The sequence below is a fragment of the Anomaloglossus baeobatrachus genome, chromosome 1, assembly GCF_048569485.1.
Source record: "Anomaloglossus baeobatrachus isolate aAnoBae1 chromosome 1, aAnoBae1.hap1, whole genome shotgun sequence".
Classification (NCBI taxonomy): domain Eukaryota; kingdom Metazoa; phylum Chordata; class Amphibia; order Anura; family Aromobatidae; genus Anomaloglossus; species Anomaloglossus baeobatrachus.
This window is the reverse complement of record NC_134353.1, coordinates 882,332,963-882,405,051: the sequence shown is the minus strand read 5'-3', so window position 1 is coordinate 882,405,051 and position 72,089 is coordinate 882,332,963. Positions and strand designations below refer to the sequence as shown.

General features: G+C 48.7%; 1 protein-coding gene across 1 annotated transcript; it reads right to left on the bottom strand.

The window, feature by feature from the left end:
* Positions 1-17,891: 17,891 nt before the first annotated feature.
* LOC142301779 (granzyme A-like) lies at positions 17,892-48,591 on the bottom strand. The gene is made up of 5 exons (XM_075342801.1): positions 48,535-48,591; positions 44,248-44,386; positions 36,969-37,107; positions 31,616-31,891; positions 17,892-19,825 (listed from the first exon to the last, which is right to left on the bottom strand). The coding sequence occupies exons 1-5, from the start codon at positions 48,584-48,586 to the stop codon at positions 19,655-19,657; spliced, it is 777 nt and encodes a 258-aa protein (XP_075198916.1). The 5' UTR covers positions 48,587-48,591; the 3' UTR covers positions 17,892-19,654.
* Positions 48,592-72,089: the final 23,498 nt, after the last annotated feature.

Sequence of the window (72,089 nt, the reverse complement as noted above, 5' to 3'; positions counted from 1 at the left end):
ACGTACCCAGTCGTGCCCTGGCCCCTGCCCGGTGATGGCACAAGGCAGCCGGCTGTCCTCCTCGACAGTCTGTGCCCCTTGTAACGATCCCCTGTGCCCGGGGTCCAGCTCCTACCAGGCCCAGACCAACGTCTGCCACCTAGTGGTCTCAAGGAGCCCAGCTCCTGACCTCTCCTCTCGAGAGTCACTTCTCCACTAACTGTCTCCTAACACTCCTGACATCCCCTTAACCAAAGCCCCAAGTGGGCGACCCTATTCCACTCAGGTCGGCCACTGGTGTGTCTGGTGGCTGTGGTGCAGAGTGTAGGATTTTGATTAGCCTGTTTTTGGCAACACCAAAGGTCAGGGACCCGTAACCAAGGAGGAGTTGGATACTGTACAAAAGGGCAGATTGCACAATACCCTGTGATGACCTGATAGGCCAGGGCGTCACACAACCTTAAGGGCCGGGGATATCCTTCTCCTGCCTGCCGGTCCTGGCAAGGGGGGACTTTAACAGAGCCCTTCCCGGGCAGCAAACAGAGTGGCGGCTGGCAACCGAATACACAGTGGCAGATGAGACAATCACACCAAGAAAATAACTAAACGGAAAAAAGGGAACAAACCATAGACTGATACTACAGCAAAACCAAAAACAAAGCTGAACCCAGCTGTAAACCAAGGAAAGCTGAACCCTACAGCGGGAGATGTGTGGCGCCCCTGAGGTGTCAGGTGCCACAGGGTATTGCATCCAGTAACAGGTACAGTGCTAACCTTGGGTTCCTGGAAGACCAATGCCGGTAAACACCAAAAAAACACACACAATTCAACCCTTTTTCCCAGACTGGGTAACAGGCTAGAACCTGATGGATAGCCACGTATAGTTGGGGCTCATCCAACCGGCTAGTCAAAAACCCAGGAGGAGGAGGGGCTAGAGAGTGCAGTAGGCAGTTGACAGAAGACAGACATCTTGGGAAGAGGTTTGAAGTTGACGTGCAGACAGACAGCAAGTGTGAAGTGGCTTGTTGGGCAAAAATGAGTACAGTCGCCGGGAGAGTACAGTGTGAGTACTCACGGGACTTAGCACCTGAGGGGTGCAGAGCCCTAGTTCAGAAAGCCGCTTCAAGCTCATTTGATGAATCTGCCCGGTGAGAGAATCATCAGGGTTCCTCACCAACGTTAGTGTCAAGAGTACAGCAGCAAAGGGGGAACCCAGGGAGCTGAGACAGAGGTCCAACCCAAGAGAGGTTTCAGCTGCCTGCTATATGAGCCAAGACTGAAACAACAGGAGGGAACCCCAAAACGCTTCAGGCTACAGGGAACCATCAATTACAGATGGGTGCATGGAAGTAAAGCTCACCAAGTCACAGAACCGGCACTGGGATAAAAGGAACACCGAGGCCCAGTTTGGTAGAAACTAGCACCAGCCGGGTTGCAGTGCAGAACCCCTGAGTAAAAAGAACAACTTAAACCCCAGCTCTTGTGTGTTCTGAATTCTTACTGTACCTGTTTCACCAGTTGTCCCCATACTACAACCACCATCATTGTCCCTTGGGTCTCAGCCCTATTTGCGGAGGGCCATAACATAACATAACACTGCTCCATACAACCAGCCCCAGCAGTGAGTGATTTTGCAGCGGACGCTTTCCACACCTAGCCGCATACGGCAAGTGACGTCACGAAAAACATTCATTTATTTTTATTTTTCCTTTAAAAGGAATTATAAGCGACCCGGAAACGGAATCGGGCATTGGCCAGACCCGTGAAATGTCCCTGTGATACTTGGCCCGGGACTGAGTACCCCATAGCCCTGGGGTGTGTCAAATGCACGAGCAAAACCTCAGAGAACCAGCACAAGCAAACCAACCGAACCACCCATACAACTTATGAGTAAGGACCATGTTCTAGGGTCCGAAACATGTCAGGTTTTGGTCAGGTTTTTAATTTTGTATGTATTTTTAACATTATGATCTAAATAAAACAGAAGAAATTTTTTATTCATCTTCCTGGCTGGATTCCTGTTATGGTGCTGGATGTTTTTCTACATACTTTGAATTAATCAGCATCTAAGGGGTACTTTGCATGCTGTGACATCGCTAGCCGATGATAGCGATGCCGAGCACGATAGCACCCACCCCCGTCGCACATGCGATAACTTGTGATAGCTGTCGTAGTGAACATTATCGCTACGGCAGCTTCACACACACACACACCTGCCCTGCGACGTCGCTCTGGCCGGCGACCCGCCTCCTAAGGGGGCGGGTCATGCGGCATCACAGCGACGTTAACATCCCGCCCACCTCCTTCCTTCCGCATAGCTGCTGGACACAGGTAAGGAGATGTTCCCCGCTCCTACGGCTTCACGCACAGCGATGTGTGCTGCCGCAGGAACGACGAACAACATCGTACCTGTCGCTGCAGCGAAATTATGGAAATGACCGACACTACACAGATCACCGATTTTCGATGCTTTTGCGATCGTTTATCGGTGTATCTAGGCTTTACACATTGCGACGTCGTTACTGGCGCCGGATGTGCGTCACTTTCGATTTGACCCCGTCCCCGATCATATCGCAGTAGCGATGTCGCAACGTGCAAAGTACCCCTAAGGAAGGCAGATTGCAGGTTTAAATCTTCCTCCTAGAACTTATGTGACTCTCTGAGGCAACGCCCATTACCCACCCTCTGACCAAAGAACATCAGAAGGAGAGGAGAGTGGACTGAAGGGAACCTCCCACTATCTGACTGTGTTAGGCTGCTTTCACACATCCGGTTTTTGCAGTGCGGCTCAATCCGGCGCTTTGCAGAAAAAATGAAACCGTTTTTTTTTGCCGCCGGTTGCGTTTTTTCCGCATAGACTTGCATTAGCGCCATATTGTGCCGCATGGCCTTGCGTTGCGTCCGTTTTTTGCCGGATGTGGCATATTTAGCCCATGCGACGGCAGGATGGAACGTTGCCTGGCACGTTTTTTTGTGGGTAAAAAAAAAACGCATCGCGCCGGATTCAGCGCGATGCGGCGCAATTTCCAATGCAAGCCTATAGACGCCTAATGCGGCGTCCTGCGGCAAAAAGCCGCATCCGGCGGCCGGATGCGTTTTTTTGCACTGCGCATGCTCACTATCAAGCCGCATCCGTCAAAAAATGGACGGGCCGCATCGAAAAACTTATGCAACGGATTAGTTTTTTTCGCCGCATCCGTTGCATTGGTTTTTGAGCCGGATTGAGCCGCACTGCAAAAACCGGATGTGTGAAAGCAGCCTTAGAGGATACAGTGTCCCATATCCGCTTGCAACAGCTCACATCAGGTGACACCAACACTGGAAGCAGTGGCATCCCGCCTCCCAGCAACCCCTAGAGTACGACGTTCTTGGTCAGTGTGGCCACTTGTACAAGCTCCGCCCCCATAGAATGACTACAGACTTTTATCAGAAAACCAGACAACCCTCTAGATGTGGTTTCTAAGCTAATTTGCAAAAAAGTTGAAGAATACAGTAAAGGAAGTGAGCAGACAACAGTGGTCTGTAGATCAGACTTACAAAGTTTACTTGTTAATATCACACTCACAAATATTTCACAGTTTTTGTTCTGTGGTTTTGATAGAAATACATGTAGCTACTAACATAGAATACATATACTGCGGGGGAAAAAAATATAACTAAATATATTTCTGAACATGAATTTCTCACCAGATGTCGGTAACAATCCATCCGATCCACACTGGCAAAAAAAAAATCATACCATAAATGTCCATAACTTATGTTTAATAATGAGAAATGACAAAGGAAAAAAGTATTGAACACATGAAGAAACGGGGGTGCAAAAAGCAAGAATAGTCATGACACCAGGTGAAATCTATTATACCACTTAGTGAAAAATAATATCAACTGGTTCAACTGATGGCCTACAAAAAGGTGTCCCATTACCAAGGTGCCTCACAAAAAAACATCACTTGATGGGTAAAACCAATGAGCTGTCTCAAGAACTTTGCAACCTTATTATTGTAAAATATACTAATGGCATTGGTTAGAATTTCTAAACTACTGAATATTCCAGTGAATAGTGTTGGGTTCATAATCCTGAAATTCAATGACCATAATTTTTACCATTATACAGCCACAACTAGGTGCTATCCACAAGGTTTCAGACAGAGGAGTGAAAAGAATTAGCAGAGTTGGCCAAGAGCCAAAGACCACCTGTGGAGAGCTATAGAAATACTTGGAATTAGCAGGTACTAACAAAGCAGCAAAAACCAAATAGAAATAACTTGAAAGGGAGTGTATACACTGTGTTCCAAATTATTATGCAAAAAGAGTTTAGGAGTGATAAGGTTAGAAATTTTTTGTTTGTCATTTAAACTCAGTGATGGTGATGTGTGTCAGGGCTCTTTATATCACTGAAAGCAATTGCAGATACCTGTGCAAATTAGTTTGGAAGGTGTGTCTACATATAGGCAAGACTACTTAACCCCTTCAGCCCCCGGGCACTTTCCGTTTTTGCGTTTTTGTTTTTGCTCCCCTTCTTCCGAGAGGCGTAACTTTTTTATTTTTCCATCAATCTTGCCATATGAGGGCTTGTTTTTTGCGGTACGAGTTGTACTTTTAAATGAAACCATAAGTTTTACCATATAGTGTACTGGAAAACGGCAAAAAAATTCCAAGTGCGGAAAAATTGCAAAAACAGTGTGATCGTACAATAGTTTTTGGGATATTTTATTCACTGTGTTCACTATATGGTAAAACTGAGGTATCTATGTGATGCTTCAGGTCAGTGCGAGTTTGTAGACACCAAACAAGTATAGGTTTACTTGTATCTAAGGGGTTAAAAAAAAATTCACAAGCTTGTCCAAAAAAAGTGGCGCACGTTTTGCGCCATTTTCAAAAACCCGTAGCGTTCTCATTTTTCGGGATCTGAGGCTCAGTGATAGCTTATGTTTTGCGTCTCGACCTGACGTTTTTAACGGTACCATTTTTGCACAGATGCTACATTTTGATCGCGTGTTATTGCATTTTGCGCAAAATTTGCGGCGACCAAAAAACGTAATTTTGGTGTTTGGAATTTTTTTGCCGCTATGCTGTTTACTGATCAGATTTATTGATTTTATATTTTGATAGATCGGGCATTTCTGAACGCGGCGATACCAAATATGTGTGTATTTTTTATTTTTTTAATCCTTTAAATTTCAATGGGGTGAAAGGGGGGTGATTTGAACTTTTAGGTTTTTTTAATTTTTTTTAATTTTTTAAAACTTTTTTTTTTACTTTTTTTTTTTATTTTACTAGTCCCCCTAGGGGGCTATAGCGATCAGCAATCCGATCGCTCTGCACTATCTGCAGATCTCAGCTACAGAGCTGAGAACTGCAGATTTGCTGCTTTACTTTCAATGCCGGCTGTATTCCGGCATTGAGAGGAAGTGAGTCATGTTAGCTACAGGCGTCATCACATGACCCTGTGCTACCATGGCAACCACCGAAAGTCACATGATCATGTCACGTGACTTCCGGTGGGGGCGGGGTAAGTGACTGTCATGGCGGCGCCCATATACATATCGCTGCCAGATTTTGGCAGCGAAATGTAAGGGGTTAATGGCCGCGGGTGGAAGCGATTCCACCCGCGGCTAGCAGGCACACATGTCAGCTGTTGATAACACCTGATATGTGCGCGGATCGCCGCCGCCTGCCGGCGGCAGGGAGTGGGGCTTACCGGCACACGATCCATGATGTACCCAGTACGTCATGGGTCGTTAAGGGGTTAAGAAGGATGTTCCACATTATTAAGCAGCCTACATTTTTTGCCAAAATGGGAAAGAAAAAGGATGTGTCGGCTGCTGAGAAGCAACACATTGTGGAGTATTTAGGTCAAGGCATGACTACAATCAACATTGCCAAGACACTTCATCATAATCATTGCACAATCAGGAAGTATGTAGCTGATTCGCAGCACCCGCGTGTGCGTGCTGATAAGAAGAAATTGAGGACTCTTTCCAACAGGCAATTGCGTCAGGTTAAAAGAGCAGCTGCTAAAATGCCTTGTCATAGCAGCAGACAAGTTTTTGAAGCTTCTGGTGCCTCCAACATCCCCCGAACAACAAGATGCAGGGTCCTTCAGAGGTTTGCAGCTGTGTGCAAGTCATCTTGTCGACCACCTCTATCCACTGCACACAAGCAGAAACGGCTCCAGTGGGCCAAACGATACATGAAGACTGACTTCCAAACTGTTTTGTTCACTGATGAGTGCCGTGCAATGCTCGATGGTCCAGATGGATGGAGTGGAGGATGGCTGGTGGATGGACACCCCATGAAAACACCGCTAAGGCGCCAAGGAGGAGGTGGAGTAATGTTTTGGGCTGGAATCATGGGGAGAGAGATTGTCGGCACCTTTAGGATCCCTGAAGGGGTAAAGATGAACTCCATAATCTATATGGAGTTTCTAAAACAGCACTTCCTGCCATGGTTCAGGAGGAAGAACCGTGCATTCCGCAGCAAGATCATTTTCATGCATGATAATGCACCGTCTCATGCTGCAAATAACACATCTGTATTTCTGGATGCTATGGGCATAAAAGAGGACAAACTTATGGTGTGGCCACCATCTTCCCCTGACCTCTACCCCATTGAGAACCTCTAGAGCATCATCAAAAGGAGTGTCTACGATGGCGGGAGGCAGTTCACATCTAAGCAACAGCTCTGGGAGGGTATTCTGTCCACATGCAAAACAATTGAAGCACAAACCATCCAAAAACTGACAAATTCCATGGACGAGAGAGTTCAGAAGCTTCTTTCAAACAAGGGGTCCAATATGCAAATGTAATATCACCTAGAATTAAGTTTTGACTTGAAAACTGTTTCATTTCATTTTGTAATAAGCTGATAATGCTTATAATGTCACAATTGACCATTTTGGTTTTCAAAATAAAAATAAAAAGGTTGAAAACTCTGCTGTGCATAATAATTTGGAACATGAATGTTGAGTGCATTTTGAGTGTTTGTTATTTTTAAAAATATACTGTTTTCATAGGCAGTTTGATCAAAAACATTTCAATTATACTCGATTAGTAGATGACTGGAAAATAACAATGACTGCAATTCATAAAGTTAATTTAGGAAAATATGAAAAAAAAATTTGCATAATAATTTGGAACACAGTGTATTGCACAAACCATAAAAAAAACCCTAAAAACAATTTTTATTAGATTAATTTAAAATCTGGTATCCAAAAAACAACAAACAACAATAAATATTTTTGGGTAAAGTGCTCAAATGTTGTTTGGTAGGGATTGGGCCAGTAGCCCTCTTTCTTCCCCTACCTAACCGCGGAGGTTGGCACCCTAAGGTCACGAAATGGCACCCCCACTCAACGACGGCTTACCCTTCTTCCCCTGCACTGGTCTAAATGTGCAGCTGATCTGGGAATTACGGGAGTGCTGGGATTACCTCTATATAAATACCGACCTCAAATCTATTAAATTTTCAAAAAGTGAGTCAAACACCAAACCCAAAGGGTCAGTGAAAAATCAACAAACCCCTATCGGTCTATTGGAGAAAACTATTTTTCTTATATATTCTCCAAAATCAGACACACAAAAAGTCCCTTAAAACACTGATAATCAGGGAACAAAAATACTCAGTGATAAACTGTCATATATGGCTTCTATGCTTTTTACTAATACATATGACAAATGTCAATATATTATCCTTTTTATCAAACACTTAGGTTACTATGTAAACACTAGAAGGTGGCCCGATTCTAACGCATCGGGTATTCTAGCATTTATTGTGTAGTTAATGTATGATTTTTATTATATATATAGATGTTGTTGTGTAGTTGCCAAGTGTTTGTGTAGGGCGCTGTAAATGTTCTGGGTGTTGTCTGGGTGTGGGGGTGTGAGAGCGGTGATGTTTGTGTGTTGCGTTGTGTGTGTTGTGTTGTTTGTGGAGCGCTGTGTGTCTGCAGTGTTGTGTGTGTGTGGTGCTGTGTGTGTTGCGCGGTTTGTGTGGGTGTGTGTATGTGTGTGGGGTGCGTGTGTGTGTTTTGGGAGGTATGTTTTGTGCAGTGTGTGTGTGTTGCGCGGTGTGCGCGTATATTTGTGTGTGCCGCGGTGTTTGTGTGTTGGGTGTTGTGTGTGCGGCGTTGTCTGTGTGTGTGGGTGTCTGTAGGGCGGTGTTTGTGGTTCCCAGTGTGTGTGGTGTGTTGTGCGGTGCGTGAGTGGCGGTGTGTGTGTGTGTTTTGGGGGGAGGTGTGCACCCCCATCGTGCTCCATCCCCCATGCTGCGCACCCCCCATCGTGCTTCATCCCCCATGCTGCGCACCCCCCATCGTGCTCCATCCCCCATGCTGCGCACCCCCATCGTGCTCCATCCCCCATGCTACGCACCCCCATCGCGCTCCATCCTCCATGCTGCGCACCCCCACCGTGCTTCATCTCCCATGCTGCGCACCCCCCATAGTACTCCATCCCCCATGCTGCGCACCCCCCATCGTGCTCCATCCCCCATGCTGCGCACCCCCATCGTGCTTCATCCCTCATGCTGCGCACCCCCAATCGTGCACATCCCCCATGCTGCGCACCCCCCATCGTGCTCCATCCCCCATGCTGCACACCCCCATCGTGCTCCATCCCCCATGCTGCGCACCCCCATCGTGCTCCATCCTCCATGCTGCGCACCCCATTCATGCTCCATCCCCCATGCTGCACCCCCCATCATGCTTCATCCCCCCATGCTGCGCACCCCCCATCGTGCTTCATCCCCCCATGCTGTGCACCCCCCATCGTGCTTCATCCCCCCATTCTGCGCACCCCCCATCTTGCTCCATCCCCCATGCTGCGCACCCCTCAGAGAGGAGTATAATAGGAGGGTTATAATAGGAGTATAATAGGAGGATTAGTCCTGGGGAAAGAGGAGTATAATAGGAGGAGTAGTCCTGGGGGGAGAGGAGTCTAATAGGAGGAGTAGTCCTGGGGTAGAAAGTATAATAGGAGGAGTAGTCCTGGGGGGAGAGGAGTATAAAAGGGGGAGGAGTAGTCCTGGGGGGAGATGAGTATAATAGGAGGAGTAGTCCTGGGGGGAGAGGAGGACAATAAGAGGAATAGTCCTGGGGGGAGGGGAGTATAATAGGAGGAGTAGTCCTGGGGAGAGAGGAGTCTAATAGGAGGAGTAGTACTGGAGGGAGAGGAGTATAATAGGAGGAGTAATCCTGGGGGGAGAGGAGTATAATAGGAGGAGTAGCCCTGGGGGGAGAGCAGTCTAATAGGAGGAGTAGTCCTGGGGGGAGAGGAGTCTAATAGGAGGAGTAGTCCTGGGGGGAGAGGAGTCTAATAGGAGGAGTATTCCTAGGGGGAGAGGAGTCTAATAGGAGGAGTATTCCTGGGGGGAGAGGAGTATAATAGGAGGAGTAGTCCTGGGGGGAGAGGAGTCTAATAGGAGAAGTAGTCCTGGGGGGAGGTGTCTAATAGGTGGAGTAGTCATGAGGGGAGGTGTCTGATAGGTGGAGTAGTCCTGGGGGGAGGTGTCCAATAGGAAGAGTAGTCCTGGGGGGAGGTGTCTAATAGGTGTAGTAGTCCTGGGGGGAGGTGTATAGGTGCCTAATGTGTGCGGGGGGTGGGGCCGAGCGGGCAACGTGTGCCGGGGCGGGGCCAAGCGGGCAACGTGTGCCGGGGACAGGGCTGAGCGGGCAACGTGTGCCGGGGGCGGGGCCGAGCAGGCAACGTGATCCAGGGGCGAGGCCGAGCGGGAAACGTGTGCCGGGGGCGGGGCCGAGCGGCCAACGTGTGCCAGGGCCGGGGCCAAGCGACCAACGTGTACCTGGGGCGGGGCTGAGCGGCCAACGTGTGCTGGGGGCGGGGCCGAGTGGCCAACGTGTGCCGGGGGGCGGAGCGGGCAGAGCCGAGCGGCCAATGCGTGCGGGGGGCGGGGCCGTGCCGAGCCAAGCGGCCAATGGTTGTCACTGTAATGACGTCATTTTGGAGCAAGACAGACAGACAGAATAAGGCAATTATATATATAGATAAACTCTCATAGCAGCAACTTAGATAGCAGTTAACATCATCAGGTTTTTTGGTAAACAAGTACTCTCTTAGCAGCAAATAAGCCTCTAGGGTTCTAAAACAAACAGATTTTCCTAATAGCAGCAATTTATAGCATGCAGATCTGTCATCAGTTTTAACAGATATATAATGCACATGAGAGTCTAACCTGTATTATATAGAAAACAATGTAACAAAAAGGACAAAAAAGCAGAGATGGATTTCTAAGCCTACTAGTAAGCCTGAAGGGTGCTTTACACGCTGCAACATCGCTAGCGATTGCTAGAGATGACGCGAGCGATAGCGTGTCGTCCACCTGCAGCGGTCTCCTCAGGGACTTCACTCCACCTTCGGGGATGCCACAGGGTCTCCACTTGATTATTTCTGGCAACAGGTATGGTGGATTTATATATAAATGGGAGTCGTGACGCCACTCACGGTTTGCGGTCAGAGCATGGGTGATCGCCACTGCAGGTTTAACGAGCGTCTGGGGCTGATGGAGTATGCAGTCGGGTGGTGTGGCATCCCGTGAGTGAGGCTGGCTCCAGGGGCTCGGGTGTGTAGAACAACAGGTCCCAGAATAACTCAGTCTCATGCCTGCTTTACACGCTTCAATAAATCTTTCAATCCGTCGTCGGGGTCAAGTTGTAAGTGACGCACATCCTGCATCGTTCGTGACGTATTTGCGTGTGACACCTACGTGCAATCAAGATTGAACTAAAATACGGTGATCGCATACACGTCGTTTATTCCTCATACATTGGACGTTTTGTTGTACGAACCTAGTCAATTGTAACGTGTGACATCCCTCATACGATTTTGGTGTCTGATGCTATGTGCGCAGGTGTGCGCTCTGCACCGCAGCTTAAAAAAGGTCCGCTGCAGAGCGCAGCTGAAAAGCTGCGTTCTGAAGCGCCTCACAATGTCTGTCATGCACTAATCTCTGTCAGTCGGTCACTATCTCTGTCCCTCACTCTCTGTCCATGTCAGTCTATCCCCCTCTCTCATATACTCACCGATCCCCGATCCCCGGCCCGGCTCTGCACGGCATTCACACTGCTCCGGCGGCTTTTACTGTTTTGAAAAAGCCGGCCGCCCTTTAAACAATCTCGTATTCCCTGCTTTCCCCGCCCACCGGCGCCTATGATTGGTTACAGTGAGACACGCCCCCACTCTGAGTGACAGGTGTCACACTGCACCCAATCACAGCAGCCGGTGGGCGTGTCTATTCTGTGCAGTGAAATAAATAATTAAATAATTAAAAAAAACGGTGTGCGGTCCCCCCCAATTTTAAAACCAGCCAGATAAAGCCATACGGCTGAAGGCTGGTATTCTCAGGATGAGGAGCTCCACGTTATGGGGAGCCCCCCAGCCTAACAATATCAGCCAACAGCCGCCCAGAATTGCCGCATACATTATATGCGGCAGTTCTGGGACTGTACCCGGCTCTTCCCGATTTGCCCTGGTGCGTTGGCAAATCGGGGTAATAAGGAGTTATTGGCAGCCCATAGCTGCCAATAAGTCCTAGATTAATCATGTCAGGCGTCTCCCCGAGATGCCTTCCATGATTAATCTGTAAGTGGCAGTAAATAAACACACACACCCGAAAAATCCTTTATTAGATTAAAAAAACACAAACATATACCCTCGTTCACCACTTTAATCAGCCCCAAAAAGCCCTCCTTGTCCGGCGTAATCCAGGATGGTCCAGCGTCACATCCAGCGCTGCTGCATGGAGGTGACCGGAGCTGCAGCAGACACAGCCGCTCCGGTCACCTCCACACAGCAAATGAAGACAGCCGGCGATCAGCTGAGCTGTCATTGAGGTTACCCGCTGTCACTGGATCCAGCGGTGGATGCAGCGGTGGCCGCGGGTAACCTCAGTGACAGCTCAGCTGATCGCGCTACTCACCTCAGTTGCTGCGTGGAGTTGAGAGGAGCAGCGGTGAGTAGCGCGATCAGCTGAGCGGTCACTGAGCTTACCCGCGGCCACCGCTGCATCCACCTCTGGATCCAGTGACAGCGGGTAACCTCAGTGACAGCTCAGCTGATCGCGCGGCTGTCTTCATTTGCTGTGTGGAGCTGATAGGAGCGGCGGTGTATTCTGCAGCTCCTGTCACCTTCATGCAGCACAGCTGGACGCGACGCTGGAGCATCCTGGATTACGCCGGACATGGAGGGCTTTTTGGGGCTGATTAAAGTGGTGAACCAGGGTATATGTTTGTGTTTTTTATTTCTAATAAAGGATTTTTCGGGTGTGTGTGTCTATTTACTGTAATTTACAGATTAATCATGGAGGGTGTCTCATAGACGCCTGACATGATTAATCTAGGACTTATTGGCAGCTATGGGCTGCCAATAACTCCTTATTACCCCGATTTGCCAACGCACCAGGGCAAATTGGGAAGAGCCGGGTACAGTCCCAGAACTGCCGCATATAATGTATGCGGCAATTCTGGGCGGCTGTTGGCTGATATTGTTAGGCTGGGGGGCTCCTCATAACGTGGAGCTCCCCATCCTGAGAATACCAGCCTTCAGCCGTATGGCTTTATCTGGCTGGTTTTAAAATTGGGGGGGACCGCACGCCATTTTTTTTAATTATTTAATTATTTATTTCACTACACAGTATAGACACGCCCACCGGCTGCTGTGATTGGGTGCAGTGTGACACCTGTCACTCAGCGTGGGGGCGTGTCTCACTGTAACCAATCATAGGCGCCGGTGGGCGGGTAAAGCAGGGAATACGAGATTGTTTAATGGGCGGCTGGCTTTTTCAAAACAGTAAAAGCCGCCGGAGCAGTGTGAATGCCGTGCAGAGCCGGGCCGGGGATCGGAGATCGGTGAGTATGAGAGAGGGCTGCTCAATTCACTTACTCAGGAGTTTAGCGGTCACCGGTGAGCCCTTCACAGGTGACCGCTAATCAGGACGCGACACAGACAGAGCCGCAGCATGACCGTGAAGTCGGGTGAGGTTCACCCGAGTTCATTCTGACAGTGCGGCTCTGTCTGTGTCTGCTGTCATCTGCCATTCAGCTCTGCTACATGGCTGTCTGTGTCTGCTGTCAGCGGCCATGTAGCAGAGCTGAATGGCAGATGACATAGTAAAAACGCATCCCTACACATTACACACGCTTGGCAAGTCAATAAATAAAAAAAAAAAGGGTGTCCAATGCATACGTCACAGAACACATGATCTAAAGGATCGCACACAAAATTGATCAATTTAACATAGACTACTAACGCACGTGTGACAGCAAATGAACGACCTATGTGCAATCTCATTCAAGCGCATATGCGACCTGGGCGTGTCACATCGCATACGAGATCGCATACCTAATTGTAAGGTGTAAAGCTGGCTTCAGTCATGAAAATCTTTCAACTTGTTTACTCACTTTTGGATGTTTTGTTGTGAGAAACCCGGGCGATGCTGAGATTCAACCAAGTGGAACCAGGTATCCTTTAGGCTGGTATAAGGGTAACCGTTAACTCGCCTTCCTAGCACTTCTTGTTTCGGACAACCCCTGACTTAAAGTACCGTGGGATTCATCCAGGGAAGTCGCTACTGCCTTTTCTCCCCTTTCTGGCCTGTTTGCCAGCAGCGTGGACCAAGTGAGATGACTCCAGGCTCGATCCCTCTTACGGGCCCCCTCGTTGGTGCTGAGGCTTGGACTCTGTATGGTTGGTTAGGAACCTCTAGTCCCAGTTTAACAGACCACTAAATGGATGTCCGCTCTAGGGACCTGTTCCCCATGCATGCCTAGTCACCAGGAGACTCCTTCAGCATCTTCTGACTGACTTGCTGGCAAACAAACTCCCCCGCCAACGGCTACTTCACGTGCAGGGTCTGACTCCTCTGTGCGCGCAACTGCATCTCCTAGCAACCACGCTCACTAACAGACAGGCCCACCTCCTCTCCTGACAGCCACTGCAACCTTAGTTTCCAGGCCCTCCCCTGCACCCCTTGCTGAGATGTGGAGGCAAGCCCCCTCTTGGGTCTGCCCAAGGGTCCCCTCTCAAGGTGTGGGAGACCTGGTTGCTATGAGTATGTGCGTACACACCCTATTCCAGCCTTCAGGATTACCTGGAAGCACTGCCCCGGCATGGGTGCAGTACTCAGTTGTGCCTGACCAGGTCAGAAGCGCCACAATATCACCCGCTCCCGTCGTTCGTGCGACATTTGGTGATCGCTGCCGTAGCGAACATTATCGCTACGGCAGCGTCACACGCACATACCTTTTCAGCGACGTCGCTGTGACCGCCAAACAATCCCTCCTTCAAGGGGGAGGTGCGTTCGGCGTCATAGAAACGTCACTGTGGCGTCACTAAGTGGCCGCCCAATAGCAGAGGAGGGGCGGAGATGAGCAGGACGTAACATGCTGCCCACCTCCTTCCTTCTGCATTGCCGGTGGATGGCAGGTAAGGAGATGATCGTCGTTCCTGCGGTGTCACACGTAGCGATGTGACGAACAACCTCGCTACAGACCAGACAACGATTTTTGGTAAATGAACGATGTGTCACAGACCAACGATTTTTAACTCTTTTGCGATCGTTTAAGGTCGCTGATAGGTGTCACGCGCTGCGATGTCGCTATCGACGCCGGATGTGCGTCACAAACACCGTGACCCCGACGATATATCATTAGCGATGTCGCAGCATGTAAAGCACCCTTTAGGGTGTTGTAAAGCCCTATACGCAGACACTATCACTGAGAACAAGACCAAAATTAGTCAGCAAATCCATAAATAACACTGGTACTTAGCTCTGGGTGGCCAGATTGCCACTATCCTTGTGGCCGGATTGCCACTATCCTACCCGACGCGTTTCCCCGAGGCATATAGAGTCACCAAGGTTCATCAGGCGATCCCTCAATGGGGTTCCTTTAGACCTGCAGCAAACAATGCTGCCGCTCGCCTAACCAGGTCAGTATTCCAGACGTTTTTGTGAAATATCTACCGTAATGTTTTCATCCCTTGTCCAAGGCATTGCACTATTTGATGCTTTTCGGCAGCAGAGAGATCCTTTTTCTTTCCCAAGTTACTTGAAAACTGTGGCCTGCTTAATATTGTGGAACATCTAGTTTTCCTTTTATTGGGCTCACCTGGCAAACTGATTATCACAGGTATCTGAGATTAATTTCAGTGATCCAAAGAACCCTGAGACACAATACCATCAATGAGATTCATTGAAAAAAAAAATCGCTATGACACTTAAATCCAATTTGCATAATAATTTGGAACATGGTGTAATTACCCACCCTAATAACCCCTGCATTGTGATGGCCCACCATAGTAGCCAAACTCAGTATGATGACCCCATTAGTTGCCTATATTTTGTTTAAGGCCCCTTTTAGTTACCCTTCTAAAAAATACACAGTTATAATAGTAGTAGAGTGGTATACCTCACATAGACTTCTGCTTCACCTGTTAAAGCTTACAGAGTGACAAAAAAACGAGAAGGGTCTGGGGATGTGTGGCGCCCTGGACAAGCCAGGACGTCACAAGCACTACACCAACACACCCCACACTCCCGGTCAGGCACACCTAAGTCAGACAAAAACCCTTGTTGCCTCCCTCCAGGGGCTGATGTTCACACCAGGGGGTGGGCCAGGCGGTTGGTCCCGCCCACCGAGGAGTTCACAGTCCTGGAGGCGGGAAAAGAGTCAGTTTTAGTTAGGGAAGTGAAAGTGAGAGGAAGGAAAGTGGTAAACGAGCAGACAGAAAGTGGTCCGGGTGTGTGGCCCGGACGGAACAGCAAGGTTGGCAGACGGTGGTGACCGTCTGCAGGAGAGGCCTATTGGAGCTAGCTGTAAGGACCGTGGACGGGTGGTGGCCCGGCGGTACCGGACCGGTACGCAAAGAGAAGCCAGCACCATCTGGCAGGGGCTTGCGGACCCCGGCAAGGCTAGGAGTCACCGTGAATTTGTCAAATCCGTTAGCGAAGGGAACCTCCTGGGTTTCCCAGCAGCCAAGTCCCGACAGAAGGCAACAGTCCAACCGAGAGAGGGAAACACAGTCACCGCCAAGGCTAAAGTTCCCAGGGCCAGAGGCTGTGGGCAAAAAGGGCTCCTTCAGCAACCTTCAAGCTGGGGAGCGGGTTACCGGTGGGAACCCATTGGAACCGTACACACTACACAGGTGCAGGGAAAGGCAGTCACCATCAACCTGCCAGGAGGAGAAACACCGCAGCCGTCTGTGGGACCCATCCATCCAGCCGTTTGTTTTACCGGAGAGTTTGTGTACATCATTGGCTGAGTGAGTACCACCGTGCCGTGCGGCACAGCGCTGCCCCCGCGACCCTGCACCTCGCCAGGCCCCGTAAGCCGCCTGCCATCCATCCCTACCCCATCACCGGGCCCCGGGACAACCAACCCCCCTACCCACGGAGGGGAGAACTAACATCCAGGCTGCTCCCTGTCCTCGCTCCCGGGATCCCCGTCCAGAGCAGCGGTGGTGTCACCAATCTCACCACAACCATGGGTGGCGTCACAGACAATATCAAATCCCCACAATCAATTCCCCCATTTCACTCACGGGTGAGGAACGCTGCTCGAGTCCCCGGGATCCGGCCCACCGCTTGCGCCACCACCGAGCAGCAGCAGCCGGACCCGAGCAGTGGGAGAACGCAGCGTCCCCTCCTCCGCCCGCGACAGATGTCACGGGTGACCATGTCCGGTTTCTTGACCCCGAGGTATCCACAAAGGGGGAAGGGAGGATGGATGGTGGGATGATGGTGGGGAGATGAGGATGTTGGGAGTTGTCTTGTGACGCCACCTGTGGTACGCGGCCAGGGATTAGCCACCGCTGTCCTCTGGGGTGGATGGTGTCACAGCTAGGATAGTTCAGCTTCCCGCAGGTGAAGCTAGGCCCCAGGGAGGATGATGGAGGTAGTAGTGGCCGTTGGTGCCGAAGCGCGGGGCGCCAGCAAAGAAGGACTGACACGGCAGTTGCGGTTCCAGGTCTTTACTCACTGTTCTTTGGTTGCCCTGGGGTACCGGTCTCTGCCGTGATGGGCTCCAGCCGATCCCGGATATTTCTGAGGTCACCGACAGTGTTCCCACTGTGTGTCCTTTCTGGTCGGGGTCCCTCCAGTCCCTTGGATGGAATGTGGAATGGGCTGCGGGTGTTTACTCCACTCTCCGCAGACCCTGGAATCCCTGGTAGCTGTAGAGAACCTGGGCTGAGATGCCTGCTCCAAGCCATAGGTCTTGTAGTGCTCCCACAAGTGTAAAATGTGATGCCTGGACCAAAGTTTCGACTGTCCTCCTCACCCCAAGCTGTGCCTGGGGTTAACTGCCTAAAGTGTGAAGATGCTCCTTCCTTTTCCCCAAGTGGTGCCCGCCCCCAGGTGGTTGTTCTAGTAACCTGGAAAGTCCCATGTCTCGTGATGGCCACCCCCCTATCTACCCTAGGGCAACCCTGGTGGGAAAGCACCTAACTGTGTGTGGTTTGTGGATGTGAGAAACACCAGCAGTTAACCTCTTCCTTACCCGAGATGAGTACCGCACCTTAAGTGAGGTGCAGTACCCTGTGCCGACTGAAGCCTCAGGGGCGCCACACATGCACCCACTGAACTTTTTAGAGATCCATAACCATGCTCTTACTGAATTGTCCAGACACCAAGAGCCATGCACACACTAAACAGTCCAAGTACCCTACTCAAGCACTTGCTGAATTGTTTATGGATACCGACAGTCAAAAACCCAATTAAGTGTTTTGACAGCCAGGTCTATGACTCAGACACTTTTCTGTCCAGAAAACGAAATCCATGCACTCGTGCAAGTGAAAAAAGAAAAAATAATGACATCACATCAGAAAACATCATCTTATTTATTGTTTTTTTTCATCTAGATTAGTCTACATTACATCTTACATTAACAAAATGTTAACTTATCAATACATAATACACAAAAATGTTTTATAAAAAGCATTATAGTAATCTTGTAAACTAAGCAGCACAAGGCAAAGGCGTACACAGACAGAAAAGGGCCCCTGTGCAGATCAATATATGGGCCCTTTGCAGCCAAAAAGCTGATTAGAAAGCACAATTCCACCTACTTCAGAGGTAGAAATGGTCCCCCTGATCTCTTTGGCCCCTGTGCGACTGTACAGGCTGCACCGATGAAATGTCTGCCCCTGCAACAAGGCCTGGGTAAAATTCCGGGGACACACACTGGGCTGTGCTAGAAGATAGTATCCATGATGGCCATCTGATGCTGACTGTGACCAGATCATTTACTGCTGGGGTCTATTACTTTTTTGGGATCAGAACTCACTATCTAAAGTTGTAATCCATTCAATCTAAATTAGAAATGGGTATGTGTAAAATTCTTTTTTGTGAAACTATGTAACTCTGGTAGCAAGAGGATATTAACTAGGGGTTGATAAACTTCGGATAGTGATAGATTTAGGCTAAAGCGGGCTTTGCACGCTGCGATCTCGCCCAGAGAGCGAAATGGAAGCCCAATGCGGGAAATAGGGTGTCCGTCAGAACCCACAGAGATCCCAAGGGTCAGATTTAGCGGGCCACAGCTCCCAACATACACAGTACCGGGAGTTGACTTCCCCGTTCCATACGGAGTTGTCCCAGTGAAGACACAAACATTGAGTGCAGGAGGAAGAGACCCCTGTTTGCTACACCTGGGTGTGGGACCCAAATACACCCGCCAAAGGCAACCGGTCACTGGCAACTTGATTTAATACTGGACTTGTGTGCGATTCTGTGAACAGTGAGTACAACATTGCCTCCGGTCCAAACCAGCACGCCGCCTCCAGCAGCCATCACTCCCATGTACCAAAAGAGCCCCAGGACTACGCCTCCTGTACCTGTGGAGGGGATCCCATCTTGCTGCCCTGCTCCATCAGCCCCGGGCGCCCCATCACCAGGCAGCGGCGGTGTCACCATCCCTCACGCAACCCACGGGTGGCCTCACCGACACATCAATCCCCTGTAAATATCCCCTTCCGACAGTTGTGAGGACGGCCAGCCGTGCGAGCCCGGGTCTGGTCACCACTCGAACCGCAGCAGCGAACCCGGATCCGAGCGGCCCCCAAAGCGGCAGCGGCCCCGCCCGCAACACCACCACAGTCCTCTTCGATCGGCGTTGGCAACGGATAAATCCCCTGTTCTCAGTTGCTAGGCCGAAACATTAGGTTTTGTTTGTGCACCCGCAATGGTCGCAGCCAACGCCGAGACATATGTCCTTGTGCCCTGCCAGCTTTGCGGGCGCATGCGCAGAACCATCCCGGACTTAGAACAGTCGAAAATATCAGTCGCTAGGCAGGGATTTCAGAGCTACCGATAATGATCCAAAGATTCAACAAAGACCAGACCGGTGACAGTGAGTAGGTGAGGGAATAGAAGAAGTGAGCAGTGAGTATAAGGATTTTCATTCATTTTTATTTATTACGTTTATTATTGTTTTGGTCGGGAGAGACCCAAGAGCATAATAAGGGATATTAAATTCATGGAGAATAACGAATTTCCTGGAAGAATTGAGCAAATTTGAATTTTACCTGATCTGCACATCTCTAATAACATGTTCTTTAGGAAGACATGACAATCCAGAAGGAAAAAAGGCCATGAAATTAATAGATTTGGATTCTTTTGGCATATATCAGGTCTATTATATTTTATGGACACATTAAAGTTATATTTACATTGTGTCAGAATTATCACCACCAATTGTATTTCGGATCCACTTGAGATAATTGTCTGTAAGGCGTGTGTAGACTCCTGGAAACTTTGATTTGCCACATTCACGTATTCCAAATGAGATAATGCCAGCATATTTTCCATCACAGATCAAAGGACCCCCTGAGTCGCCCTGGAACAGATCATAGGACACATTCATTTCATGTTGGTTGTAAAGGCTTAAGACAGTTGACATTTCTAAGCTTCTACTACATGTACACAGGTATTCTTAATTTTTCTGAGATTTCCACTGATTGCTGAAATTAAGGTGCAAAATCACTTATCACGCTCCCCGGCTCCCCTGCCATGCTCCCCGGCTCCCCTGCCTTGCTTACCGGCTCCCCTGCCACGCTTCCCCGCTCTCAGGTCGCGCTCCGCCGCTCCCGTGCCAGGCTTCCCGGTCCCCCGCTCCACAGCCTTCCTGCTCCATCGCCTGCGGTCCCCAGGCAGCCCGGTCCCCGCTCCCGGCGCCCGTCGGCAACTCGGCCCCAGCCCGGCTCTCCTGCCTCCTGTTCACCGCTCCCTGCTCTGGCTTCTGGCACCCGGGCCTCGCGCATGCGCATTAGGGAGCGCGCGCGGTCATTGACCCTCTCTTAAAGGGCCAGTGTCCTCCAACAGGATATTGAAGAATCAGGTACAGGGTATATAGGGGAATCCTTTCCAAATGGGCGGGGCCTGTTCTTCGTGTTTTGCTAAGCTAGGAGTCAGGTCTCCTTGTGTCTTGCGGTATACTTACCTATCTCTCTCCTAGAGCCGCTCCTGCCTCGCCATCCGGTCCTGACGATTCCCGAACCCCGAACGGTGACTGTCCGCCATCCCGTCAGTCCATACCATCTCTGATCCCTGTGGTGACCCGTCTTCTCGCTCCGTCGGTTCCGGACTCTGCCTGACAACATCTCGGCCTCCGAACCTGAGCTCCGTCACCCGGACTACCTTCGGTGACTCTGTGGTCCCAGGGACTTCTACACTCCACTCCTTTGAACGGACTGTCCTGCTACCTGTAGTGCTCCGGCTACCGGACCCCCTGCCTTCAGTGAGGTGTTCGGCCCAGTGGATCCACCTCCTGGACCTGCCCGTCCTCCTGGCCCTAACAGTAAGAACAGGCCATGGATCCCGCCGAAGCACTAGCGGCCCAGCTGGGCAACTTGCAGCAGGAACTCGGACGTCAGCGCGAGACTCAGTCCCGCATGCTGGCCTTCATGACCTCAGTGGATACCCGCCTGCACACGCTGCAAGCATCTGCCACGTCCCTGGCATCTCAGGTTACCACTGCACAGTCCACGGTCACGGTTCCCGTGGCGGCTCCCTTGGAAGCATCTAAACTTCGCTTGGCCTCTCCACACCGATATGCCGGAGATCCCAAGACCTGCAGAGGATTCTTAAACCAGTGCTCCCTCCATTTCAAGCTGCTTCCGCACCTGTTTGCCTCCGACCAAGCCAAGGTGGCGTTTGTGATGTCCCATCTAGAGGGTGAGGCACTGGCCTGGATGAACCCCTTGTGGGAAAAGGAGGACCCTGTAACCACTAACATCCAGGACTTCCTGCAGGCGTTTAGAACCACCTTCGTCGAACCCGGCCGTGCTGCCGCATCCGCCTCATCACTCCTCAGGCTACGTCAGGGGACCATGACGGTGGGGCAGTATGCCATCCGCTTCCGCACTTTGGCCTCAGAATTGGGCTGGAACAATGAAGCCCTCACCGCCGCCTTCTGGGAAGGACTCTCCAGTCGTATTAAGGACGAGCTGACAGGCCGCGATGTTCCTTCTACTCTGGATGCCCTGATCGCACTAGCCACCCGCGTGGACATCAGATTCCAGGAACGATCCAAAGAGGTGTCCCGTGAGAGACGTCCGATACGGCATTCCTCTCCTCCGCAGAAGCCCGCCGTACTTCAGTCAACGTCGTCTGGTGTCTCCGTCCACGAGCCCATGCAGATCGACCGTTTGCGGCAGTCCGAACAACGCCGAGCAGAACGGCTCGCCAAGGGCCTCTGCTTCTACTGCGCTGAGGGCACACACCTTCTACGCTCCTGTCCAGAGAGGCCGGGAAACTCCAAAGCCTAGGGCTGGTAGGAGAGGCCACCCTAGGTGCTTGGACTCTCTCAGACCCGGTTACGTGGACTGTTCAAGTGACAACGGGAGAGACGCGGTTCACGGCCGAGGTGTACCTCGATTCCGGGGCAGCAGGCAATTTCATCCAGCAGGCCACGGTGGACAAGTACCAGGTGCCTGTTACTCCACTCGACAAACCCCTCGTGATTGCCTCTGTAGATGGGAGACCCCTCTCTGACACCATCTCGTGGATCACCAAGCCGGTGGAACTGCGTATCGGTGCCCTGCACACCGAGAACATCGCTCTCTATGTCCTCCCACACATGTCTCATCAAATCCTGCTGGGACTCCCCTGGTTACGGACACACAAACCGTCAGTCAGCTGGGGTACTGGTGAAATCACCCGATGGGGCTCCTCTTGCCACGAGAACTGTCTGAAGACTATACAGCCCATCCGACGACCTCCAGTTCCGGAGTCCCTACCGGGACTGCCCTCGGCCTATTGGTCCTTCGCGGACGTGTTTGATAAAAAGGAGTCAGAGGTACTGCCGCCACATCGTCCTTACGACTGTGCCATCGACCTGCTCCCGGGAACTACACCACCTCGAGGACGGATATATCCGCTGTCTCCTGCCGAAACAAGGGCCATGTCTACCTACATCACAGAGAGCCTGGCAAGGGGATTCATTCGGAGATCCTCCTCTCCAGGAGCAGGCTTCTTCTTCGTTAAGAAGAAAGAGGGCGACCTACGCCCATGCATTGACTACCGGGGATTGAACCAAATCACCGTGAAAAATAAATACCCCCTGCCGCTCATCCCCGAATTGTTTGATCGGCTTAGAGGAGCTCGTGTGTTTACCAAGTTGGATCTTCGGGGTGCCTACAACCTGGTCCGCATCCGCTCTGGGGACGAATGGAAGACCGCATTCAATACTCGCGATGGGCACTATAAATACTGTGTGATGCCCTTTGGCCTGTGTAACGCACCAGCAGTCTTTCAGGAATTGGTGAACGACGTGTTCCGGGACCTTCTCTACGGCTGTGTGGTGGTGTATCTCGATGATATCCTGGTCTTTTCTCTGGACCTCCAGACCCACAGAGAGAACGTGCAGCTGGTACTACAAAGACTGAGGGAGAATCGTCTGTACGCCAAGTACGAGAAGTGTGTCTTCGAGCAGTCTTCTCTTCCCTTCCTGGGTTACGTAATCTCCGATACCGGTCTGCAGATGGACCTGGAGAAGGTCTCTTCCATTCTCAACTGGCCCCCTCCTTCTGGACTGAAGGCAATCCAATGCTTTCTGGGATTCGCAAACTATTACCGTCAGTTCATCCCTCACTTCTCTGCTCTGACTGCAGCTCTCTCCGCCTTGACCAAGAAGGGGGCTAATCCAAAGGACTGGTCACCTGCGGCCGACGCCGCGTTTGGCTCCCTGAAACAGGCATTTGCTTCCTCCCCTGTGCTCCACCGTCCTTAGTTAAACCGACAGTTCACCTTGGAGGTGGATGCCTCCTCCTCGGGAGCCGGAGCAGTGCTCATGCAGAAGTCCTCCTCCGGGAAGATGGTTACTTGCGGTTTCTACTCCAAGAGCTTCTCAGCGCCTGAACGCAACTCCATCGGTGACCGAGAGCTATTAGCAGTCAAACTGGCTCTGGAGGAATGGCGCTACCTTCTGGAGGGAGCAGTGTACCCCGTGATCATTTACACGGACCACAAGAACCTGGAATACCTGCGGTCCGCTCAGCGACTGAACCCACGGCAAGCCAGGTGGTCCTTGTTCTTTGCCAGGTTCAATTTTCAGCTCCATTTTCGACCCGCGGACAAGAATGTACGAGCAGATGCCTTGTCCAGGTCATTCATGCCCATGGAGCAGGAGGAGGAGACATCCCAGCCCATCATCTGCCCTAGTAAAATCATTCCGGTGGCCCCTGTCACCCTGGCCCAGATACCGCCCGGGAAGACCTATGTCTCTGAGACTGACAGGCAAAAAGTGTTGCACTGGGGCCATGCCTCGAAAACAGCCGGCCATGCTGGTCAGAAGAAAACATGGAGTACAATTGTACGTCACTACTGGTGGCCATCCCTTCGCACGGACGTCGCTTCTTTTGTCTCAGCCTGCTCCTCTTGTGCCAGGAACAAGACGCCCAAACACCTGCCATATGGCCGTCTTCTGCCTCTGCCTATACCCTCCGTTCCGTGGCAACACATTGCAATGGACTTTATTACGGACTTGCCCCTGTCCTCCGGACACACAGTCATATGGGTCGTGGTGGATCGGTTCTCCAAAATGGCTCATTTCGTCCCTATGGCTGGACTGCCCTCTGCCCAGGAACTCGCTGACGCCTATGTACAACACATCTTCCGGTTGCATGGCTTTCCATCACACATTGTGTCCGACAGAGGAACTCAGTTTACCTCCCGCTTTTGGAGGGCTCTCTGCAAACATCTGGGAGTGACTCTGGACTTTTCTTCAGCCTACCATCCTCAGTCGAATGGCCAAATGGAACGAGTCAATCAGATCTTGACCTCCTTCTTACGTCACTACGTCAACGCCCATCACGACGACTGGTCCACGCTTCTTCCTTGGGCTGAATTCTCCCATAACCACCACGTCAGTGAGTCTTCCTCCAGCTCTCCCTTCCATGTCGTTTACGGACTTCAGCCTTCCGTCCCATTACCTATATCTTCTTCCTCGGATGTCCCTGCTGCTGATGCTGTAGTCCGTGACTTTACAACAATTTGGGACTCTGTCAAGGCGTCCCTTGGACGTGCTTCCCTGCGGATGAAGAGACACGCAGACAAGAGGCGTCTGGATCCTCCGTGTTTCTCTCCAGGAGATCTGGTCTGGCTTGCTTCCAAGTACGTCCGATTGAAGCTACCATCATACAAGCTGGGCCCTCGCTACATCGGGCCGTTTAAAGTCCTCAGCAAAATAAATGAGGTCTCCTACAAGCTGCAGCTCCCGGCCACGATGAGAATACCCAACTCCTTCCACGTCTCCCTGCTCAAGCCGGTTGTCCTTGGTCCCTTCTCCGCTGCTGCCAGTTCTGCTCCTCCTCCTATTGCTGATGATGACATCTATGCGGTAAGGGATATCGTGGCCATGAAAACCGTGCGGGGCCGACAGTTCTTCCTGGTGGACTGGGCAGGGTATGGTCCTGAAGATAGGTCCTGGGAACCCCGGGAGAATGTGGGTACTCCTCTGATACGTGCCTTCCTGTCCCGGTTGCGGGGAGGGGGGCGTGGGGGAGGGGGTACTGTCACGCTCCCCGGCTCCCCTGCTAGGCTCCCCGGCTCCCCTGCCATGCTCCCCGGCTCCCCTGCCTTGCTTACCGGCTCCCCTGCCACGCTTCCCCGCTCTCAGGTCGCGCTCCGCCGCTCCTGTGCCAGGCTTCCCGGTCCCCCGCTCCACAGCCTTCCTGCTCCATCGCCTGCGGTCCCCAGGCAGCCCGGTCCCCGCTCCCGGCGCCCGTCGGCAACTCGGCCCCAGCCCGGCTCTCCTGCCTCCTGTTCACCGCTCCCTGCTCTGGCTTCTGGCACCCGGGCCTCGCGCATGCGCATTAGGGCGCGCGCGCGGTCATTGACCCTCTCTTAAAGGGCCAGTGTCCTCCAACAGGATATTGAAGAATCAGGTACAGGGTATATAGGGGAATCCTTTCCAAGTGGGTGGGGCCTGTTCTTCGTGTTTTGCTAAGCTAGGAGTCAGGTCTCCTTGTGTCTTGCGGTATACTTACCTATCTCTCTCCTAGAGTCGCTCCTGCCTCGCCATCCGGTCCTGACGATTCCCGAACCCCGAACGGTGACTGTCCGCCATCCCGTCAGTCCATACCATCTCTGATTCCTGTGGTGACCCGTCTTCTCGCTCCGTCGGTTCCGGACTCTGCCTGACAACATCTCGGCCTCCGAACCTGAGCTCCGTCACCCGGACTACCTTCGGTGACTCCGTGGTCCCAGGGACTTCTACACTCCACTCCTTTGAACAGACTATCCTGCTACCTGTAGTGCTCCGGCTACCAGACCCCTTGCCTTCAGTGAGGTGTTCGGCCCAGTGGATCGACCTCCTGGGTCTGCCCGTCCACCTGGCCCTAACATCACTCAGATGAGCACTGTGCCCAGAGCGCACAGCTATGGGTCCCGTGAGTCAGGGGGGCCCGGTGCCAGCTCCAGACCCCCCCTGCCTGGGGGCCCCCGCCCATCATCACACTCTCAACTGTATCGGCATAACAGGTACTGATACAAGTGAAAGCAATGATGAAAGAGCTTTCCGCTTTCCGCTCCTTCATCCATCGGCTGTGTCCTGCAGTCTGATAATCCGGCAGCACTTTCACTTCCAAAGTACTGCGAGACTGTCGGATTGCGGGACATATTCATATGCTGCAGTCTGACAATCTGGCAGCCCTTTTACATGCTGACGGACTGTTGGGATCCAGCAGTAATTACTTTCAAAGTGCTATCGGACTGTCAAATTAAAGGTCACAGCAGTGTTCCACAGTTCGACAATCCGGCAGCACTTTCACTTGGACTATTTGGCAGTCAGGTCACCTGAGGTCACACCGTGGGAACCTGGGTGTGGCTTCCAGTGAACTGAGTGACGTTACCTTCTCACAGCCGAATCCCCCTATCAGTGTTTCCCAAAAGGCTGCAGAGAGCAGATATGTTTTCTCCTCTATGCAGACTCTAGATGTAGCAGGGCCAGCATTGTCATTGGACTTTGTATGGATTTTCTTGAATGTACAAGGGTGTTTTGAAGGTTAAAAAAGGGGTGAAAGAGGGTGTATTTATGTTATTTCAATTAAAGGATTTTTTCAGTGTTTCTATTTAATTTCTTTTTTACTTACAAGATTAGTAATGGAGGTGTCTCAGATGTCTCCCATTACTAATCCACGGCTCGATTGCAGCTCTGATTTTTGACAAATCCCAGCTGTCATTAACCCCTTTATATTACCCCAATTGCCACTGATTACCACCGCACCAAGGAAATCTGGATGAGAAGGGTAAAGTGCCAGAATTGGCACATCTAATGTGATGTGCCATTTCTTGGCAGCTGCGGGCTGGTATTTTTAGGTTGGAGGGACCAATACCCATGGCTTCTTCCATCCTGATAATACTAGCCCCATCTGTCTCCTTTACTGTAACTGGTTATCAAAAATGGGGGGAACCAAAGCCTTTTTTTAATTATTTAAATAATTAATAAATGGTGTATAATTCCCTCTATTTTGATATCCAGCCATGATTAAGCTCACTGGTGAGGGTTGCAGCCTATAGCTGTTGGTTTAGACCACACTGGCTATGAAAATATTGCGGGAGCCTTCATAATTTTTTTTATTTTTTTTTAAAGTGATTTCCTGGGCTAATCACAGCCATGCCAATTCTTGACATGGCTCTAATGGGGCTAGAAGTGCCCACACCGGAAAAGCTTGCTGATTGGCTGCTCTGTAACCTTTCAACAAGCTATATGTGGATGGCAGACCTGAACAGGAACCAGACATGCAAGTAAAAGTGTATGTTCGGGTTTGCTCATCCCTACTTATGACATCTTTCATATAGGCTTGTGTCTTTACTATTTCATCATCATTATTGCATTGTTACGATCTAGTCTACTACATTATTTCTTTAGTCAATTGAGCCTTCAGTATCATATATGGGTGACCTATCAAAAAATGCCAAATCAGATCCGATGATGTAATCCTACTTACAGTTGCATCACCTATATTCTCTAAATGGGCTATAGTAAGCAGTGGGGACCGCAGGGATTTGTGCTAGGACCAATTATTTTGAATCTCTTTATTAATGACTTTGTAGCTGGGATTGAGAGTAAAGTGTCAGTCTTTTATGATGACATCAAATTATTAAAAACTGACCTTGATAGTACAATATTGTAAAATGATCTGGATAAGATGTCAGAATGGGCAGATACTTGGCAAATGAGATTTAATGTTGATAAATGTAAAGCAATGTACCTAGGATGGAGTAATCCTATAGCTGCGTATACATTAAATGGAATTAAACTTGGGACTACAGAACAGGAGAAGGACTTGGGTATTCTCATTACAAATAATCTGAGGAGAAGTACGCAATGTCAGACAGCAGCTGCTAAAGAAAACAAGATTTTAAGGTGTATAAAAATAGAGATTAGATCCTGTGATCCCAACGTATTGTTACCCCTCTATAAATCACTTGTAAGGCCACATCTAGAGTATGGAATCTAGCTTTGGGCTCCACATTTTAAAAAGGACATTCAGAAGTCAGTTCAAAGGCGGAAACTAGATTATTGAAAGGAATTGAGGCCGCCCATATGAAGAGAGGTGGAAAAAGTTAGCTATGTTTAGCTTAGAAAAAAGACGTCTTAGAAGAGATCTGATTTATATGTGTCGCGGGCGGAGGAGGGGACGCCGCGCTCTCCCACTGCTCGGGTCTGGCTGCCGCGGCTGCTGCGGCCTGCTGCTGCTCGGTGGCTCGAGCGATGGGCCGGATCCCGGGGACTCGAGCGGCGCTCCTCGCCCATGAGTGAAAGGGGATTGGGATTTGGGATAGTTTATTGTCCGTGACGCCACCCACGGTTGTGGTGATTTGTTGACACCACCGCTGCTCTGTATGTGGATCCCGGGGACTGATGACAGGGAGCAGCAAAGTTGTTGGTTCTCCCCTCCGTGGGTAGGGGGTAGTTGTCCCGGGGCCCGGTGATGAAGTGGGTGATGCAGGGCTTGGTGGGGTGCAGGGACGTGGGGGCAGCGCTGTGCCTTGCGGCACTGTGGTACTCACTCAGCCTGAGACGATGACACAGTTCTCGGTAAAACACACGGCTGGAAAGACGGTTCCCACGGACTTGCTTTCCCCAGTAGTTGACGGTGACGGTCCCTTTTTCCTGCACCTAAGATGATGATGGTTTCGATGGGTTCCCACCGGTAACCCGCTCCCCGGCTTGGATATGGGCCGGAGGAGCCCTACTTTGCCCGCAGGCGCTGGCCCTGAGAAACTGGTGCCCTGGCGGTGGCGGTGTCTCTCTGTAACGGTTGGACTGTTGCCTTCATTCGGGACTTGGTTGTTGGGAGACCCAGAGGTCCCCTTCACTAACGGATTTGGCAAATTCACGGCGACTCCTAGCCTTGCCGGGATCCGAAAGGCCCCTGCCACTGGTGCTGACTGCTCTTCGTATACCGCTCCGGTACCGCCGGGCCACCACCCGTCCGTGGTCCTTCCAGCAACCTCCAAGCAGTCACCCCTGCAGACAGTCACCGCCGTCTGCTGACCTTGCTGTCTCAGTCCGGGGCACACACCCGGACCAGCTTCAGGCTTTAGAAATTGTCACTTTCCCTTTACTTCAGCTTCTCTCCTTAGCTCCTCTACCACTTCCTTCTACTTCCTCCTCCCAAACTCTATCTGCCTGGTTCTCCCGCCTCCAGGGCTATGAACTCCTCGGTGGGCGGAGCCGACCGCCTGGCCCATCCCCTGGTGTGGACATCAGCCCCTGGAGGAAGGCAACAAGGATTTTAGGTTAGCCTTGGTGTTCCTAACTGGGGTGTAGGGTGTGGTGGTGTTGTGACCTGTGACCCCTGGCTTGCCCAGGGCGTCACATATGTATAAATACACGTGTGGTCAAAACAAATGACTGGCACATGACTTATTCCTTCCAAAGATAACACTAAGGACCAGGGGACACTCACTGCGAGTGGAAGAAAAGCGATTCCGACAGCTAAATAGGAAAGGGTTCTTTACAGTTAGAGCAGTCAGACTGTGGAATGTTCTACCACAAGAGGTAGTAATGGCAGATACTATAATAGCTTTGAATAAAAGGGCTGGATGATTTACTCAGTACACATAACATTGTTGGTTATAAATGACTTAATGACAAAATGTATAATTGGTGGAGAAAGGTTGAACTAGATGGAACTAGTGCTTTTTTAACCCTATGAAACTACTGTATGTACAATTCTTTACCTTCTCTGTGGGGAAGACGTGTAGCTTCTTTACTCTGCAGTGACATTTCAGAACATCGCTGCAGAGTACGAGATGGATACCCGGATGTTTAAAGGGGTTATCCGGCTTATTTTGACTTTTTTTTATTATTTCCCTATTGGGCTACATTGGGGCAGGTAAGTAGATAGTGAGCGTTTACCTGCCCTGCTGTCAGCCCCTCTCCCCCGGCTCAGAGTGGTCATGTGACCGCTCCTGCCGCGATTTGCTGATTCCGGTCATTTCATGTCAACATGGGCAGGACCATGTTGACATGCAAATCTGGGAACAGCTTGTTGCCGCCCTGCTGGGCAGGTACAATGCGTGAGTCCCCGTCCCCCTTTCCTGCACCCTCCCACACATTCCCCCGCACCCCGTACTCTCCCCCGGCACTGCTGTGGGACCCGTGAGCTGAGGGGGGGGCCAGCACTGGGCCCCCTGCTCAGGATCGCACATTCAAATGTATCAGCAGCATATGTGATACCGATACATTTGAAAGCACTTATGAGAGGGAGCGCTGCTTCTCATCACTGTCCCGCTGTCTGTGTCTGACAGTTCAGGACAGCGGGGACGTCACTACTGTGCTAATATGTCCAGACCAGACAGCCGACGAACGTGCAGAAGCGGCGGGGACCGAGGAGGGGTAAGTATGTATTTCCTACATGTGTTCCCTATGGGGGTAGGGAGGTCGGTGCAGAACGATGGGGGGGTTGGTACAGAGCACCGTGTGTGTGTGTGACAAGGGGGAGGGTTGCAGAGCCCGATGTGTGTGTGGGGTGCAGAGCCATGTGTGTGTGTGTGCGGTGCAGAGCTATATGTGTGTGTGCGGTGCAGAGCCCTATGTGTGTGTGGTGTGCAGAGCCCTATGTGAGTGTGGTGTGCAGAGCCCTATGTGTGTGTGCGGTGCAGAGTCCTATGTGTATGTGCGGTGTGCAGAGCCTGATGTGTGTGTGTGGGGACTGCAGAGCCCGATGTGGTGGGCGGTGCAAAGCCCTATGTGTGTGTGCAGTGCAGAGCCTGAAGTGTTTGTGTGGGGAGTGCAGAGCCCGATGTGGTGGGGGGTGCAGAGCCCGATGTGTGTGTGCGGTGCAGAGCCCTATGTGGTGCTGTTATTTCCATTGCTAGAGTGATAACAGGTCAGGTGCTAGGGCAGAATACTGACATGGAATTAGTGATGTGTCGGTTGCGAACGATCCGACACAAAGATCCGGCTCCCTGCTGTTACTGACAGGAGCCTGATCACTAGTGTGAGCCATTAAAATATCTAAACGGCTCTTTTCGCCGTCGGGGCCCCGCCCACCCGCGGCTGAACTCCGCCTACTCAGCAATCTAATTGGCCCCTTGTGAGTGGGCGCGGTTTGTCCGCGGGTTGGCGGGGCTTTGGCGGTGTTACTATAATCTTAAATATGTGTTCACCTGGGGTGAACACATATTTAATAAGGAGCCGAGAACGAGCTGAAAGAGCCGGCTCTTTTTGGTGAGCGGAGCCATGGGAACCTGATCCCCAAAAAGAGCCGGACTGCCCATCACTACATGGAATGTGTGTGCAGGGGGCGGGGCTGGACACTGGGGTGGGGCTGGACACAGGCCGTGTGGTGCCAGCTCTGACTGGGAGGTTTTGCACAGGAAGTTATCATGTTTGCTTGAGCTGAATGTAAACAGAGAGCTTCAGAGAATAAAGTCATAATTCAAGAGGAACAAAAGTTAAAAAACAAAAAATAACAATGTAGGGGTGTTTTATATGACAATACAGCACAGATTAGCTTAACAAGAATGTTTGAGTTTATGTCGGATAACTCCTTTAAAATCTATTGCCAATACGGAAGCAGATACATTTTATTAAGTGCTGATCCAGTTTCCCTAGAGTCACGCTTTATCTAATAAAGTGAAACAATATAGACGCACACATGATATTACTTACCGCGCATGTGTCAGCCTTTTGCTTCTTATTTGGGGCTCCGGCACACATCATGCTGTCTGTTATGGTTTGTTTCTTTTTGCTGTATACTTTCTTACAGACCTTATTGTCAACAATTGCCAGATTAACTTCTTGTAGGACGTCTGATAGTGTCATTTTACTTAAACTAGTTTGTCCCCACCCGGCCGCGCTGCATATCTTCTTGGCAGTAATGTTTTCTTCTCTTTTTGGTAGTGGAAGAAGAGCAACAAACTTGTTCAGCTTTGCAGGTTTCTCCAGCTGTAACATAAAAAATAAACTGTATGAAGACAAACCATAAAAATATGGCTTCAGTGCTTGAGAATATATTGGGGTTTGAAGCCAATGTAGAACCTATTCATTTAATAAAGTTCAAAAAGACTGTCCAAAAAACACATCGATGGCCTATCCTCATTGTGTAATTGGTGGTGGTCCAATTTCTTGGTCTTCCTCTGATCAGCACTTGAATGGGACAGATCTTCAGTATCCGACACAGTTGTAGGTACAGATGCACTGCTATGGTACATAAATACTGATGGGGCATCTAAGCTTATTGGCATACAGCAGACCTTTTGTTCTAGTGATCCTGGGGGGTTAGACCCAAGATATTCAGACATTGTTGGCCAATCCTCAGGGCATCAATACATGTAGCTTGAAACCGTGCCCCTTAACAAATATAATAACACTTGCAAAAACGTAAAACAAAAACAATAAATAAAGTAGAAAAAAAATTGAGAAGATTTTCTCACCTGTTGTAATGATTATCTTTTAGTACTTGAAAATGTATTGTATAGGTTTCCTTCTTCCTATCAACATGACCAAATATGTGCAGATGTGTTCATCCTTAGGGTACGTGCCCACAATTAGGACCTACTGCGACACGGCGAGTCCTGACCTGCGTGGCCGCGAGTCTCCTCCGCAGGAGAATGCAGGAGACCGCAGCTGCTTGTACTCATGATCAGGGTTCAGTGCGCTGCCGTCTTCTCTCTGTCCTCCCTGCGGAGGACGCTTGCGACTCCACAGCAAACAATTGACAGGAAGCCGCATTGCAGGTCAGTTTACGGTGCGGGCAGTGCTCGCACAGTGGGCACAGGTTTTCTAGAAATCCCATCCACTGTGCTTGTGTGACGCCCCTGGACTAGTCAGGTCGTCACAGGGTACTGCACGCTCTTTATCTCCCAGTGCAGGACTCAACCCCTCTTGGTTCTGAGTTCCCAACTTGCAGCACTGCCTCCATCAGCATCTAAAAATCCTAATTACACCTCGCACCACACCCTGTCAGGCACACCAGTGGGCTGCTAAGCTGGAATAGGGCCATCCACCTAGGGGTCAGGCAGGGAGGTGGGAGGTGACAAGTCAGTTCAGTGGTAACCCTCGAGCAGTGAGGAGCTCGGGGAAGCTGTGAGTTGGAGCTCCCAGGTGAGAAGCAGATTGGGTTGCAGGGAGTGGTCTGGACCCGGAATAGTCGGAGACCCGGTTGCGGCATATTGTGACTGGGTGCCTGGCTAGTCGAGGAGGACGGCCGGCAGCTCCAGTCCAATAGCCGGTCTGGGGCCGAAAGCAAGTCGGGGTACTGGACCCTAGGTCGGGGAGAGGCTTCAAGCAACCCGGCAATTAACCTGCAGAGGACAGGGCCTTTATGGACTGTTCCCATGAAGCTCAGAGATCGGGGGCACTAGCGCAAAGAGGGGGATAGGGCTTTCCAAACAAAGCAGTCCATTGAAATCCCAAGCGTGAGCTCCTGAGAGTAAGCTCCTCTACTACCCATAGTAGGGAGTGGGGCCCGGACAGCTCCAAGCTTACGGGCCACTTGGACACTTCTAAAATTCTGTGCATGGAGGCAGGATCCGGACTATCATGCAGTACTGCAGGGGATCGAACCCAGACGACCTCCCCCAAGAGGGCAGCAGCACCCAGAGACTTGGTTTACCACGTTGTCAGGGTCTGCTTTCCTTCTGAGTGAGTAGTACCTGATTAACCCCTGCTACCAGCGAGTCTGCGCTCCCCCTGCACTCCATACCACTACCCGGGGTCCCGGGGCCTTCCCTACACATGGAGGGTAACGTCATCTGGCTGCCCCACTTCATCACCCCGGGTACTCCCAACGGCAGCGGCGGTACTCCCTATTACCGCACACCACGGGTGGCGTGACAAACTATATATCTCCCCTGTAAATAACCCCCCCATCACGTTTTGGCGTGACTTGAGGCCCCGTGTCTGGAGACCCTCAAGTCACGAGTAGTGACACCCGGATCCGAGCGGTTCGACCGCTGTTGGGGCGGTATATGTCCAAAACACTTGTACTGTACATTGCAGCATTTTGGACGCACGTAAGAGCTGAGAACAACGCCCTACAGAATAACTTTTTTTTTGATTGTTCAAAGCTGGTCATCTTGCCCCAAACAACTTAGGATAGCTTGAACTAAGATAAAAGTTAAGTTATACATGCTGAAGAGTGGACTACCTCTAGATACTAGATCTAAAGTACACGTACTGTATATGTATAAGGTTCCTCTCATTCAGACCATTCAGACTCCAAGAAGTATCACTAAAGTACATAAGATCATGCAAGTTATATAAAATGCTATGCAACAAAATGGCTGAGGCAAAATATCCATTTGTATTAGGCCCGTTTCACACATCCAGCATTTCGCCGGATTGCCGGATCTGGCACACTCCAGTACAGTAACACAGTAACATAGTTTCTAAGGCTGAAGGAAGACCTTATGTCCATCTAGTTCAGCCTATTTTTACTGCAGCTGTTCTGCAGTGTTGAACCTGTGGATGGCAAAAACCCACAGTGTAGAAGCCAATTTTCTTCATTGGGAAAAAAATTATTTCCCGACTCCTAAGCTGGGTCATCTATCTACCTGTAATATTATGTTATTCATAACCTTCTATACTGTTGCTATCAAGAAAAGCATCCATTCCTCTCTTAAATTCATTCAGTGAGTTGGCCATCACCACTTCCCCAGGAAGAGAGTTCCAGAGCCTCACTGCTCTTACCGTGAAGAACCCTCTTCTATGCTGATGTAGGAATTTTCTTTCCTCCAAATGAAGAGAATGCCCCATTGTACTTGTCACAGTCCTTTGTACAAACAGATCATGGGAGAGATCTCTGTATTGCCCTCTGATATACTTGTACATATTTATTAGGTCTCCCCTAAGTTTTCTCTTTTCTAGAGTAAATAGACCTAATTTTGATAATCTTTCTGGGTATTGTAATGCACCCACTCCATTTATTATTTTAGTTGCCTCTGAACCCTTTCAAGTCCGGTAATGTCTTTCTTGAGCAACGGCGCCCAAAATTGCAAACAATACTCCTAGTGTGGTCTGACGAGTGATTTGTACAAAGGGAGAATTATGTTTTGATTTCGTGCCCCCAGACCTCTTCTAATGCATCCCATGAGACTATTTGCTTTGGTGGCAGCTGCCTGACACTGGGCACTCCATTTTAGCTTCTTATTGACAAAGATGCCTAAAGGCCCATTTACACGCAACAAGATTCTAACGAGATGTCGTTGGGGGTCACGGAATTCGTGACGCACATTTGGCCTCGTAAGCGATGTCGTTGCATGTAACACCTACGAGCGAGTGTTAACGATCAAAAATACTCACCTAATCGTTGATCATTGACACGTCATTCATTTTCATTGTCGTCGTTAATATCGTTGCTCGTTGTGAACGCAGGTTGTTCATCATTCCTGAGGCAGCACACATCGCTACGTGTGACACCCCAGGAACAACGAACAACACCGTACCTGCGTCCTCTGGCAACGAGGTGGGCATGTTTTTCCTTCGGCTGCTCTCCGCCCCTCCGCTTCTGTTGGCCACCTGCTGTGTGACGTCGCTGTGACGCCGCACGAACCACCCCCTGAGAAAAGAGGCTGTCCGCCGGCCACAGCGATGTCGCTAGGTAGATAAGTATGCGTGATGGGGACTAACGATATTGTGCGCCACGGGCAGTGATTTGCCCGTGACGCACAAACGACAGGGGCGGGTGCGATAGGCAGCGACATCGCTAGCGATGTCGCTGTGTGGTGTAAAGCAGCCATAAGTCTTTTTCCATGTCTGATTTCCCCAGCAGTTTCCCGTTTAGTAAGTAATCGTAGCATCTGTTTTCCCTTCTCAAGTGCAGAACGTTACACTTATCTGTATTAAACCTCATTTGCCATTTTTCAATTTTTCAGCCCAATTCTCCAATTTATTCAAATCCCTCTGTAGTTGCAAACTGTCCTCCATTGTGTTAACTACCTTACATAGTTTTGTATCATCTGCAAATACTGATATTTTACTCTGTAAGCCATCCACCAGATCATTAATAAATATATTAAAGTGCAATACAGTACAATAGCATGGCGGCAACCTCCGGTCACATGCTGTCATGTGACCGCAGCATGTGACCGGAGCTTGTCGCGATGCAATTGTACAGTATTGCACTGAACTGGAGTGTGTCGGATCCGGCGAAATGCCAGATGTGTGAAACGAGCCTTAGAGAAAAGCAAAAGAATTAGAGGTAAATTAAATTCTCCCGTCACACGATTTGAGCCCTGTGTCCTCAATGTAGCTCGGCTTTTCAGCATCTATACTTGATGATGAGGCTTGCAGCACTGGGTAGGCGCAGATATCATGATCTGTGTTGCCTGATGTGCTGACTAGACCTCCAGTGATGTATCTCGTAACATTTTGCTGCACTCTGTGATGTCAGAGTCTTATGCATATCGAGAGGCTTGGCGCTGTGTGAAGGTGCCAAAAAAGCTGCAGAGTACATCGCTGGCCTGGTGCTAGAGGAAGCTCTCGGAATAACTAGGCAAAAGGCAGTGGTGGCCAGACAGGTGCGCGGTGAGGTACACAAAATCACCAGTTTGTATAAAATATGGTGGCTTTGAATATGGTGGGAAGTAGGTTGACATTTTGTTTTATACTCCCATGAACCAACCTTAGCATCATATAGATATTTCTCTGGTCCATTCAGCCCTCACTTCCTCTTGATTAACTTGTTTGATCTGAAGGCGAGGAGACAGAAGCTGGTACTGATTGGATACAGGCCTCATGGGATATCAATACCCCAGGTGCCCCCCAGCAGCACAAGCCCGGACACAAATCGAAGGGCGCCGGTATGGGAGGGGATTTTAGGCTTTATTATCTTACCTGGAGGAAACATGTGGAATCAGAAGAAGTAGTCCTAGTAGTGGACAACCCCCTTAATATTTATTTATAAAGCACCATTGCGTCCATGGTGCGGTACATGGGAAGACCTCATTCTACAGTCCTCGATTTCTGGTTCTAACTTTGATTTACATCCTCCATTACATCTCTACATTGTTTATATTCTTACCTCTAAAAGCTGAAGGTCATTTATCCTGAATTTCTCGTCATAACAGGGGTACTTAATGCCTCGTTTAATTGTTAAATTCTGCTGTCCTTGATTATCTTTCAGACTGTGCGCGCCCAGTATGGCATACGCTCTAGGGTCACTGAAAACAAAATTAAACATATCACCTAAGTGAGAACTATTCTGTAGACAAATAAAGACTTGGTGGGTCAATAATCACTTTATATTTTTAAAGAGAATGAAGCATCTGTATATTCTATTTAAAATAACATAGTGGTATATATTCCTTTTATTTTTTGTTCTATATTTTTGTATTCTATTTTCTGTACATAATTACTGAGGAGGACGCCATATTGCTTCAGCTGCTGTAAACATCAATGAATTGATTTGCTTTACAGCACTCACATGACCCATAGGAACCAGGAGAACCTGTAGTCTTGGAGATGACTCATTTACGTGGAGTATTGTGGTCATGCTGTGTGATCTGTAGGGGGAGGAGGTAAGCTGTAACATCACCTTCTTTGGATGGTGGAACCTGAATTATCTATAGCTAGGTGTTAGCTTTGATTGTAATCCTGCCTTTGATGATAATGAGATGACCGGGAAGATGTGATCTTTGCAGAACAGGATGTGTCAGCCTATGCTGAATTTCAGTGACCAGAGTGAAAACAACAAGATTTCAAGCTTCCTTTTTTATTATTATTTTATAGATAGTTTACTAATAGACTATAACTATACAAAAAATAAAATCTTTAAAAAATATGTTTCAAAAAAACTCAGTTGTTGATATGGCTAACTGAAAAGATGGTAATGAATAGCAAGCTTTCAAGATTACTCAGGTCTCTTTATCTCTGAGCCGCAATGCATTTCAGCTAGATGTGCATCTCCCGACGCACATCCAGCTGAATCAAGGCAGGGACTGCGGTCATGAGGGCCCCCACCACCCCTGGCGATCTTCAGCTCACGGAGAGCCTACCTTTCCCACCGCATGCCACGTGTTCTCCACCTTCGCATTGCCTGCAGCAGTGTGATGAGGTCGCAGAGTGATGATCTCATCACGCTGCTGCACACTGGGCTGCGGGATGATGTGCCGGCATTCTGCTCTGCTCCACTCATGGTTGGGTAGATACTAGCGTGTATGGGCTCCTTCCAGATATGAGGTAATTTCAACACATGGCCAATTTGCATGCAATACCCTAAAAGTGCTTTCCATACAAATTTGCCGTGTATGCAGTGGCTGATGTGACACTGGGCCCCTATGCTGCGGCTGTGACTGAAGGGGGCCTGGGCAGGGTCCGGGGCTTAATAAAGCTAAGCCGGGCCACCCTTTTCACCGGGCCACATACACCAGTCATAGTTGTAATGCCCTGATGGCGGCCCTGGGTTATAACTTATTATTAATCCCTTTAGGATTCATGATGTGTACAGCAGTACTTGAAAGGTTATGAACCCTTCAGAATAGCTATACTCCTTGGCATAGACAGACACTGTTTTTTACAATGTACCACTTGCATCAGCTAATGACTTGGTTGCCCCTCATATATGGCAGGAGATGACAAATCAATAGACAACCCTGGCACACCAATTGCACAAAAAAGCTGCAGCAAACATAATGGGTTGCAAAGCAGCACTGGAAGAAAAACACACTCACTGGAAGACTTTACCACATGGAAACAAGCAATTTTCACATTGGATATTGGCCCTTACCTCTGCTAAACAGGACGACTTCACAACACTCATATCTTTCCTATCACATAACCCCAAACACTTATTCAATACCTTTAGTTCCCTCCTCTGCCCACTCTTGACCCCTCCGACATCTCTCATTTCTTTGTCTTGTGCTTCAAAAACAAGATCAACCACATGAAACAAACTTAAAAGGGGTGATCCAAAATCAAAGTTGATCCTTAGGCCTTGTGCGCACTAGGCGTTTTTGCCGCGTTTTTAGCGGCGTTTTTTACCGCGTTTTTGTGCTGAAAACGCAGTGACATTGCTTCCCCAGCAATGTCAATGGGTTTTCATAAGTGCTGTCCGCACACAGCGGGTTTTTTTAGCTGCGTTTTTGTGGTGACCACAAAAACGCAGCATGTCAATTATTTCTGCGTTTTTCACTGCGTTTTTCACCCATTGAGTTCAATGAGATGTTCAAAAACGCAATGAAAAAGGCACATTGCAAATATAGCTGCGTTTCTATGACTAAAAACGCAGCTATAAACGCAAGGGGTGGGTACTACAGTGACGTGTACAGGAAGAGGATTCCTTCTGTTGGTAAACACAGAAGCATGAATCCTCCCGGTACCGTCACCGCTGCGTCCACAACCCGCCCGGTGCCATGTTAGCTCCGTGCGGCGCCATGTCTGGGCGGGAGGTGGAGGCAGCGGCGAAAACCAAAGTGAACAGTAGAAAAAAAAAATGTCATATATACTCACCTGTCTGCAGGGTCCCGGTGCCATGTCCGCTCCTGTCCCGGTCCCGCCGCTCTGGCTGTGTGCAGTCTCCCCGGGGCAGGACCTTGCTTGCAGGACCTGGCGGTGGATCACCTGATGCAGTCACCTGACGCATCAGCTGATCGTAGTCTCGCCGGCTTTTTCGCGCCCGGCCTGCTATCAGCTGATCCTGCCGTCAGGGGACTTCATCAGCTGATTACCGGCAGCTCCTACAGCGATCGGACGGGATCAGACTCCTGTCCAATCGATCGCTCTAGGAGCTGCCGGTAATCAGCACAGCACATAAGTGAGTATTATTTTTTTTTTTTCTACTGATGCATCAGCTGATTGTATAACCGGCTTTTATACAATCAGCTGATGTGTGATGGGATTCAGGCACTTGATCCTGACATCTGATCGCTTTGCCTTCCAGCAAACCGATCAGATGATATTGGATCCGGATTGGACGGCGCGGGACCCTAACCCAGGATTACTGCGGAGGGGGGTTTATTTCAATAAAGATGGAGTCACTAATTGTGTTGTGTTTTATTTCTAATAAAAAAAATTTTCTGTGTGTTGTTTTTTTTTTTTTTATCATTACTAGAAATTCATGGTGGCCATGTCTAATATTGGCGTGACACCATGAATTTCGGGCTTAGGGCTAGCTGATAATATACAGCTAGCCCTAACTCCATTATTACCTAGCTAGCCACCCGGCATCAGGGCAGCTGGAAGAGTTGGATACAGCGCCAGAAGATGGCGCTTCTATGAAAGCGCCATTTTCTGGGGTGGCTGCGGACTGCAATTCGCAGTGGGGGTGCCCAGAGATCTTGGGCACCCTGCACTGTGGATTCCAATCCCCAGCTGCCTAGTTGTACCCGGCTGGACTCAAAAATTAGGCGAAGCCCACGTCATTTTTTTTTTTAATTATTTCATGAAATTCATGAAATAATTAAAAAAAAAGGGCTTCTCTATATTTTTGGTTCCCAGCCGGGTACAACTAGGCAGCTGGGGGTTGGGGGCAGCCCGTACCTGCCTGCTGTACCCGGCTAGCATACAAAAATATGGCGAAGCCCATGTCATTTTTTTTTTCTTTTTGGGCAAAAAACTGCATACACTAGTGAATGGAGGATGCTGAGCCTTGTAGTTCTGCAGCTGCTGTCTGCTCTCCTGCATACACTAGTTCTGCAGCTGTCTGCTCTCCTGCATACAATGAACATTTTGAAGAAGGAAATGACATCAGACCTTTTTTTTTTTTTTTTTTTTCATCAACAATCTTTAATGGCATTGTGCACTGATTAAAAACGCAGTAAGCAAAAACGCAGCAAAAAACGCACCAAATCGCGGCAAAAACGCATGCGTTTTTGCCGCGTTTTTTTAGCCGCGGGTGTGTTTTTTGAGACAAAAACGCACATAAAAACGCAGCGTGAAAAAAACGCCTAGTGCGCACATACCCTTAAATGCACACTGACAGTGCGCTCTCTTGCCAGCTAGTCACTTCTCATTAGAAACTGCAAGGGAGTGCACTAGCACCAGAGCTGCGGCAACCCTCAACCTACAGTCTGCCTCCTCATTACCCTGTACATAATATGCCCATGTGCGCAGGGTCCTCTAACCCTCTGTACCAGTGTTTGTTCGTTTACTTTATGTATGGTTTTATAATTGTAACTCACATGTACAGCATCATAAAATTAATAGGGCTTAAAAAATAATTATAATTTTCCATATACCTGTATAAATTTAATCTAAAACAACATCAGATTTTCAAGCAAGACATGAATTGAATGTTCATGTTTGAATCATAAGCTGGCACCAAAGGTGTTTCAGAGAGTTTGGAAGAACATACAACCGGCCTCACAACTGCAGACCACACGTAACCGCACCAGCCCAGAACCTCCACATCCAGCATCTTCACCTCCAAAATTGTCTGAGACCGGCCAACCTGACAGCTGCTGCAACAATCGATGCATTACCAAAGAATTTCTGCACAAACTGTCAGAAACCGCCTTGTTCGCATGTAACTGCTGAACATTCTGCAGCGATTTAACAGCACATGTGCGCTTCAAATCGCTGCAGAAACTCTGCATAATGGTTGCAGTTTTTCTGTAGAAAAAAAGCCGATTTCATGCGCTATGGCTGCTGCCCTCACCATAGACAGAGGGGAGCTGCATCCAAAGCACATGGAATAATTGACACGCTGCTTTTATGAACGCACGGATTTGGGTCAAAATTTTAGCACCCAAATCGCTGAGTTCAAAAAAGCAACGTGCGCACGTCTCATGCACAATCTACATAGATTATGCTGGGGTCGCAAGATGCATGCATGTACGCTGCAGTGCAATACGTAGTGTAAATGCATGTAATTACGCAACGTGTGCATGAGCCCTTAAGGAGACTCATCTGTTGCTTGTCATCCTCATTGGCGGTCTCCACCTAACTTCTGTTAGTTGTCGTAACTGACTTGTGTGAGCACATGCTCATATTCAATGATGTCTGGCATGTTGGAGAGGGGTTCTCTTCACAGATGAATCCTGGTTTTCATACAGGACAGATGGCAGAGTGGCAAATGGTGGTCACACCAGATACTGTTTTTTCTGACCTGCGGGACACCCCTAAGGCCTGTTTCACATGTCAGTGAAAAACACAGATGTTTATCACTCACGTATTAAAAACGCCTATGTCCCCCCATGTGCCATGATTCATGGCACACATTGGTTGTCCATGTGCAATCCGTGATACGTGATCCGTACTCCGTGATTGCACATGGCTATAAAATCACATGTCCCGTTCCTGCTGTCCGTGGTGCTGAACTTTCCGGGTCTGCTGCATCCGGCCGCCGCTGTCTCTCACCTCTGCAGCTACTTCCGGGTCGGCTCTGGCTGGATACATGAATATGCATGCCATAATGAGCCGGCCTGGAAGAAGCAGAGAGCAGCTGCCAAACACAGCATCACTGGAGAAGGTGAGTTAAAAATGCTTTTTGTTTTCAATGTACATTTTTTTCTGGTACATGTTTCACGGACCACACCATAGTGTGGTCCGTGGGACATCAGTGATGCCAGGAAAAAACGGACATGTCTCTGTGCGGCAATCACAGACACGCATGCACACCGCACGGGGACACGGTCAGTGAAAAATCACTGATGTGTGCGCAGACCCATTGATTATAATGGATCTGCGTATGTACGTGATACTGGTACGTATAAAAAAAGCACATACGTACCAGAATCACTGATGTCTGAAACAGGCCTAATACTGTAAAAGTGCACATTTTAGAGCGTCATTTTATTGTGGCCAGCCTAAGGCACACCTATGCAATAATCATGCTGTCTAATCAGCAACTTCATTTGCCATTCCTGTGAGGTGATGGATTTTTCTCCGCAAAGGAGAAGTTCTCAGTTCTCACTAACACAAATTTAGACAAATTTGTCAATTCATGTCCACCCTTCCTTATTACTAATAGGATATTGAAAGATATGATCTGGGAAGATAATCTATATTTGACTTATGGTAAGGGGAGACCCAGTAATGGTCTCAGCCACCAATTTTTTTTCAAAATACTTTAATAGGGCATCTTACGGAAGGGCTCCTTAGGATTGCTGGATAACAGAAATAAACCTTAGGGAACCCCCCCCAATAAAAATGTATGTTTTTTCACTATTGGTAACATTGTTAGTATATTTTACAGTAGGGTACACATGTGGCGCCCTGGACAAGCCAGGTTGTCACAGGTACTACAGCAACACACCCCACACCCCGGTTAGGAACATCAGAGTCACACACAAATCCTTGTTGCCTCCCTCCAGGGGCTGATGTCCACACCAGGTGGGGCGGAGCCAGGCAGTTGGCTCCACCCACCGAGGAGTTCACAGTCCAGGATTCGGGAAAAGGAAGAAGAACAGAGAGAAAAGTGAGGGAAAGTGAAGTGGAAAGAGGGAAGTGGTAGTTGAGGAGCAGACTGACCGTGTCCGGGTACGTGGCCCGGGCACATACAGCAAGGTTGGCAGACGGTGGTGACCGTCTGCAGGAGAGGCCGATTGACGCACAACCGTAAGGACCAGGGTCGGGCAGGCAAGCCAGCACCATTCGGCAGGGCCTACGGACCCCGACCAGGCTTGGAGTCGCCGTTAAACCGGTCAAATCCATCAGCGACGGGAACCTCTGGAGTTTCCCAGCAGCAAAGACCCGACTGAAGGCAAACGCTCAACTGTGAAGGGAAATACAGCTACCGCCACAGCTAGAGTTCCCAGGGCCAGCGCCGGCGGGCAAAAGGGGCTTTTCTGGCAAATACACCGCTGAGGAGCGGGTCACCGGTGGGAAGTCATCGGGGCCGAAAACACATCAAAGGTGCAGGAAGAGACAGTCATCGCCAACCTACCAGGAGTGACCACCGCAGCCGTCTGTGGGACCCATCCATCCAGCCGTTTGTTTTACCAGAGACTCCGTGTACGTTACTGGCTGAGTGAGTACCACCGTGCCATCTGGCACTGCGCTGCCCCCGCGACCCTGCACCTCCCCAACTCCTGCCATCCACCCTCCAGTTGCTATCACCGGGCCCCGGGACCACCAAACCCCCCTACCCACGGAGGGGAGAGAAACACCTCAGCTGCTCCCTGTCATCGCTCCCGGGATCCCCGTCCAGAGCAGCGTTGGTGTCCCATTATCACCACAAACCGTGGGTGGAGTCACGGACTGACTTCCCAAACCCAGAAATCATCCCCTTTCACTCACGGGTGAGGAGCGCCGCTCGAGTCCCCGTATCCGGCCCACCGCTCGAGCCACCGAGCAGCAGCAGCGCCGGACCCGAGCGTGGTGAGCGCAGCGTCCCCTCCTCCGTCCGCGACACACATACTTACGCATTACAATGAGCGGCAGTTAAAATCCAGTTTGCTTTAATTAATGCCCCACCACATGGATTTTTAAACTTCAGAAGAGCCATGTATGGTCTGGAGTGTGGAGCGGCCTCTTTTCCTCCAATAATATCCATACAGACATCTGTGGGTAAGAATGATATTTTAAATTACGAAATGAATAACATATTCCAAAAATATTTCTCCATTTCATAGACAAAAATTATGGTCTAGATGCTTAACTTTCCTAACATCATATTAGTACTTTAGGTAGCCCCTCCTGATCTTCAGAACACAAGGATCTCAATCCCTGGTGATTGCCCCTTAAGGTTACTTTGCACGCTGCGATATCGGTACCAATATCGCTAGCGAGCGTACCCGCCCCCGTCGGTTGTGCGACACGGGCAAACCGCAGCCCGTGGCGCACAACATCGCTAACATCCGTCACACAGACTTACCTGCCCTGCGACGTTGCTCTGGCCGGCAAACCGCCTCCTTTCTAAGGGGTTGTGGTTTGTGCGGCGTCACAGCGACGTCACACGGCAGCCCTCCAAAAGCAGAGGAGGGGCGGAGATGAGCGGCCGGAACACGCCACCCACCTACTTCCTTCCTCATTGCTGGTGGACGGAGGTAAGGAGATGTTCGTCGTTCCTGCAGTGTCACACATAGCGATGTGTGATGCCACAGGAGCGAGGAACAACATCGCTACTTACCAGACAATGATTTTTGGTATATGAACGACCTCTCGTATACCAACGATTTTTGTCTCTTTTGCGATCGTTTAAGGTCGCTCCTGCCTGTCACACGCTGCGATGTCACTAACAGCGCCAGATGTGCGTCACAAACACTGTGACCCCAACGATATATCGTTAGCGATGTCGCAGTGTGTAAATGGCCCTTTAGTCACCGCCTTCACATTTTTGATTCTAAAAACTCAATTCAGTTCAAAAATTTAGATTCATTAGGATCTGTGAATTTCAGGAAATTTAAAATGAATTGATTATGAGTCGCCCACCACAGTGCTGCAGCGGTCGCCTGTGGGACACTGCGGGGACTTCTCTGTAGGGACTCTTCTGGCAGCAGGTATGTCAGGTTCACTTTCATAGGAGTCGTGAAGCCACTCTCGGTTTGCGGTCAGGGCGAGGGGTGACCGCCACTGCAGTTTAACGAGCGTCTGGGGCTGATGGTATCTGCAGCTAGATGATATGGCCTCCCGAGAGTGAGGCTGACCCCAGGGGCTCGGGTATATGTGTGTGGAACAACAGGTCGCAGAAGAACTCAGTCTCAGTCCAGAAATGTCTTTCAACTGTTTACTCACTTTCTGATGGTAGGGTGAGGCAACCCAGGCGATACTGCGATGAACCAGGTGGAACCAGGTATCCTTCTGGCTGGTATAGGAGTAACTGCTGATTTGCCTTCCTAGCACTACTTGTTTCGGACAACCCTTGACTTAAAGTACCGTGGGATTCATCCAGGGAAGTCGCAGCTGCCTTTTCTCCCCTTTCTGACCCGTTTGCTGGCAGCGTGGACCAAGGATAAGATGGCTCCAGGCTCGATCCTTCTTATGGGCCCCCTCGTTGCTGCTGATGCTCGGGCTCTGTATTGGTTGGTGTGAAACCTCTAGTCCCACCACCTGCAGGATTTAGCAGACCACTAAATGGATATCTGGCTCTAGGGACCTGTACCCAGTGCGTGCATCATTACCAGGAGTCCTCGTACTCAACTAACTCCTTACTGCTCTCTCTCTTCGGGTGTCTTTTAGACTGACTGTGTGGCAATGTACTCCCCCGCCAGCAGCCACTACACGTGCAGGGTCTGACTAATGTTCCGCTCTCCAGCGTCCGCACTTCAGACTCGGCTGCTCCATTCCTACTCCTTTGACTGCCACTGCAACAACTCCTTTTCCAGCTTCTCTACAGCACCACACTAGCTGAGATGTGGAGGCCACGTCCCCTCCTGGGTTTGCCCAGGGGATCCTCCCAATGTGTGTGTGAAGACCTGGTTAAGTGTGTGTCTGTACGTGCACACCCTACTCAGCCTTTGGGATTACCTGTTTGTACTGACCCAGCATGGGTGCAGTACTCAGTGGTGCCTGACCAGGTCAGGGGCGCCACAATTAATTTAGAATCAATTCCCTCATCATTAATAGCATTGCTGGTATTGCGTACTAGTAGTATAATATTGTATAGTTTTCAGGATACAAGTGTGGCAAACGCATTTAGACCAAAAAGAAGTCTGACGCACAACGAAAAAACACCAAAACAACACCACAAACGGGGGAAAACCGGGAACACAATACAACAGAGGTCCCTCCCACTAGGGAGAGGGGTGAGGGGGCATCTCCTGAACTCGCTCCCTAGAATTCCTATACAGGTTCTTTCAACCTGTCGGTGAGCAGGATACCTTGGGTCCTCAGCTGTCCCTAAACTCACCCTGCCTAGTGAGTAGACCGACGAGTTCACTAGACTCGCCTCTACAATACAGAAACACAAGGAAAGGAAAACAAACAGAGGAAATACCGCAACACATATGTGACGCCCCTGGACTATCAGGTCGTCACAGGGTATTGCACACACTGCCCTCCCGTGCAGCATCCACCTCCTTCTTGGTTATGGGTCCCCAACTATATGGTGTCGCCTACATCAGCTAATCAAAACCCTAGGTACACTCTGCACCACACCTACCAAACACACCAGTGGACGGCTTGAGTGGAATAGAGTCGCCCACCTGGGGGGTTGGAGAGAGGAGGTCAGGAGTGTCAGGAGGAGAGAGTTTTAGTTTGGAAGTGAAGGAGAAAAGAAGTCAGAAGCAGGGTTCCTAGGAAGATATCTAGGTGGCAGACGGTGATTGCAGGGGATCGTGGCAAGGGGCATGGAACTGTCGAGGAGGACAGCCGGCGGCTTTGCACCATCACCGGGCTGGGACAAGGGCACGACGGGGTACGTGGACCCTAGGTCAGGCAGTAGCTTCAGGCAACCTGACAATTCACCCAACGAGAACGGAGCCTGCAAGATCTGCTCTCCACCCGCTCCAAAATCGGGGTACTAGCGCAACGAGGGGTATAGGACTTTCCACTCAAAACGATCCAGAAAATCCCAAGCGTGAACCGTGAGAGCAAGCTCCTACACTTAGCCCTAGTGGGGAGCGGGACCTGGAAAGTTCCATACTACCGGGACCAACAGAGAAGTAAACTTAGTGCCAGGAGGCAGGTCATGGATCACTAGGCAGCACCATTGGTGACGGGACCTGAACTAGCTTCCCTCAGCGGCAGCGGTATCCAGAACTTTGGTTTATCCAGTTGTCGGGTCGGTGTCAGCTTAATGGACTGAGTGAGTACGCAAGTGACCCCTCTGCACCCAACGGCACTCTCCCACACCATCACGGAGCCCCGGGGTATTCCCCCTACACGTGGAGGGTCACAACACCTGGCTGCCCCGTTCGATCATCACCGGGTACTCCCAACTGCAGCGGTGGTACTCCAATTACCACATACCACGGGTGGCATCACAAACTTTACAATCCCCTGTAAATATCCCCTTCATTTGAGTGGCCGCACGACCCCCGGGTCCGGAGACCCCTCGAGCCACCGCGGATGCAGATCCGAGCAGCTCGGCTGCTGGCACAGGGGCGGCACACCTCAGGATAAGGTCTGGCTTCTGGAATGCTTCAACTCAGCTCCTTCCACCAAAGAGGCCAGTATACAGATGGATTTGTATCAACAGCTTTGATTGCTGGGAAACCCCTATTTAAACCTAACGGGTGTGACTACAAAGTAATTGCAGCTGAAGCACTCGGCTAGAGACTGCTTTAGAAGATCCCAGAAGCAAAATGACATTAACCATTTAGGTACTAAAGGAAACAAAACCACATTTAAATGTCCCAGATAGAGATAAGGGGCTACAGTCCTCAAGCTGCCACTAGTTTCCGAAAACAGGGAGACGACCGTGACAATAGTGGTATAGTACTGTTTAATACTGGTATAGTTTGTATTGTAGTGTGTAGTAGTTTGCTATTGTATAATGTTATGGAAGTATGTAGTAGTATGGTATTTGTAGTATCATGGTATTGTACAGTAGTATTATAGTAATGTGTAGCAGTAATTTCATATTGTGTAATAGAAGTATAAGATTGTGTGGTAGTATGCTTAGGTGAATTAATATAGTAGTGTGTAGCAGTATAAAATTGTGTAGTATGGTAGTAATACAGTATTGTATAGTAGTAATGTAGTATTGTTTGATAGCATGCAGAACATAAAACAATTCACATCAACTATATAACATTTACCGTACTTACATCCATTGATGTGAAGCAAGGAGAACACGAGCAGTGTTAGAAGGTGTTCCATTCTCAGTGATCTCCTCAGTAGCTTACACTGGGTATGCAGTCATTTATGTATACTACATGTATGTCATGTGGTTTGACTTCTGAGAAATATCTGCATATTGTTGTTTGTGAGTCAAATCATTATTAGTAATGTTGCCTTCAAGGAAAATGAAGTTTGACGTGATGCAGTCGGATACTTCAGAAGGATTCTGCTTTGTTTCCTTGAGTAAGCATAATTGAAGATGTTTCCACTTGTGGAATACAAGGTTTTGGGTTATCATGTAAAAATGTTACTGTTCTACTGCTTTATTTATGTAATTAGATTTCTCCTGATATTGTTTTTATTCACTTTACGTGGTTGTTACACTGTATGTATTTAATGAGATTTGTTCTGGCTCTACTTCTGGTTCCATAATTATCAACAAATTTTGGTTCTGGTACTGTATTTATGTACTGTACTTAGTTCTAGCACTGTATATGTAAGAGGTGACCTTTAATTTTGTTTGAGTTTGATTGAACTTTGGTGTCTTTTTGTTGAATTTTTCATGTTTTGTTGAATTGACCACTATAAACAAGGTATTATGTTGTCCTGTCCATAGTCACTTGTCAGCTCTAAAAATGGCTACTATGGACACACCTAACACAAGCCACTTTGTCTAGCATATCCAAAAATAATACTTGTACAATTGAAACCAGAAGTTAACATACACTATCTAATAAGATACCTCTGCAGGTTTTTCTCACTATCTGACATTAAATCAGAATAAACCTTTCCCGAATTAGGTCAATTAGGAACCAAAATTATTTATATTTGCCAAATATCAGAATAATGAGAGATTATTTTAAGGCATTTTTATTACTTACTGAAAAGTCAAAAGTTTACATACATTTTATTAGTATTTGGTACCATTGCCCTTAAACTGTATGACTTGAGTGAAATGTTTTGCATATCCTTCCACAAGCTTTTCACAATAGTTGGTAGTAATTTGGTCCCATTTCTTCTGACAGATCTGGAGTAACTGAGCCATGTTTATAGGTTGCCTTGCTCGCACCGGCCTTTTCAGCTTTGCCCATAAATTTTCAATAAATTTGAGATCAGGCTTTGTGATGGCCACTCCAAAATATTGACTTTGTTATCTTTAAGCCACTTTGTAACCAGTTTGGCAGTATGCTTTGGGTCATCGTCCATTTGGAAGACTCATTTACGCCCAAGCTTTAAGTTCCTGGCTGATGTCTTGAGGTGTTGTTTCAGTATTGTCACATAATCGTCTTTCCTCATGATGCCATCTATTTTGTGAAGTGCACGAGTCCTTCCTACAGCAACACAACCCCATAACATGATACTGCCACTCCGGTGTTTCACAGATGGGATGGTGTTCTTTGGATTTAAAGCATCTCCCTTTTCCCTCCAAATGTAAGATGGTCATTATGGCCAAACAGTTCAATTTTAGTTTTGTCAGACCACAGTAGATATGAGCGACCCTGTTCAGTTCATGTTAGACAGTTTCAGATTCAGTACGAGCCTTGGCCGGTTCGTTTGGGCACAGCTTACCAAACACTGGGCTCAAAAGTTGGCAATGTTCGGTAAGTGTTCATTTGCAGTAAACCCACTCCCAGCCCCATCGCAGCCATGTCAAGCATTGGCATGGCTGTGATTGGCCAGGGAAATTACTGTAAAAAAACAAAAGCGTTAAAGCACAACATAATTTCTGAGTCTCCCCAGAGCTGTAACTGCTCCCGCGCCTGTACTTCTGGGACTGCTGATTATCCCTCATCCATATTTACTGCTTTTCCTACCCGTCAGCATTTCTAATTGACTGCAGTCAGACCCCGCCCCCAGATTGTGTCTGTGTTTGGTTGGTATCACGGACCCTATCTGTGTATCTATATCGTGGTATAAAATAAAAAACTAAATTGGCTTAGGATCCCCCATCTATTGATACCCAGCACAGATAAAGCCCATGGCTACAGGCTGCTTATCTTGGCTGTGTATCAAACTAGTAGGAACCGCATGTGGATATTTTTTAAAAAATATTTGAGTAAAAAATTAAAAAAAAAAAAACTGGTGTGCACTCCTCCCCAATTTTGATACCGAGCCAAGATAAAACCCGACACCTCGGGGCTGGTGTTCTCAGGCTGGGAGACCCATGGTTATTGGGCCACCTCAGCCTAAAAATAGCAGCCTGCAGCCTCCCAGTATTCTCACATCCATTAGATGTGACAGTCCCGTCACTTTACCCGACTCTTCCTGGTTGCCCAGGTGAAGTGGCAGTTGGGCTAATAAGGGGTAATAACAGCTCACAGCTACCATTAAGCCCTAGATTAGTGATGGGAGGCATCTATGAGACCCCCATTACTAATCTGTAAGTGAAAGTAAATAAACCCAAACACTAAAAAAAAAAGATTTGAAAAATAGTACAAAAAAAACACCCTCTCTCACCACTTTATTAACACCCAAAAGACCCAGGTCCTACGTAATTCACACGAGGTCCCACAACGATTCCAGCTTTCCTACATCTGAAGGCACAGAGCGCGGCCATAGAACATGACCGCATCCTGTAACTTCAGGCAGAGACTGAGCCCCTGCCATTACTCAGGCGATTTGCATTCATGGCTGGAGGTTCCCACTGCCTTCCACCTGTGACTACAGGTAACCTGACCTCAGGGGACCTCAATGAACTCTCACTGAGTTCACAGACCTGCATCTCCTGGCAGAAATCTGTATGGGGTTTCTTTTGCCAAGAGATGCAGATTTGATGCTAACATTTTTACACCTTATTCCTTCACCCAGTCTACAGCTCCTGGCAAAAAATCACATCACTACCGCATGTGGTATGATGCAGTAGTGATGTGATTTTTTTTTTCCCAGGAGGTGTAGATTGGGTGTGGAAATATGATGTAAAAATTTCAACCCCAAATCTGCATCTCTTGGCAAAAAAATGGACACAACCGGTTTTGACACCGTTTTGGTGCAGTTTTCTTTCAGGAGGGGCAAATTTGGTGTTGAAATATCTGCACCATAATTCAGCACCAAATATACACTTCCTGGAAGAAAACTGCACCTAAACGGCAGCAAAACCATTTTTGTGCATTTTTTGCCAAGAGATGCAGGTTTGGTGTTGAAAATTTTACTCCATATTCTTACACCCAATCTACACCTCCTGGCAAAAAAAAATAAATTGCATCACTACTGCATCATACCACATACAGTAGTAATACATTGGGTTTTTATTGTCAGGTGGTATAGAGTGGGCGCAGGAAAAAGATGTAGAAATTTCAGCACTTCTTGGCAAAAAATCCCACACTTTTCTGCCAGGAGATGCAGGTCTGTGAATTCAGTGAGTTCATTGAGATCCCCTGAGGTCAGGTTACCTATGGTCACAGGTGGAGGGCAGTGGGAACCTCCAGCTGTGACCAAACTTACCTGAGTAACATCACTGCTGATCGCTGAAGCTTAAGGCCCTGTCACACACAGAGATTAATCTGCGGCAGATCTGTGGTTGTAGTGAAATTGTGGACAATCAGTGCCAGGTTTGTGGCTGTGTACAAATGGAACAATATGTCCATGATTTCACTGCAACCACAGATCTGCCAAAGATTTATCTCTGTGTGCGACGGGGCCTTTAGTCTCTTAGTTCTATGGCTTCATGCTGTTAGTTGAGATGCAGCAAAGCTGGATATTCGCGAGACCTCATGTGGATTATGTTGGACCTGAGTCTTTGTGGATTAATAAAGTGGTGAAAGAGGGTGTTTTTTGTATTTCATTTCAAAAAAAGGATTTTTTCAGTGTTTTTGTTTACTTACTTTCACTTACAGATTAGGAATGGGGGTCTCATAGATGCCTCCCATTGCTAATCTAGGGCGACAATCCTGTGAGGCTGCAGACTGCTATTTTTAGACTGGGCACCCAATAACCATGGGTCTCCCCAGTCTGAGAATACCAGTCCGCAGCTGTTGGGCTTTATCTTGGCTGGGTGTCAAAATTGGGGGGGGGGACTGCACTTTGGAATTTGAAATTATTTATTTAAATAATTTTTAAAAATGCCGCATGCGGTCCTTTTATTTTGATACAAAGCCAAGATAATCGCATTACTGGTGGCTGCAGCCTCACTCAGCCTAGGTCTGACAGAAAGGACTAATATAAATGGCCAGGAATCCCGAATATTAGTCAGATAGTATTGTTAAACCTACAAATACAAAATCATGAGAATCCTGGAGTAGTCATAGAAGAAACTGGGGAGAATCAAATAATTTTTCTCAAGAAGTATTGTGAGGGGCAAACTGTTCAGATTTATATACTGTACCTCAAAAAACAAGATCTTGAAAGCCAAGTACAAAACTTTACCCTCACCTAGAATGAGGACTTATTCTGAGACCTTAGTTTCAGATAGTCAGAAACATCGGAATAGAATACTGTCTTTAATAGTTTAACTACCAAATACAAATCTCATATCAATATCAATTATAGAGAAGAACAAACCCATCTATCTTGCCTAGGATTTAGGGTGTGATTTGTCAAAGCTTTTTTGCCAGATTTTTGGTGAAAAAGCTTTGAAAAGGCGCAGTTTTTTTGTGAAACGTGAATTATGAAAATAAAATGTGACTTTTGGCTGTCACTGTTTTGCCTCCCCACCCACATGGCTAGGGGGCGGATCCTTCTCTCGGGCCTCACTTCCGGAGCTTGGATGCCTTAAATACTGTCATCTCCGGTGAACCAGCGCTGACTATAAGCTTAGCGCTGCTTTGCCTGCCATTGCTGTCCCTGCAAGTGTGATCCTGATCCTTCCCCTCTCTGTGCTCTCGTTCTGTCTGTGTTCCGTCCCCAAGTCATTCTTTCAATCCTTTGTCCCACCTCCTTCCTTCCCACAATAGCCTCGGTTGTTCCCCCCTCTCCTACCTTCCCACTCGGGTGCTTCCTCTGGTACTGACCTCGGCCTGACCTCGACCTCGCCTTTGCTCGTTCCTCCATTCTTCCTTCTCCCCGTACTGTTTATGACTCAGCCTGCCCAACCATCCCCTGCACACCCTGTAGCTTCTGCTTTCCAGCTGATGCTGCGAGTTATTGCACCAGTACACACTGTGTGTCCACCTCCTTGCTTATTCAGCTCCGTGTAATGTCTTTCCCTGCAAGGCTCCAGGTCCCCCTGGTGGCAGCCTGACACTGGTATTTTCATATCATTCTCGCCCCAACTCCTACAAAATGGCCAAAACTGGAGCTCCAGCTGGATGTGGTGCCTCAGATGCACATCCAGCTGAACTGCATCGCAGTGTACAGACTGATTGAGTCCCTGCACTGCATTATATACTGCCAGCCAAACAGAAGTAGGCAGCTTTTAGCGGCGTCTCCATGACAATGACGTCTTGGGTTGCCATAGCACAGACGGCAATAAAAGCTACCAGCCGGCTATAGAGGAGGATTGTTGCATGACGTAGGAATCGGGGAGGGTGAGCAGATTATATACCAGGAGGGGCCCAGGAGAGAAACAAAGAAACATATTAACCAAAAGGGGGACAGTATATACTAGGAGAGGGATAGAATATATCAGGAGGGGGACAGTGTATACCAGGAAGGGTCCAGGAGAGGAACACATTTAGCAGGAGAGGGAAAGTATATACCATGAGGGGCCCAGGAGAGGAACATATTTACCAGGAGAGGGACAGTATATACCAGGAGACGAACAGAATATACCAAGGGGGGACAGTATATACCAGGAGGGGCCCAGGAGAGGAACATATTTACCAAAAGGGGGATAGTATATACCAGGAGGGGGACAAAATATATCAGGAGGGGGACAGTGTATATGAGGAGGGGCCCAGGAGAGAAACATATTTACCAGGAGGGGGACAGTATATACCAGGATCGGGGACATATATAGTAGGATGGGGGGCATATATACCAGGATGGGGAACACATTTACCAGGAAGGAGCCCAGGATTGGGTACATTAGAACAGGATGGGTGACTTTTATCTGGATGGGGGACATATTTACCAGGAAGTAACCCAGGATAAGGAACATTTATCAGGATGGGGGACATATTTGAAAGGAAGGAAGCCAGGATGGGGTACATTTGGAAAGGATTGGGTGGCAGGGCAACTCGTATGTCTTTATAGGATTTAAAACACTAAATGTATACATACATATACATACATCTGGCCAACATGCAGGAATGAAGTGGCCCAGGTCCAAATTTTACACCAGGGCTCATCAAACTCTAGTTACACTACTGACTATGAGATACCTTTTTTTAAGTCTGTGAGAAAAAGCAGATATATATGCTTTAGGAAACCAGACACGGGGGAGGTTAAACAAGTAGGTATTAGGTTATTTTGCAAATATAGTAGAAGAATAAATATGCGAAGGAAGTGGAGAGACAGCAATGGTCTGAAGGTCACATACATGAGTTTCTTGTTACCTGTCATCCTCACAGGTTTCTCATAGTTTCTAGTCCGTGGTTTAAATGGAAATAAACGAAATTAGTAATATTTGGTATGAATACATGCATATACAATACAGATTTTCTTGGCCATAGACTTCTGCACATAGTGAGTTTCTCGTGATAATTGCTGCACGTAGAAGGCATTTTATGATTCTACATCTGACTCTTCATCTGTAATTGGAGGAGCAATTTGGTGCTTTAAGGGATTTCCCCAAAATTGTAAGATATACCCTAATAATTGGATAAGTGACAGTGGTCAGGCCTCCAGTAATCCTAAGATTTGAGCTCTAGATTCCAGGAAATTAGGCTCTGCAAATCCCCATCTTGAATGGAGGAACAAATGCTTGACCTCCGCTTCATTCATTTTCTATGTGACAGTTGAATTACTATGGAAAAAACTTACATTTTTCCATCTCAATTTTTTATTGTCATCTGATAAACTGAGAATAATTACCAAACTCAGAATGTACAAATATTGATTGCTGACTTTTCCATAAAAAAATCAATGCCCAAATATAGTTTCAAGTAGGCTGAAGGAAAAACAGAGGCTTGACGAGAGGTGCTACAGATCAATTGAATGCAAAAGTTAATTTAGTTAATGCAAATATAGCTTCAATAACAGTTGTAAGCCTTCCATCCATGGACTCTGTCAGTTTCCTAATTTGTTGATGATCAACTTTTTGGGCAGCAACAACCACAGCCTCTCAGACACTGTTCAGAGAGGTGACTGTCTTTGTTCACCATAAATCGCACATTTAAGAAAGGCCAACAAGTTCTCAATAGGGTTTAGGTCAGGTAAGGAAAGGGCCAGGCCATTATTCTGCCATCTTTAAGACCTTTACTGGTAGCTCAGCAGTGGAGACTTCGATGCTGCGATGGAGCATTGTCCGTTATTTTACTGTATGAAGAAATGAGGCCAACTGGTGTTGCTAATAAAGAAAAATTCACCTCACCCGTATATGTATCCGCTCAGTTCAGATGGGATGCAGGATGTCCACCGGATAGGCAGGTCCGCAGAGGCAATAGCAAGGAGTAAGGACGGGACTCAGCACCAATTCCAGGATAGAAAAAATATAAATCCAACGAAAAATATATAAAAGTGTAGAAACTTTATTCAACGATTAAAAATCCAAGAAAAACATCATCGATTCCATGAAACATCATGGCTTGATGCGTTTCGGACAGTTGGAATGTAGATAAGTCCTTAATCATGCTTATGATTAAGGACTTATCTACATTCCAACTGTCCGAAACGCGTCAAGCCATGATGTTTTCATGGAATCGATGTTTTTCTTGGATTTTTAATCGTTGAATAAAGTTTCTACACTTTTATATATTTTTCGTTGGATTTATATTTTTTTTATATTTTTTCTATCCTGGAATGGGTGCTGAGTCCCGTCCTTACTCCTTGCAACTGGGGTTGCTACCTGTTTCGTGACCACATTGAGATACCAGGTAATGCTGGAAACAGTGCTCGTTCCACAACTCCAACAGCAGCAGTGTCTTCAGACTACCATCTTTATGCATAATGGAGCACCTACTCACATTTCAAATCGTTTGAAGAACGTTTTGCATGCACATTTCCCGATGACAGGATTTTGAGCCGATCCTTCTCTAACGCATGGCCGCCGCGTTAACCCGATCTCAATCCTTTTGATTTCTGGTTGTGAGGACACTTGAAAGAACATATTTATTGGGGAAATGTTGGCATCAATAAATGTTAACAGCTGCCTGGTTAACCTTGGCTGTTTATCGAGAATAGAGGGCACCCCATTCTGTTTTTTAAAAGTATTTATTTCAATAATTAAAAAAATGGTGTGGGGTTTCTCCAGTTTTTGATAATCAGCCAACCTAAAACAGACATCTGGGGGATGGTATTATCAGGCTCTGAAGGCCCATAGTTATTTGGCCCTTCCCAACCTAAAAATAGCAGCCTGCAGGTGCCCCAGATATGGTCGTGCATCCATTAGATGTCAGCTCTGAATTGATAGTTGGTATCAAGTTCAGTTCTATCAGACACCCCCATTACTAACCAGGCAAGTGCAGAATTAACAGACACAGAGAGGAAAAAAATAGTTTATTTGAATAAAGACTTCCCCACACTCTATTTTAAACCAATTTATTAATTAAAAAGAAATCCTTGAAGTTCCTAAGTAATTGAATGGTTTAATGTTCCACGATGCCCATTGATTCCTATTGAGCTTAGTTTTGAGAATGTTCTTAGAACGAGGCACTATAGGTCACTCATGGTTAGCTGAGACCCAGAATTTCTCACACTATTATAATGTGGCTGTGGGCTGCTACTTTTAGCCTGGGAAGGTGCCAGAAACTATGGGCCTTCGCAGCCTGATAATACTAACTGACAGCTGTCTGCTTCACCTTGGCTGGTTATCAAAAATAAGGGGGGACCCCAAGACAGAGATAAATACCTACATAGGTTGAAAAAGACCCAGGTCAATCTAGTTCAACCTTCCTCCACTAATTACACATTTCGTCACTAAATCATTCATAACTGACAATGTTGTGTGTAGTGAGGAAATCATCCAGCCCTTTTTTAAAAGCGGTTATAGTGTATGCCATTACTACGCCTCGGGCGCCACAGGGGACTGCATCTCACCCGAGGTGCAGTATTCATCGCGGATACGGAAGAGGTCGTCACCGGTAACAACCACAATCACAGTGACTCAACCAACACAAAAACGGGGGTTCTGTCACTGGGGCTAGGGTAGGTGCTGAGGTTTCCATCACGAGGTATGGGGCCTCATGTCCACTAGTCCAAGGAACCGGGAGGTGGGGCATCAACAGGGGAAGTCAGAAGCCACCTGACACACTATAGGCAGTTAGCACTGGACGACGTCCGATTCAGGTAAGACTCCGGAGCAGATAAGCAAGCAAAGACATGGAAAGTTCAGGGCCTGTGGTCTGAAGCTGGAGACTCGACTCGGTTTCTGAGGAAAGAACGGGGTTCCCAGGGTTCGCGGGGAGTGCAGAAGGCACCCATGACTCATTCCACAGCCCAAGAGCTGTGGTGGAGGGAAACCATTGAAGGGAGACACACAGTAGGAACCACCGACCACGACCTGCGAAGTATCCGGGATCGGCTGAGGCCCATCACAGCATAGCTCGGTGCTCCAATGGCAGTGTGTGACCAGTGAGTAAAAGACCTTGAACTGTTAAGCCTGTGTCGTCCTGTTACTGCCGGCGAACTCCCCATCATGCCACCAGCGCCTGAGAGACTACTACAACCACCATCCTCCCTGGGGCCATAGCTCTGCCTGTGGAGAGCTGAACCATCTATGCTGCGTCGTCATCCATCCCAGCAGAGAAGTCCTGCAGCGGTGACTAATACTGGCCGCGCACCACAGATGGCGTCATGAACAACTACCCCCATCATCCCCAGCCTTTTATTGATACCCGGGGTCACAGAACCAGGCAAGGCCACCACAGCGTCTCACGACAAGCACTGCGGCCCGGTGACGAGTAACCCCCGACCCTGTGGCTGTGTCACTACCTCATTCAACAATCTGACTGTTCTATCTGCTCAACCGTTTGCTATTTAGCTACCGGAATCACCTTTCTTCTAGTCGCAGTGAGTGCCACCCGGTCATTAGTATTGTCTTTGGAAGGAATAAGTCATGTGCAAGTCCTTTATATTGACCACACATGTATTTATACATATAAATGAGACCTCCTCTGAGATGTCTTTTTTCTAAGCTAAAAAAATCCAACCTTTTCAACCTCTCATCATATGGAAGGCCTTACATTTCTTGCAATAATCTAGTTGCCTCCTTTGAACTGACTCTAACTTTTAAATAGCCTTTTTAAAATGTAGAGCCCAAACTGTATCCCATTTACTTTGAGATCGCAGCATCTAATCTCTCTTTTTATACACCCTAAAATCTTGTTTGCTTTTGCAGCTGCTGCCTGACATTGAGTGCTGCTGCTCAGCTTACCTGTAACCAGACTACAAAGTTTGTCTCCTGTTCTGTAGTCGCGAGTTTACTTCCATTTAATGTATATGCAGCTATAGGATTACTATGTCTTAGGTGCATTGTTTTACATTTATCAACATTAAATCATTCAGACATTTTATCCAGATCGTTTTAAAAAAATTGTACTATTAAGGTCAGTTTTTAATAATTTGATGTCATCAAAAAAGACTGACACTTTACTCTCAATCCCATCCACAAGGTCAATAATAAAGAGATTAAAAAGAATCGGTCCTAGCACAGATCCCTTTGGTCCCCACTGCTGATTACAGCCCAATCAGAGAATGTACCATTCATTACTACTCTGTCTTTCCCATCTTTTAGCCAGTTCCTTACCCATTGACTTATAGTTTCCCCTAGTCCTTGCTTCTGGCGCATCATTACAAGAATGTTGTGTGGCATAGTATCAAATGCCTTTGTAAAGTCCAAATAAATCACATCAGCTGCATTACTAACATCCAGATTTGCACTTACCACCTCATAGAAACCCAACATATTGATTAGACACAACTTATCTTTCATGAATCCATGCTGTCTGTCAGTTATTATAATATTTTCTGCAAGAGTTTTTTGCGTTTAACCTCTTAAAATGCCTTAAAAAACCTTGCACACCGCTGATGTCAGACTTACAAGATGGTAGTTGGCTGGATCTACCCTCTTATCATTTTTAAATATCGGAATCACGTCAGCCATTCTCCAATCCTGAGGTACCAACCCTGTTACAAGACAGTCTAAGAAGATAAGATACAGCAGTCTTTCAATTATTGAGCTCAATTCCCTCAATATCTGTGGATGAATGCTATCTGCCCCGGGGGATTTGTCAATGTTTAATTTATTCAGACACAGCCGTACTTCTGCTTGTGTTAAATTAGTTATATCGGGGAGGTACTTTTATTTTTGGCTTGTTGAATGATTCCTGGAACAGTCAGTTCCTTGGTCAACACAGATGAAAAGTGCTTGTTTAATATCTCAGCCTTTTATGGGGCCAATACCATCCTTTTTTTCCTTTTGACATTGATTTATTTATAAAAAAAATTTGGATGTTTATTTTAATGTCTTTGGCAATTTTTGTTTCAGTAGCTAATTTTGCTAGCTTGATTTCTTTTTTACATTTCCGATTGAGACTGTTATACTCCAGAAAGGCTATTTCAGTATTCTCAGCCTTCAAGATTTTGAATACTGTTAGTTTTGTTTTATTATACTTTGTACTGTATCATTTATCCATAGTAGTATCTTTTTAGTCCTGCACATTTTTTTTGTAGTAGATATAAGTTTCTTTACAGGACTCTAGTAGTATATCTTTAAACATACCCCATTTATGTTCGGTATCCCCAGCTACCATGACATTGTCCCAATCTACACAATTAAGCTCTTCCGTTAATTTCTTGAAATGAGCTTTCCTTAAATTCCAGGTTTTAGCATTTCTCCTTTCAAATGTTCTATTGAATATTACATTGAAACTTACCATATTATGATCATTGGTGCCCAAGGGCTCCCGGATCTGTACATCTGAAATTGTATCTGGCCTATTTGACAGGACCAAATCAAGTAACTTATCTCCCCTGTTCAGTTGATCTACTATCTGAGAGACGTAATTGTCTTAAATTGTAGTTATTGAACTTGCAGCTTTTAGCCCCTTCTTCCCACAGCTTTCGGTTACCTGGTTGCTAGGAGCAATGTCCTGCTGTAGTAATCCTAGTCCTGGACCTGCAACCCTAATATCAGCTAAACAAGCATATTTATTAGGTTGTGCCAGGTCAAGACTAGGCTCCCTGACATTTTTCCCTTTACCCCTTCTTCAGTTACCCAGCTACCTACCTTTGAGTCCTGTTGCAAGATGCATATTTAGATTAATTGCGTGGGCCTCCAAATATGTAATATGCCGACATCGAGCGCAGACATACTCACCCTCGAACGGCTGTTAAAGGCATGCCTACATCTCACAAGACGCACACTTAGCATTGTCCATGGATCACATAGTAAATGGGGATAAACAGTACAGAGAAAAACAGAAAAACAATGGAAAATTAGTAAGGAAAACACCAAACTATGGTCTTGTGCTAAATTATGATATTGTGTTCAACTATTTTATACACTTACCTTGCAGCCACACTTTAATCGCAGCCTTGCATGGTGTGACTTGAATTTTTAAACCACTACCAAGCTAGCAAAGCAAACACAATGAATCATACTTCCTGGTAAATATGTCCCCCATCCTTATATATGTCCAAATCATGGCCCCATCCTGGTATATGTCCACATCATGGCCCCATCATGGTGTATGACCCCATCATGGTCCCATCATGGTATATGACCCCATCAAGGCTATATCCTAGTATATATGGACCCACCCTGGTTTATATGTCCACTATCATGGCCCTATTCAAGTATATATATCCCCATCATGACCCTCTCATGGTATATGTCCCCATCATGGCCCCATCCTGGTGTATGACCCCATCATACCTATATCCTAGTATATATGGCCCCATCCTGGTATATATGCTCCCATCATGGCTCATCCTTGTATATATGGCCCCATCCTGGTATATATGACCCCTTCATGGCCCCATCCTGGTGTATATGGCCCCATCCTGGTATATAAATCCCTATCGTAGCCCCATTTTGGTATATATTCCACATCATGGCCCCATCCTGGTATATGTGTTCCCATTATGGCCCCATCCTGGTATATATGCTCCCATCATTTCCCCATCCTGGTATATGTCCCAAACATGTCCCCATCCTGATATATAGCCCCCATCCTGATATATAGCCCTCCATTCTGATATATAGCCCCCATACTGTTATATAGCCCTCCAGCCTGGTATATAGTTCTCCATCCTGGTATATTACCTCCCATTCTTTTGTATAGCCCCCATCCTGGTATATAGCCCTCCATTGTGGTATATAGCCACCCATCCTGGTATATAGCCCCCTCATCCTGGTATATAGCCCCCTCATCCTGGTATATAACCCTCTCATCTTAGTATATAGCCCCATCATGCTATATTGTCCCCCATCGCGCTGCACACAGTAAAAAAAAAAAAAAAAAAGATTGTACTTACCTTCCGTATACTCCCCCGGCGTCCTGCTGCGACACTGGCATACCGGCAGTTAACCAGCATGTAAGTGGCGCAGAGAATGATGTCAGTGTCATGCGTAGCAACTTACAGCACCGGCAGCTGTCAGCATACTCTTTCTCCCCATCAGCAGGATCGTGTGCTTGGGGAGCAATGAATACTTTTGGCCTTAATCGGCGGCTGGTACATCGCAGTGCAGGGATGCAACGGGTCTCTGTCCTCCGATGTATTTCAGCTGGATGTGTGCCCTCAGACACTTCATGCCTGAAAAAGTGGCAGGGGCCGGCGGTCCTCCTGCACCCCTGGGCCTGGTTACAGTGGTGATCTCTGCGACCGCAGTTGTCATGCCCCTAGACAGTATCTGGCTCACCTATAATCAGATAACCATAGTAAACACCTGTAGATGCACCTAGACACAGTCTAATATAAGCGAACGTTCACGGCACCTAAATAAAATCTCAATCCACTTTTTGTTTTTTGTTTTTTTTTGGGGGGGGGGGGTTGTCCATTTTTGATGATATGGGAATGTGGATATGGCATCGGCTTGTTGGATTTTATGATCTATTTTTCTGTGTATATGAACATTTTTTCTCTGTTTATATACTCCATTGTTCATACTGTGACTATTAGGCTATGTGTTCATTGTGCTTTCTTATGGGCTTCATTTCTGCACATAAAAAAGCATGTTTTGGCAGGAATAAATGCAGCAGAAAAGATGCTCATTTTTCATTGCGTTTGCGCATTTTTTCATATGCGATTTTTCCTGTTTTTTTTTTAGTCATAGTGATTGCAGGGGTTCCGGCACTGTACGCTCACGATCACCGCCGGGTCTCTGGCTGATGTTACAGATGGAAACCGTCTCTCACTGCCTGGAGCAGTCCCCGCGCTGATTTCGGCAGTTTAAGCCCCTAAATGCTGCTGTGCCGCCCCCGTGCCAGCAGCCGCCGCTGCCCGTTTCCAGACCTTCTTGGGGGGTGGCTCGAGGGTCTCCGGACCCGGGGGCCTCGCGAACACGCCGAATAAAAGGGGGACGTAGATGTACGGGCTAGGCCGTATTAAGTTCGTGACGCCACCCACGGTGTGTGGTGAGGTGGGACACCACCGCTGCTGTTGTGGGGCACCTGGGGGAGATGTAGTGGCAGCTGGATGTTAACCCCTCCGTGGATAGGGATGGTTGCCCCGGGACCCAGTGTCTTTGTGCAGGGTATAGCGAGGGCGAGGGCCGGTGCACCTGAACAAGCAGGGGGATGTTTGGTTACTCACAGTAAATGAATCACAGTCTTTTGGTAAACTAAGGTGCTGGTGGCTGGCCGCCGCGGCCGGTTGCATTCAGGTCCCCCACCCAGGCTGGTGGTCACTGTCCTTTTCCTCTGCATTTGTTTTGTGTATGGTGAACTGCTTGGTCTGGAACTCAGGAGTCTGCTCCCGGCTGGATGTGGCCTATGGAGCCATGCCTGCAGACGCTGGCCTGTGGGATCTATGGGCCCTGGCGGTGGCCTCCTATTCCTATCGGTGGGCTGTTGTCTTCTCTTAGGGACGTTGGGTGGGACAGGACCTATAATCCTTGCCTCAGTCGGTTAATTAGCTAGGCCGCTGGTTTCGGTCCTGGCTTCAGGGTCCGAGTACCCCCTCTCTGCTACGGTTTCCGGGTCGGTTCCCCGTGTCGGTACCGGCGGGTTACAACCCTGTCCCGGTCCACCTCGGTTCTGCCGAGCGGTCTTCCCATCTCCTGCTGACGGAGACCACTTTCTGCCACCAAGCCAAATGCACCAGGGCTCCTACACCGGCACCGTTCAACTTGAACTTCCTCTGCTGGAGCTACACCTAGCTTCAGCCCACACTCCTCTCCACTTGAACTACAAACTGAACTGCTTGTCTTCCTGCCCCGGGCTGTCTAGACCCCTCGGTGGGCATGTCCAACCACCTGGTCCCGCCTACTGGTGTCTCTATCTTTCCCTAAGGGGGGGGATGACTAGGGTTTCAGGTCGGCTGTGTGTTTCCTAAGTGAGGGAAGGGTGTTATGCGGGGGCCTATCTGTGACTTCCTGGTTTTGCCAGGGCGTCACACTGCGAATAGTGCAATCGCAGGGTTCAGGATCCAGGGAGAGGAATCGCTTACCTCTCCCTGGTGATCAGGTCCCTGTAATGCGATCATAGGGACCCGATCTCAGCCATAGTAACTCTGGGTCATCACTGTGACGACCTCGGGTTACTGAGCAATGGAAAGCCTCACAGACCATACTGTATGCATGGTGTGAGGCAAAGTTCCAGTGAGTTCTCTGCACAGACACAAACTTTTGCCGATATGTGGATGAAGCAGGTAACGTCATCCACATTGCTGGGCAAAATCTTGCGCCTGTGCAGAGAACTCGGCAGTTCATGTGTCGCGGGCGGAGGGGACGCCGCCGCTGCTGCGCTCGCTAATGCTCGGGTCCGGCGCTGCTGCGACTGCTGCTCGGTGGCTCGAGCGGTGGGCCGGATCCGGGGACTCGAGCACCGTGAGTGAAATGGGTGGTTGGTTTGGGGGATTTAGTCCGTGACGCCACCCACGGGTTGTGGTGAAGATAGGCACCACCGTTGCTGGTGACGGGGATCCCGGGAGCGATGGTAGGGAGCAGCTGGGATGTTGTTTTCCCCCTCCGTGGGTAGGAGTCGGTGGTCCCGGGGCCCGGTGGTGTGACGGGGAGGCAGGGTTGGTGAGGTGCAGGGTTGCAGGGACAGCGCAGCGCGGTGCCGGATGGCACGGGTGTACTCACTCAGTAAGAGATGGACAAAGTCCTCGGTAAACTAAACGGCTGGATGGAAAGGGTCCCGCAGCCGGCTGCAGTGTCTCTCCCCGGACAGGTGATGACGGCTGTCTTTCCCTGCACCTTTGTGTACTTGTTTGACTACGATGGATCCCCAATGGGAGTCCACTCCCCGGTGTATGGATGCCAGAGGAGCCCGTTTGCCCGCAGGCGCTGGTCCTTGGGTTTCTAGCCTTAGGCGGTAGCTGTATACCCTCACGGTGTAGGCGGTTGCCTTCTAACGGGTCTTTGGCTATTAGGAAACCCCTGGGGTTCCTGTCACACTCGGATTTGACTGTTGAGGGCGACTCCAAGCCTAGCCGGGGTCCGATGGCCCTGCCTGTGTGTGCTGTCTTCACTTCGCTCCCCGGTCGGTACCGGCGGGCCAACGCCTGACCCCAGGCCTAAGGTTCCGCGTTGATTCACCACTCCTGCAGACGGCCGCCACCGTCTGCCAACCTTGTTGTCAGTGCCTGGGCCACAAACCCAGACACTCTCCACTTTACTCCTCTCACTTCAACCTCCTCCACTCTCCTCCTAAACTCAACTGTCACTTTTCCCGCCTCCAGGCCTGTGAACTCCTCGGTGGGTTGGGCCGACCGCTTGGCTCCACCCCACCTAGTGTGTACATCAGACCCTGGAGGGAGGCAACAAGGGTTTTGTGTTTGGCTAATGTTACTGTCTAGTGGGGGTGTATGTATGTTAACTGTGACGACCTGGCTAGTCCAGGGCGCCACACATGCAGGCGCACCTATGTTTTCAACTTTGCCCTCAGTATAGCAGAGCAAAGTGTACCTGCATGAGCCAGGAATATGCCTTCGGAAGTGTGAGATTTTGACCACCTACGTAGATGGCATCTGAGACGTAAGAGGCGTCCGAAGCAGAAGAGGAGGGCGAAAGGAGGGACAGGAGGCGCAGATAAGGATGCCCATCGGACCGGACCGGACAATTTACATACAGGGTGGGAAATTTTATAAAGGTATTTGTGGGGCCTACAGCGGAGGTCAGGGGATAACGTGCACCTTTATAGAATGCAGCACAGGCGCTGCTTAAGGTGCTAATTTAGTTTAGAAGGCCAAAATCTTGTGACGGGTTCCCTTTAATTAAGATATTGCATATGTCACAAAGAGAGCCACTCTGAATGGAATCAGGGGCTGTCAAATCCAGCCAAGTTTGTAACATCCCCTGGGATAATGTCTATTTATAAAAGAAAGTAAAAAAGTAATTCAGCAAGTAAATCTGTAAACTATGTTCCTATATAAGCACTTGATAATTTCCCATGGAAGTCTACGTACCAATGGCTTAGCTGTGATGTGGTTTCACTTTACCCCTCCATCCCCCACCATATAACATTACGTTGCCTCACGGACCACCTTAATAAATATAGCCAATATGATAACAATTTAAAAACTTTTTTAATTTCAGCGGTAGAATTTCTGCTGAAATATAACTATTTTTACTTTAATGGAAGATTCTTTTTGCAAAGACGCGGAGTGAGTATGGGGGCTCGCTTCTCCCCGTCTTTAGCAAATTTGGTAATGGCCAGGTGGGAGGAAGATATGCTTTATAATGAAGAAAATCCTTTTTGTAAAAATCTATTATGGTATGGGAGATACCTGGACGACCTTTTGATCGTCTGGGTAGGCTCAGAGGCTGAGATTTCAGATTTCATATGTTATATTAACAATAACAATTTTAATCTCAAATTTACATCATATTCAAATTCTAGGGATATTAATTTTTTGGATATTTCCTTGAAAATAAAAAATGATAAAGTTAATATTACACCATTTAGGAAATCCACTGCGACAAACTCCATTCTAAAAGCCTCCTCCTGCCATATGCCACATACCATAAAAAACATCCCAGTAGGTGAACTTACTCGCATTAAACGTAATTGTACGGACATTGAGGATTATAAAAAACATGAAAAAATGACATGTGAACGATTGTCATATAGAGTAGTGATGAGCGAGTACTAAAAAGCTCGGGTGCTCGAAGCTCGGGCCGAGCATCCCAAGATACTCGTGTACTCGGGCCGAGCAACGAGCCCAATGTTATCCTATGGGAGACCCGAGTATTTTTGTGAAATGACCCCCCGGCAGCATGGAGAAACCCTAAAAATGTCACAAAAGTCTCAGAAGAGTGCTCAAATGACATGGCAACAGCATGGGGAAGACCCCTTGAAGCATTTATCACTGAAAAGTCACAGCTGTGAACAATTTTGTCCGCGTTTTACGCCATTTTTACGGACTCACCAGAAAACCTTCCAAAATGACCCCAAAATGATTTTTCATGGCAGAAATGTTAAGGGCACATACCCTATAGTGAGATAGAGCTGGTGTATGTTACTTTTTGAGATTAATACATGAAAGATTTTACGTGAAAACATTGTGTGGCACTCCGATGTCCCTGAGAAGAGACGTACATGAAGGCCTCTTGAGTCTAATGTGCCCATTTTGAGGAAGTGAGTCTTTGTAGTATTTTCCTTTGCCAGGGCAGTCCAAAATTGTGAGGTTCACCAATGCCCCTGCATACAGACGTGCATGAGGGCCTGTAAACCTGAAGTGCCCATTGGAAGGAAGTGGGTCTATTGTAGTATAGCCCTTAGGCAGGGCAGCCAAAAATTGGGAGGCTCCACGTTGTCCCTGGATAGAGACGTGCATGAGGGCCTGTAAACCTGAAGTGCCCATTGGAAGGAAGTGGGTCTATTGTAGTATAGCCCTTAGGCAGGGCAGCCAAAAATTGGGAGGCTCCACGTTGTCCCTGGATAGAGACGTGCATGAGGGCCTGTAAACCTGAAGTGCCCATTGGAAGGAAGTGGGTGTATTATAGTATAGCCCTTAGGCAGGGCAGCCAAAAATTGGGAGGCTCCACGTTGTCCCTGGATAGAGACCTGTTAGGTTCTTAGAGCCTCCGTGCTTGCATTTAAAAAACGCACGTGTGTGCCTGTTGGTGGCAGCTTTCCGCTGCATTTGTGTGAGTTTTGCAAAAACTTGGATATAACGCACAAGTCTAGTGAATAATACACATCAGCACAGCATTGCAAAATGCGCAAGGGCGTTGTCAACGAACAAGGAAGTGGACGTGATGGTGGTGCAGGCAGAGACCGAGGTTGTGTGCAAGCTCTAATTTCGCCACAACAAAGGGCCACATCTAGTCGCTCGCACGTCCTGTCCCAAATTCTTGGGGACCGCAGCAGTACACCGCTCTTGAACCAAGACCAGTGTCAACAGGTTGTTAGTTGGATAGCGGATAATGCTTCTAGTCAGATTGGCACCACCACAAACACTCTGTCTTCCACACGGTCAAGTGTCAGTAGCCGTGATACTGCACCGCACATTTCAGAACCTGATCCTCCTTCCTACCACCAGGCCGAGTACACGTCCATGGACATTACTGATCCCACACTTGTACACTCGGAAGAGCTGTTCGTTCACGTTTCCATTCACAAATTCTGGCCTCTCGCCAGCTCCTGTTGAAGTGGGCCATGACGAGATTGTATGTACAGATGCCCAAATATTTGAGCAGCCACGTTCTCACGAAGTTGGCAACGTGTCTCAACAAGGGGTGGACGATGATGAGACACAATTGTCAGGAAGTCAGGAGGAGGAGCAGGGTGCGGAAGAGGAAGACGACGTGGTGGATGATCCAGTAACTGACCCAACCTGGCAGGAGGATATGCAGAGCGAGGACAGCAGTGCACAGGGGGAGGGAGGCGTAGCCTCCCAACAGGCAGTAAGAAGCAGAGTGGTGGCCCCAGGCAGACGTCAGGCAACTGTTCCCCGGAACAACACGACACAAGGTGCCTGTACAAATGTTAGGTCTTCCCGAGTCTGGCTGTAATACTATTGTATGTATTGAGGATTTCGATTGCGTTAGGGCAATGACAACCAGAGACGAGTTCTTGGTGCAAGACGTTTATAATATGCAACCAGCAAATATGTACATAAACGGAACAAAAACACAGTAGAACATAAATACAGGAAATACCTTCCAGGGACGGAGCGAAAGGGAATTCCCGGGACCGCGCACCGGACTCCCCCAGGGAGACCACCAAGAGCGAACCCCTATACAGGGACTGTCTGGCAATCACCCCAGAAGCCCTAAATGCGCAGCAGCCGGGACACAAAAGGGCAATAGGTAAGTCCAAAAATGTCCGTACGTGATGTGAGTCCAGAGTGGTATTAAACGGAAGGAACCGGGCAGAAGTGCCGACCAAAGACGGCAAACGGAGTCCGGGCACAGCTAGATGATACCAGATGAAGTCCAGAGTCGGTGTCGGTTGTTTTCCAAGAGGATCCGAATAACAATCAGGAACCAAAAGCAGCAGGGCAGGAGCACACAGGAAGCAGTATACTCAGGCACTGGACTAAGCTTTAGGGGCGGCTTTTAAACAGATGGACAGGAAGTAGGGCAACAGAACAGAAAACTCCATGTTAACAAAGGGCAAGCTCTTTCAAAAGAAAACTGGAAAACCCGGAACTCTGACACTGGCAGTTTTTTAAGTTGGCTCCAGATGATTCTAAAAAGGCCATTTGCAACACCTGCCATGCCAGCATCAGCAGGGGTACCAAAACTTGCAGCCTGACCACCACCAGCATGATCAGGCACATGTCAGCCAAGCACCCGACTTTGTGGGAAGTACAACAGAGTCGAGGAGCAGTGCTTGCTGATGTCACTGCTACGTCTTCGCTGGTTGTGCATGCGAGCCAATCCCCTGTCCATGCTGCCTGCGAACAAGCCTCCTCCACTCCTGCACCTGCAGTTGCCTACGCAGAAAGAACACCATCATCAAGCACGTCCTTGTCCCAGCGCAACGTTCAGTTATCCATTCAGCAAACCTTTGAACGCAGGCGCAAATACACTGCCAACACCCCACATGCCACAGTTCTAAATGCTAACATTTCGCGACTGCTTGCGCTGGAAATGTTGCCTTTTAGGCTGGTTGAGACAGAAGCATTCCGCGACCTGATGGTGGCAGCTGTCCCACGTTACTCGGTCCACAGCCGCCACTATTTCTCCCAGTGTGCCGTCCCCGCATTGCATAACCACCACGTGTCACAAAACATCACACGTGCCCTGAACAACGCTGTTTCACCCAAAGTCCACCTAACCACAGACACGTGGACAAGTGCATGTGGGCAAGGCCGCTACATCTCGTTGACGTCACACTGGGTTAATATTGTGCAAGCTGGGACCCAGTCTGAGCGAGGGACGGAACACGTCCTTCACACACCAAGTTTTGCAGGCCCTACCTCAGTCAGGGTTTCACACACACTCTACAGCTCCGGAATGTCATGCTCCTCAGCCTCCTCCTCCTCCTGCGCATCCTCATCCACTTTACCCTCCACACCAGTCCCAAGCTGGAAGTGTCGCGGGCGGAGGAGGGGACGGTGCGCTCTCCCACTGCTCGGGTCCGGCTGACGCTGCTCTACGGCTGCTGCTATCGCTCGTTGGCTCGAGCGATGGCCGGATCCCGGGGACTCGAGCGGCGCTACTCGCCCGTGAGTGAAAAGGGGTGGTTTGGGTTTTGGGGATATTGTCCGTGACGCCACCCACGGTTGTGGTGATTGTGTGGACACCACCGCTGCTCTGGACGGGGATCCCGGGAGCCTGTGACAGGGAGCAGCTTTGTTGTTATTTCTCCCCTCCGTGGGTAGGGGGGTTGGTTGTCCCGGGGCCTGGTGATGGGGTAGAGATGGATGACAGGCGGGTTGCGGGGCCTGATGAGGTGCAGGGTCGCAGGGGCAGCGCTGTGCCGCACGGCATGGAGGTACTCACTCAGCCCAATGATGATGACACAGTTCACGGTAAAACAAGTGGCTGGATGGACGGGTCACTCGGACGGCTGCGGTTGTTCCTCCCTGCAGGTTAGTGATGACTGTCTCTCCCTGCACCTAAGTTAAGTGTTGGCAGTGATGGTTTCCCAACGGTAACCCGCTCCCCGACCTGGATATGGGCCGGAGGAGCCCCTTTTGCCCACAGGCGCTGGCCCTGGGAGACGGTTGCCCTTGGCGGTGGCGGTGTCTCCCCTTCACGGTTGTACGGTTGCCTTCTATCTGGACTTGGCTGTTTGGAAACCCTGAGGTTCCCTTCACTAACGGATTTGGCAAATTCACGGCGACACCAAGCCTTGCCGGGATCCGAAAGTCCTCTGCCAATGGTGCTGGCTTCTCTTTGTATACCGGTCCGGTACGGCCGGGTCACCACCCGTCCACGGTCCTTACGGCAGACTCCAATCGGCCTCAACTGCAGACGGTCACCACATCCTGCCAACCTTGCTGTCCTGTCCGGTCCACACACCCGGACCAACTTCAGGCTCTTTGCTGTCACTTTTCTCCTCTCTACTACTTTCCTCCTTCCACTTCTTTAGCTTAACTCTCACTGCCTGTGTTTTCCCTCCTCCTCGGTGGGTGGAGACCAACCGCCTGGCTCCACACCCTGGTGTGGACAACAGCCCCTGGGGAAGGCAACTAGGATTTTGTGTTTTGACTATGATATGCCTGCAGGGAGTGTGGGGTGTTTAAGTGTTGTGCTCTTTGGCCCCTGGCTTGTCCAGGGCGACACAGAAGCACTGCAGCACTGCCTCGGCGAAGCGGCAACAGGCAGTGCTGAAGCTAATCTGCATAGGTGACAAACCCCACAATGCAGAAGAGGTGTGGACAGCTCTGAAACAGCAGGCAGATCACTGGCTCACAACTCTGAACCTAAAGCCAGGAAAGGTCGTGTGTGACAATGGCCGGAACCTGGTGGCGGCTTTGAGGCGAGGCCAGCTGACACATGTTCCATGCGTGGCCCATGTGCTCAACCTCGTGGTTCAGCGGTTTCTAAAGTCATACTCAGAGCTGTCTGATCTGCTGATAAAAGTTCGCCGCCTGTCTGCACATTTTCGAAAGTCACCTACTGCTTCAGCCGGCCTTGCCGGCTTAAGACGCCGTTTGCATCTTCCGGCACACAGACTGGTGTGTGATGTCCCCACGCTTTGGAATTCAACTCTGCACATGTTGGTCAGGATATGTGAGCAGAAGAGGGCAGTTGTTGAGTACCTGCATCACCTAAGCCGTCGGGAAATGGGTCAAACTCCACACATAACACCTGAGGAGTGGAGAGGGATGTCCGACCTATGCACCATCCGCCAAAACTTTGAGGACTCCACCAAGATGGTGAGCGGCGATGACGACATTATTAGCGTCACCATACCGCTTCTCTGCCTTCTAAAATGGTCTC

Bases quoted from the DNA above. Each gene is read 5' to 3' on its own strand.
- LOC142301779 (XM_075342801.1), bottom strand. From the start codon at position 48,586: ATGGAACACCTTCTAACACTGCTCGTGTTCTCCTTGCTTCACATCAAT. The intron at 31,892-36,968 runs GTAAGAATATAA...TTTATGTTACAG, and splicing joins ATGACCTTCAGCTTTTAGAG to CTGGAGAAACCTGCAAAGCT. The intron at 19,826-31,615 runs GTAAGTAATATC...GATCTGTTCCAG, and splicing joins AAAAGGCTGACACATGCGCG to GGCGACTCAGGGGGTCCTTT.